At 39.2% G+C, this 72,089-nt stretch overlaps 1 protein-coding gene across 1 annotated transcript; it reads right to left on the minus strand.

Moving 5' to 3' along the window:
* Positions 1-19,802: 19,802 nt before the first annotated feature.
* Positions 19,803-50,671, minus strand: LOC124271197 (sodium- and chloride-dependent glycine transporter 2-like). The gene is made up of 14 exons (XM_046706278.1): positions 50,548-50,671; positions 29,401-29,625; positions 28,821-28,952; positions 28,116-28,395; positions 27,556-27,688; positions 27,172-27,306; positions 26,017-26,120; positions 25,129-25,253; positions 24,495-24,607; positions 23,622-23,753; positions 22,957-23,056; positions 22,576-22,676; positions 21,565-21,738; positions 19,803-20,682 (listed from the first exon to the last, which is right to left on the minus strand). The coding sequence occupies exons 2-14, from the start codon at positions 29,615-29,617 to the stop codon at positions 20,548-20,550; spliced, it is 1,881 nt and encodes a 626-aa protein (XP_046562234.1). The 5' UTR covers positions 29,618-29,625; positions 50,548-50,671; the 3' UTR covers positions 19,803-20,547.
* Between the last annotated feature and the right edge of the window lie 21,418 nt (positions 50,672-72,089).

Genomic DNA, 72,089 nt, shown 5'->3' on the forward strand with positions numbered 1-72,089 from the left:
ACAATTCCAAGACATTACGTGAACGTTTGCAATCCATTCAGACTCTTGACTTCAGTATCTAGTGTGACCACTACGAGTGGCAATAACTGCAGCACGGCGTCTATGCATGGAGTGCACCACTCGATTGATGAAGGCCATTGACACCTGGAACCACACCCTGAGAAAGGCCTGGTCCAATAAATCGGCTGTGTTCGGCATTGGTATGGCATTATTCAGTCTCCTCTGAATTTCATCCCAAAGATGTTCAATTGGGTTTAAATCAGGACAAAGGGCTGGCCAATGCATAATGTTGACACCGTTCTGCTGTAGGAAGTCCCATGTAGCTCAGGCAGTATGGGCCCGGGTGTTATCATGCTGGAAAATGTTGTTATGGTGACGTGCGAAATGTGGTATGACGTGGGGTCTGAGAGCTTGATCGATGTAGCGCACCGCTGTGATGCCACCTCCTCTCCCTGGACCAAGGTTCTGGAACACCACAGGTCCCACTCTCTGGTTCAGGCCTATTCCACCCCATACCATGATGCTTGCACCTCCCAAATGAGTCTCTTTCCATAACACATTGGTCTGATTAACGCTGGCCACGTCGTCGCCATATTCTTGTTCTGCCATCTGCAGTTGATACGCAGTACCGACTCTCGTGTGTGAACAGAGCAGTTCTCGATTGCATGTATCGCCAGTTTTGGTGTTTGAGGCAAACTGTAGACGTTCACGCCGATGACGAGGGCTGAGGATAGGTCCACGCTAAGGTCTACGGCAATGGAGGTTCCCGCTGTTAAGACTTTTGGCATACTGTATTAGTACCGATTGGTCTTCCGTGTGTTCCCACTGTCTGGCGTGCTGTTTCGAATGCCTGCATGAAGGGATTCTGTACATGCTGTCGCACAACATGGCGGTCTTGTCGTGTTGTGGTCACCCTTGGTCTGCCAGTACTTCAAGACTTCCTAGTGCCTGGTTCCTTTGAGCTGCCGTGAGTCGCGGCATCCTGTTGACGTTGTAATGTGCATTTTATAGGGCTGGTCATTTTGAACAGCACGTGCAGCATGAGTTGCATGAAAAACATGGAGAACACCGTACCATCTCCGAGATCAGGTTGCGTTTTTGAGACCATTTCGTGGGTTCAATTCCGAGCTTGGGAAGGAATGTCTTTGCTCAGGTAAAGTTGGAGATGTTGTCAAAAATATACAATCAAAACATTAAATGAGTTTACAGTTATCCGTTTCTGCTACGGAAAAATCCAAACTGACGTTTCTTTTGCTGCTTAGTATATAAGGATGGAGTTGCAGGTCTGCCATCTCACATTACTTCAAGCAACTTGTTGTGTAAAGATCATCATTTCACCCTAATAATCGAGCTTAGGCTTTATTTTGGAAACCAGATCCCTGTTCTGCTTGGTGAATATTATTGTCACTGAGGTTATTGCTCTTACCACTGCAATTTTCAATCAGTACATCGACAAGAAAAAAGACGCCAGTAATTATAGACATTTAGTGAATATTTTGATTTGTGACTCAATAGTATTGTATTAGAAATCTGTACTGTCATTCATTGTAACCTTGCTCATTGTTGATTCAATATATCATTGAATATTTGTGACTTGTCTGTGTTCTACTTTTCTGGTTCAAAGGCGACTTACAAACATTTTGTCACGGCAATTCCTACATCCCCGACCCTTCTTCTTTCGATAAGGCACGCCAGGTTGGCACCCCTTTCAATGAAAAAGAAGTAGACAAATATTTTCTACATTTTTAAAATAAAATGCTAAAAACCTCCAGTGGCCTAGGGAGTCATGGATTATGCTACTGCAAACTGTTTTGAAGGGTAAAGCCCAGGATGCGTATTCGGCCTTATCGATATAGCAAAGCTCACATTATGATCTTGTTAGAGGGACCCTTCTAAACACTTATGAGTTAGAGAGCAAATTGTAACGTGAGGAATTCAGAAATGATCATAAAAGGGACAATGAGACCTTTGCGGAGTTTGCTAGGGAAACGGAAACTTTGTTCGACAGGAGCTGTGGTTCTAAAGAGGTCACAGATTTTGATGGTTTGAGGTAGTTGGTATTGAGGGAGGATTTCAAGTAGAGTGTACATTCGGATCTCAAGACTAATTTGGATGAACACAGGGTGGACGTCTTACATGAGTTCTTTGATGGGCATTTTAGAAGTTGAGTTGATGAAGAATAATGTGACAATTATTATGGATACACAACTTCTTTTATTCTGTGGAGGCGACGTTTCGCCAAAAGTCTAATGTCGTTGTCAAGCATTCAAGCATCATTACCCATGTCAACTCATTGTCCTTCCCATGATTCCACGCTGACCTAGAAGAATTATCCTACTTGTTCTCTGTACCGCCTCCGTGGTGTAGTGGTTAGAGCGTTCACCCGGAGAGCGGAAGGTCACGGGTTCGATCCCCGACCGCGTCATACCAAAAGACGTTAAAATTGGGTAATTGTTGGTCCCTGCCTGGCGCTCGGCATTAATGGGTACAACAAGGACTGGTCGGCTCGGAGTCAGTATACAGTCATTCTCAGTTAAGTTGTACAAATGCTGTCGGACTGGTTACAGGCCCCGCTATCCATACCGTGAAACCGTTTTTCCTATGAAATCGACAGTATTCAATAGTCAGATGTAATAGAAATGTTTGGTAAACTACAATAGTCACAAACATTTGAGAAAATATTTTAAACTGACTGTTTCTTTACAGTTGGTTATGATTTTCTTGCTGTCGGCAAAGCATATTGCCGTCAATGATTCTCTTCTAGATAATACTAATTACTTACAAGTCAACGTAATAAACCAGAATAATGAAATTTCAAAGTGTGCTTTTATATTTAAGAACAAAAATATCAAGAATGAGAAAGAAACAAAAAGAAAATTTTTTGTTTTAATTTTGTCGGTAGAAGTAACGTAATTTACGTTATGGTAACTGATGTACATAACATTTTCTACATATAAACAAGTTTAGCAAGTAAAATGGGTTGTATTCTATGCCGAACACAATATTGCTTGCAAACAAATGTCAACTGATCAACAAGTAAAATAATAGACCGAACTAATCCATTTTATCTTCAGTTATTGGAACGATTTTTTAAGGATGTAATCCTACGTGACGGTCACAGTAAAATAAGTCTCATAGGAATCGATGCTGGCCCTAATCCATTTACATGGATAGCATAACCGTGTATGTTTCCAAACATTAAATCACCAAAACGGAGTAATATGGCCCTCATCCTGGACATTTAATATAAGGATGTAATTTACGTTTAGTAGATGTTCAGAAATCCCTTGTAAGTGCAAAAGTGCACCACAAATACCCTATGCAATCACACGTTGGAAGCAGTGGTCATTTCAGCACGTCATTCGAATGTGAACTTTGATGAACCGGAGTTTCCTGATTCATCCTGAAGTAGAATAAGTGTTTTTCAATGATAAGGATGACTGTACTGTTTTGACACATGCTGCATAATAATTCCGAGTTACATTTTTGCAACATTGCGGTAATATATTGATTAATCAGTTTAAATACTTTCATAATTCAGTTATGATTTTTGAAAACCATTTTTGGCCTTCCGTGCATGGCCCTGTAACGTAAATTACAAGAAGTGTGACGTATATTACTTTTCATTGCCTCTACATTAATCTTTTCTGTATAAAGCACAGGTGTATAAAGTAAGCTGAATATTGAAACATATGGTTTCCTATCAAGTGATAAAGCAGTAAACCTGTGATTGGATCGTGGGGATTTAAATTGAAAGATGTAAAGAGAACTAATTTCAGTGTTTGAATATTTATTGATGTAGTTCTTTATATGATACTTGTGAAACTGCACACAATGATGATAATACTTAACAACATGCATGTTTTATCTTTAAACAAATGGCTATTGGGATACTCTTCAAAGTAGTGATGTTATTGCATGCGATTCATAATAAAGCATTTATGAAGTCTAATATTAACTGTTAACGTAAATTACATTACTTTATTTGGGATTGTTTGGAAAGTGGCATTATGTTAAATGATGGAATCTATACATTATTGCTTGAATTGTGGTCATCTATTACAGATCTTATAGCTAATTCTCAAGCAGAGAAAGAAAGAGAATACAGAGAACGGGAAAATCAGAATTGGGAAACAAATGGAATAGGAAGGAATTGGAACGTGTTAAAAGTATTATAAGCAGACCAGTACACTGTTTAGAGCTGAAAAAGAAAAATTTACCGTAGCGAAAGAAACAAAAAGAAATGTCAGAAAATACACACAAATGTATGGAGAAAATGTAAAAGGCATTCTAGCTACTATGACCCAGAATGAAGCGATTGCTGAAGTTGTTCTACGGGAGCCTGTAGTGACTAAAAAGTCTGATGAGAATGGTATGTTCAGTACAACACACGGACCAGTGATTTTAAGCTACCTGCTTTTATTCACATACAAGTTTCTGTGTTTTATACGTTCATATAGTTCAAATGTTCTTCGAAACCTCTGCTTTGGTCCTTGCTTATGATAGTATCACCAATGACCATTTATATATAAGTTGCAATTGTTGACTGGTAATTTACGTGACAGTGGTATTTTGATCAGGGTTTATGTGTCTAATGTTCAAGGTCAGGTTAACCAAAAGTTGTTGGTTTCATTAATTAGTTGTCAATTTGGAAAAAAAACAACTTCTAAATATAGGCATGTAGGAGTTGCACCTTTTGTCATTTGGTATTGTTTATTTGTATCAAAATTAATGAAACATAGTAATTTACGTCACTCAAAAAAAGAATGCGTTGTTATCCAGATGACTGTTAAGATCGTTGGGACCAGCATGTGAGATTATTGCCTGACAATACAGTATCACAAGGACAGGTGATAATCAAATATGAAACGCAGCAATTCTGTGTTAACATTATCGATGAGAAAGCGTATCAGTTTTAACAATGTCATTTCCTTTCATACCCAGTATAAAAAATGTGAAATAATAAAGTTATACATGTCCGGATGTTCATATTGCTTTTCCACATAGATGACATGTGAAACTGTCTATCTTATTCTGCTGTTTTTTGAAAATATCAATGTATTGCTAGTTGAAAGGCAGCTGGTCATTGTGGCTTGGGTGTCATCACGTAAATTTCATTGTAGCATCAGGGTACAGTAGTATAAAGAGCTTTTGCAGGGTAATTGTCTGTGCCTGAGTGTTGAATATTTAGTAACAGGTTCTCTTAAGCGTGTACTTCATGAAAAGTAATGCAATATACCGAACATGAAAAAAAAACATTTCCCGCGAGTTTCCACTGGCAATTGTACATTTTAACTGAGACTGGCTGTATAATGTGTCTGAGTGGCATGGTATCTCAGTGGGCTAGTACTATAAAACCAGCTTCAGTCTGGGCTAGTACAAGCAGCCGCACATACACATACACACGCATGCACGTCGTCATATGAGCGAAATATTATCAAGCACGACGTTAAACCCAATTTCACCTCACCACCTTCATACATGGTTGATAGAATATTTCTTAGCTGGACGTACTTTAACGACCGTAATGAGGAAACTATTCTAGAGGCCTTTTCTACTACAGCAGTTACATGACGGACGCTCTAACCACTACACCACGGAGGCGGTCAGCATGTATGAAATGTACGCTAGACCTATATTAGATTATGCTTCTGAGGTCTGGGATAATAAAGTATTGTGCTGCAGATATTTCTGATAAACTGAAATGGTTCAGCTTGAAGCAGCAAAATTTGTAACTGGTCTGCCAAAATTCGCTTCAAAAGCCAGTCAGTACAGTACAACTAGTTGATTACCTTTATAAGTTAGACGCACACAAAAGAAACTTTGAACCTTTTACAAAATAATGTTAACATGCAAGCTTCTGATTATCTTATAGACTTCCACCATCTACTGAAACTATTCCTCAATACAATTTGCGTAACAAGTCTAATTTGGCTATTCAAAAGTTTCGAACCACAGTTCTTCAAAATTCATTTATATATGATTGTGCTTGTTTATGGAATAATGTCTCCTCCACAATAAGATAAACAAATTTATTTCCATCATTTAAATTGAAATGAAGTAAAACCATGATAAAATTCCTTAAGAATTCCTGTTTAGTGAAAGGAAGATGAATATTCAACACACTTAGTTCAGACATTCATGTAGTTCCTCACATACTGATCTGTTTCATGTCAGTGTATCTGAAAGTAGAGGACCCGTGAAGATCCGGGGTATAATAGGTCTTCAGCAACCTATGTGCTTGCCATAAAAGGCGCACTATGCTTGTCGTAAAAGGCGACTAACGGGATCGAGTGGTCAGTTTCGCTGACTTGGTTGACACATGTCATCGGTTCCCAATTGCACGATCGATGTTCATGCTGTTGATCACTGGATTGTCTGGTCCAGACTCGATTATTTACAGACCGCCGCCATATAGCTGGGATATTGCTGAGTGCGGCGTAAAACTAAACTCACTCACTCACTCACTGAAAGTAAAGCTTGTTATTGTGGTGCTGTTGTGGAAGATGCCAACCCTTTCTTTCTAAAGTGTCCAAAGTATGTCAGCTGCCGGTTTGTTCTAACGGTTATATCGAACATACTTAAAAACATAGAGGGGGTGGTGGTGGTCCTAACGGGTATATCTCAAATGCATGTAGAGGGGCAGGGTCTAACGGGTATATGTAACATACAACAACAAAAAATATCATGTATTTATGACCCACATTTTCGAACCTTTTATCAGCCCTTAAAAAAAGTTAGCGTTTGATATTTAATGAGCTTCGTGTTTCAAGCCTGAAAACCTTTTAATTTGGTTGAATGAACCTTTGTCATTTATCAAACAAATAGAGAGGTTATGCATTTTTATTATAAATTCCTTAAATCTATGGGTACTATTGAGACGTTGGTAACTTTTATAAGACATTATTTGACGACATTTCTCATGGTTGGAATATAGCCGATTTTATAGAAGATACATATGACTGCCCTTGTCTTATCATGTTTACGACACAACTACCTATATCTTTGTATTTTCTGAACCAGAGCAAGGGATATGCCCATTTTCATGTTGTTAATATAGCATGCTATGGTCACGGATATCATTTTCTATTTATTATCGAAATCTTTTATTGAGGAAATTATGCAATAATCTGCTTTCCAACAAAGGCAGGCTCCCCTTCATCGTTGTATTTAGAAGGCGGCTTCTTAGAAGCAACGTGACGTCATAACATTGTTGATGATGTCATTTCACAATGATATTTTACCCGGTGCATATCGTATGAAAACAAATGACCTCGCGTATATTATAAGCATTGTTATTATCATTCCTGGAGGTTAATGTCACCCGTTGATGTCTTTGTTGTATTTGGGGCTGTGAAACTAATGTTTTCCTTAGTATACCCATAACAATTAAGGTCAACAAACATTGTCTACCTTACAGAAAGTTTGACTTTACTTTGATAACGAGCACATATGATCGATTCCTTGAAACATATTGATACTATTCAATAGCATTTCTACATTTCATTTTAAATGTATCAATCAAATACAGAAAATGAGTAGACAGATTGACTGCTACAATGTATGTGGCAAGGAATAACCGGGCACCAGCGATTCCTGATATCCTTAGCAAATTTAACACCAAATACCCTCTCTCATAACAAATACAGTAATATGTAATAATATCATGAAGAAAATAATACGAACCAGGTTAAACTGTGACAACGCAATATATAAATTCTATCAATCAGCTTACCGCTATTTCCACAGCACGGAAACGGCACTTGTCAAAGTCAGAACGACATACTAATGGGTATTGACAAGGACGGTGCTTCCATTCTTGTTTTGTTGGGGCTTTCGGCCGCTTTCGACACGATTGACGAGTGTTCTTCTAGCCACTCTTGAAGGAAGATTCAATGTCAAAGGCGTCGTGTTAAAGTGGCTTGAGTCCTACATCTCACTCTCAGACAGGAAACAATCTGTGGTTATTTAAGGTCAAGTGGCTAGTGGCTTAGAGTTTTGGGTACAACAAGGCTTAGTTCTGGGCCCTTTGCTTTTACTGCCTACACAACCCCTCTTGGTGATATCGTCAGGTCCTTCAACCTCAGTATGCATCTGTATGCAGATGACCCACAGGTTTACATGTCCTTCAAACCACTCGATTCTGCCTCAACATCTTTCACATTCACAGCAGTCCAGGAATGTGTTAATTGTATCAAAATTTCGATGTCAACGCACTGGTTGAAATTAAACGACGACAAAGCCAAGCTCATCGTTTTCAGGCCCCAGCGGCTCCAAACAAAAGCTGATCTTCCCACTTTCTCTATTGGACACTGTGAAATCACACCAAGTTCTCAAGTCCGGAATCTTGGTGTAGTATTTGCCTCATCTCTCTGAATGGAACCACATGTCAACAGTGTTTGTCGCAGCGCTTATTTCCACATTCGGAATATGGGCCTGATCCGCAGGTTACTTGATGAGAAAACATGCAGACTTATGTAACATCACGCATTGATTACTGCAACTCGTTGCTCAGTGGTCTTCCAAATCATATGCTACACGAGCTACAGAAAGTCCAGAATTAAGCCGCAAGATTGATCAGCAGAACAAGGAAGACTGAACACACTACCGCTATCATGCAAAATCTCCATTGGCTCCCAATCAAGTTCAGAATCCAATACAAAGTATTGCTTCTTGTTTTCAAATGCATCCATGGACTGGCTCCAGAGTATCTTTCACAACTTGTAAAACCCTATGTGCCAACTCGATCTCTCCGCTCCAGTGACCAATCTCTTCTGCAAATTCAATGTACAAAAACAAAGTCTTTTGGTGGCCGAGCATACTCTTCAAATGGTCCAAAAATCTACCACAAAAGAACTTCGATCATTGACTGAACGTGCATCTTTCAAAAGCCAGTTAAAGACCCATCTTTTACCATAGCTTACTTTTGAATGTATGTATGTATGTATGTATGTATGTATGTATGTATGTATGTATGTATGTATGTATGTATGTATGTATGTATGTATGTATGTATGTATGTATGTATGTATGTATGTATGTATGTTTGTTTGTTATGTATGTATGTATGTTCGAAATAACATAATCATAATATATCACATATCAACAAAACATCAAATTTACTTCAAATATGTCCTTGCGTCAATATTCAAAATAAATTCTAAAATGAAGAAGGATAAAAGTATTTTTCAAAGCGTAAACAAACAATATCCTGTTATTTTTGGATATGCCATGAAGAACTTCAAAATGTAATAGAATTAACATTATTCATAGCTATTGCTCGTAAAATATGTTCTTGCGTCAACAGTGAAAATAACTCTATAATGCAAAAAACAATTAACTTTAATACTCAAAAAAAACACAAATAATCTCTGGTAGTTTTAAGACGTGTCACGGATAATTTCACAGGTGGTAGAATTAACATGAAATTATAGAAACCAATTGCTAACAAAATTTTGAAAATTCGTACTGAAAAGGTTTTTGTCACAAACACAGCTATTACCCCCGCCACATGTCGATATCTGATTATCGCAATAATCCTCTGCGTGACCCTGAATATTATCTAAACGTTACCGAAACTGTCATCGGATGCCTTGATACAAAATGCGAACAAATTCCATCTATTAGTTTGGGGGATATCGTAAGAATACTCGCTGTGACCGTGAAAATTACCCGAAGATCACTGAATTCGACTGGCGTTAGACGATACTCCCAACACATTTTGGTACTACTTTTAAGCAGAATATAATAATTCTTTCTTGTGTTTTCGCACTAAAAAGTTAGACATGTGCAAAACAAATACAATTTTCGCTGTGACCTCGAAATTTCCCAAATGAACTAGTGAAGGGGGAATCCCGCCAATACACCTTGTTATAAAATTGGATCAATATATATTAATTCTTTCTTGAGTTATCTCGCTAACAATCTATATGTTGGCAAATCACTCAGAATTTTGCTGTGACCTTGCAAGTTATCTCAAGGTCACTAAATTCAACTGGTGTCGGTGAATCTCGCCACGACACCTTGATACCAAATTTGAACAAAATCAATCATTTCTTTCTTGAGTTATCGCCCGAACAGGCTTTGTTACGACGTAAATTGTAATAAAACGTAAATTGTAATACTTGCAGCAAATTGTAATAACCCTTGGCGTAAATTGTAATAAAAACGTAAATTGTAATATAAATTGACATAATTTGTAATACGCAAATTGTAATAAAAATTGACGTAAATTGTAATAACACTTTTAATCATTCGTAAATACGCGTGTGTTCGTTTTTCGTTGCATTTCATACATCATATAAGCTTGTTAGGACGATAACTCAAGAAAGAATTGACAAATTTTACTTAAAAGTAGTACCCAGGTGCGTTGGCAGGATGTGCGGACACCAACTGAATTGGGCGACCTTCGGGTTGATAAATATACTTATGGAAAATATAATGATAATATTCGTCCTGATATATAATCGATATAAAATCTCCAACTGTCCTCTCGATCATGTTTTTGGGGCAGAAATCTGTTGAGGTTTTGATATGTAAACATATAGAGAGGGGGTATTCTAACGGGTATATCTAACACACTTACATGCATGTGGAGTTGGTGTGTGTGTGGGGTGTGTGTGTGTTCTAACGGGTATATCTACGGGAGGCGTTCAAAATGTAGTCAGCCTCACCTAGAATATGATACAAATGCAGCTGTTGTTATGTTTTATTTTTCTACATATTATCTGTCAACCTCAAGCATATTTGTTTTGCTATGTTCCAGCCTCACGATCCCTATTTGGTTGACTTTTTATCTTGGTACTCCCAAAAACGCAAAATCTGCAATACATGCATCACAAACTTGAGGAGACAAAATGTACAAGTGAGCGAGTGAGTTAGAATCTTAAGTCACATCGGCAATATTTCAGCCATATCGTGACGACAAAAATAGTATATACTAAGTAGAAGTATATAGACTATTATATACTTTTTTAATAACACTATTAAAGCAAAGGACAGTATAACGACTAGATTATCACACATTAATAAAAACTACTTTGAGTTCAGTGTAAAATGCTAAATCATTTCAAAATAACAATCTAAAATTGGGCTATAGATCGCCACCAACTGAAGGTAGATGACCATCCTAGGGACCATGGGGACTTACGTTACATTTGCTACCTGCATGGTCCATAGCTGGATTTATATCATCTCCTCAGCTGTTGGCGAATTTTGAGCAATTTAGCCATAAATTAAAACTACAAACATTTTACGATTAACATTCTGGCAATGATCAACAAACATTGAACGATGTGTTCTTAAGTACCCTCTTCGGAGGACAGGGGCGGTGGGGTAGCCTAGTGGTTAAAGCGTTGGCTCGTCACGCCGAAGACCCGGGTTCGATTCCCCACATGGGCACAATATGTGAAGCCCATTTCTGGTGTTCCCCGCCGTGATATTACTGGGTAATTGCTAAAAGCGGCGTAAAACTAAACTCAGTCAGTCAGTCTTCGGAGGACAATATCGATCAGAGAGAATGGTTGTTGCATTGTCACACTTTGCTGTTTCCTCTGAAGACTTAACCACACTTATTGTTATATCAGCTACATATTTAAAAAAATCTAAATGAAATACATATCTGCTCTCTTTGACCGTAATATAGTAATATTTCAGTTACACTATGTATATAAAAAATGTATAACTTTCCATGGTTCATTTTCAAGCTCGTGCTTTGAACCCTGCCCCTTTGTTTATGTACAGTAAATTTACAGTTTGCACCATTCTCATGCACTTTATACGGTTCATCTCAATCTGGATACTTGTCACCCACGTCCTCATTACGGGGTAGAATATGTCTTCAGTAACCCATGCTTGCCACAAAAGGCGACTATGCTTGTACTAAGAGGCGACTAACGGGATCAGGTGGTAAGGCTCGCTGACTTGGTTGACACATGTCATCGGTTCCCAATTGTGCAGATCGATGCTCATGCTGTTAATTACTGGATTGTCTGGTCCAGACTCGATTATTTACAAACCGCCGCCATATAGCTGAAATATTGCTGAGTGCGGCGTAGAAAATTAAACTCAACACACTCACTCACCTTGTTTATTGTCAGTAACCTGGACATTCTGTGGCTAGTTTCAAGGCGACAAGAATTGCTGGAGGGTGGTAGGTGTCATACTGATTTTGTGGCTGACACTTTTACTGCTGCTGAGAGATTCTACACGATAGGCCCTGTTATGACTTTGGGCCAAGGACGAAGTTTGTTGCGTGTCCCACTGGTGAGGCTGGTTGACCTCAACTTTGTTAATTGCTGAACATTAGAGATAAAATGACTGCATTTCTAAGCAGATCTATTGTGATGATCCATTACGGTTCAGCCTCATGAGCCTCAAGAAAAGCGACACAAACATTGCACAAATTGTATGTCTGATGTTTTCGAGTTACATAACCTAGCTCACATGATAAATAACAAAGTGTTGAGAGGTAGGCCAAGGCCGTTTAATATAAGACGACACTTATAATATACGTGATTGTGTAGGTATGTTTACGATACGTGTCATGTTAATCTAGCCGTCTCTGACGTCATAAATGACGAGGTAAAATAGACTGCATTTCTAAGCAGAACTATTGTGGCGATCCATTACGGTTCAGCCTCATGAGCAACAAGAAAAGCGACACAAACATTACCCAAATTTTCGATGTACATCCCCACCCGGGACCTCTTATTCATACTGACCTGAAAATAATTCATCTGAATGTTAGAAGTTTGAGAGAAAAAGTAGATATATTAGAAATTGAGTTGGGCACCTATGATGTAATATTTCTGACCGAAACATGGTTACATTCGGCGATAGATAACAAAGAAATTAATATTCCGGGTTTTCATGCGCCATTTCGTAAAGATAGAGAAAGCCGTGTATGTTAAAGATAATATGTGTGCAATGCTAATAGATGAATTGGATATAACTGGGCTCGAGGCAATATGGATAAAACTTAAATGTAAGAAACAAACATATCTAATAGGTACATTCTAGAGAGCAGACAGAAGTGAAGTATACTGGGATCGTATTGACAACAGCATTGCAAATGCCGTGGATTTAAATATGTATACTATCATTGTAGGAGATTTTAAGTTAGATCTATTGAGCGAAAATAAACAAAAAACTTAATACTTAAGAGCTGCATATTGACTCAAGCAACTAATATCTGAACCCACGCGGATCACTTCTCATTCTCGTACATTGATTGATTTGATATTTGTCACATGTTTGGATAAAGTACGGAATTTGGGAGTGCTAGATCCGATATGTAGTGACCATTGTCCGGTGTATGTTAACATCGAATCAGATATACAGAGAGAAGTGTGCTACAAGCGGAAAATCTATGATTACTCTCGAGCGAATATGGAACACACGAAACAAGACATAACTGCTACTGGTAATACTGACTGACTGAGTTTGGTTTTACGCCGCTTTTAGCAATATTCCAGCAACATCACGGCGGGGCTACTGGTAATAAGCTAACGGAAACTGAAAAAATCGATCTGATAGCATCCCAACTAACCGACGATTTACTCAACGTTTGCGAGGCGAACATACCAAACAAAACCGTGCCGATTAGGCCAAGAGACCCGTTATGGATGAATAATGAAATATGCTCACTTATTAGAAAACGTAATAGGCAACACAAAATCGCTAGGAGAACTAACCGTGTCACAACCCCTAGTGTACAGTACACAACCCTGTGCACTTAAAAGAACCCACAAATCCGTTGGAATATGACCAGATGGTGGCCACATGAATACGTGCAAACACCTAGTTGCGGGTACAGCAACGTGCAGTGAATTTGGACAAGGCACTGTGACTATGTGTCCCAGTCAACCCAGCTGCGAATGGGTACCTCGTTAGGATGAGAAAGCCACAATAACTCGGTGCGCCTAGTGGCTGCAAGAGTTGTATACTCCCCAGGGAGGAGTTGAGATTGATAATACGATGTGCCGTTGAGATTGACACCCGATGATCGAGGGAAAATATACCAGTGCCTTGAGCATGCACTAGTTACGTGGATATGTGCGCTATATAAATATCCTATTAATAATAATTAGCAGGCGTCCCTCAAGGATCAGTCTTAGGACCCCTAATGTTCATAATATATATTAATGATATTGTAGATGATATATATATATTGCTTTTTGCAGAGACGACACGTCTCTATATGTTATAATTGATGATCCTGACATAGCTGCAGACTGTTTAAATAATGACTTATTAAGAATTTCAAATTGGGCCAAAGAATGGAAGGTTTCATTCAATCCTAACAAAACAAAATCCATACAGTTCAGTAAAATACTAACTTATCACCTCGATCAGTTAAATGTAGAACGATAACATATGCCAGATCATTTCTACCCGATACAATAAAACTATGGAATTCCCTAAATTCTGAAATTCAAAATATTGATACTTTATCACGATTCAAAAACTCGATATTAAGACCAAATAACAAAACTATTATCTTTGACCTAAACTATGGACCAAGAAAGTGGCAAATTATCCATTCTCGTCTCAGGCTCCGTTGTAGTGATTTGAATGCTGTAAAATATTTCCTTGCGTCAACAGTGAAAATAACTCCATAATGAAAAAAAAACAAACTTTAATATTCAAAACAAACACAAATAATCTCTGGTAGTTTTAAGACCTGTCACAAATAATTTCACAGCTGGTAGAATTAACATGAAATTATAGAAACCAATAGCTAACAACATTTTGAAAATCCGTAATGTAAAGGTCTTTGTCACAAACACAGCTATTACTTCCGCCACATGTCAATATCTGAATATCGCAATAATCCTCTGCGTGACCATGCAAATTATCTAAACGTTACCAAAACTGTAATCAGATGCCTTGATTAAAATAGCGAACAAATTCCATCCATTAGTTTGGGGGATATCGTAAGAATACTCGCTGTGACCTTGAAAATTATCCGAAGATCACTGAATTCGACTGGCGTTAGACGATACACATTTTCCTAACATACTTTTAAGCAGAATATAATAATTCTTTCTTGTGTTTTCGCACTAAAACGTTAGACATATGCAAAACAATACAATTTTCGCTGTGACCTCAAAATGGGCACAAGTTCCCCAATCAACTGGTGTAGGGGGAATCCGGCCAATACACCTTGATATAAAATTGTATCAAAATCTATTAATTCTTTCTTGAGTTATCGCGCTAACAATCTTTATATTGGAAAAACCCTAAGATTTTTGCTGTGACCTTGCAAATTACCTCAAGGTCACTAAATTCAACTGGTGTCGGTGAATCTCGCCACGACACCTTGGTACCAAATTCGAACAAAATCCATCATTTCTTTCTTGAGTTAACGCACTAACAATTTTTATATTGGCAAATCCCTCAGATTTTTGCTGAGGCCTTGCAAATTATCTCAAGGTCACTCAATTCAACTGGTGTCTGTGAATCTCGCCACGACACCTTGGTACCAAATTTAAACAAAATCCATCATTTCTTTCTTGAGTTATCGCCCTAACAAGCTTGAAATGCAATGAAAAACGAACACACGCGTATTTACGAACGATTGAAACTGTAATTACAATTTACGTAAATATTTATTACATTTTACCGCAACTAAAATTATTACAATTAACGTTAATTTTTTTTACAATTTGCGTTTTACAATTTACGTCAATTGTTATTACAATTTTTACGTTTTTATTACAATTTACGTCAAGGGTTATTACAATTTCTTGCAAGTATTACAATTTACGTTATAACTACAATTTACGTCGTAACAGGCTTATATGATGTATGAAATGTAACGAGAAACGAACACACGCGTATTTACCAATGATTAAACTGTTATTACAATTTACGTAAATATTTATTACATTTTACCGCAACTAAAATTATTACAATTTACGTCATTTTTTATTACAATTTACGTTTTTTAACAATTACGTCAAGGGTTATTACAATTTTCTGCAAGTATTACAATTTATGTCAAGGGTTATTACAATTTTCTGCAAGTATTACAATTTACGTTTTTTAACAATTTACGTCAAGGGTTATTACAATGTTCTGCAAGCATTACAATTTACGTTTGATTACAATTTACGTCTAAGGTTATTACAATTTTCTGCAAGTATTACAATTTACGTTTTATTACAATTTATGTCAAGCGTTATTACAATTTTCTGCAAGTATTACAATTTACGTTTTATTACAATTTACGTTTTATTACAATTTACGTTTTATTACAATTTACATCAAGGGTTATTACAATTTTCTGCAAATGTTTTATTACAATTTACGTTTTATAACAATTTACGTCAATTTACATTATTACAAATTTTCTGCAAGTATTACAATTTACGTTTTTTAGCAATTTACGTCAAGGGTTATTACAATTTTCTGCAAGTATTACAATTTACGTTTTTTAACAATTTACGTCAAGGGTTATTACAATTTTCTGCGAGCTTTACAATTTACGTTTTATTACACTTAACGTTTTATTACAATTTACGTTTTATTACAATTTACGTCGTAGCAGGCATGTTGCAGCTTTCGTACAGACATCAAGTGGGTCCCATTATTGACCGTCAGATTGAAATATTTCGGCAAGGCAATGTCAAGGCCACATACTGCACGTGCCATATTTGACTACATGTACAAGCTAACACTTTAGTTTTCCCACGCCTTCCGCATCGTCTGATTTTGACCTTTAGGACATCTGTGGTTGACGTAGGTACCGTTCCAGGAACTGTAACATGTCATAATTGATTGAACGTTTATTAACTATTGTGATAAGGTCATGACTGTTTTCAATTGTATTGAGTTTGAGAACTACTGATATTCCGACGTTTGCAGTCTGCCTCTATATCAAATGAGATATTACACTTTTTACACAGCAGACTAAATATGATAAAATTCACTTACATTTCTCACTGTGGAGAATATACATTTCTATTTCAAACTTTTGACATTAGTGGGAAGGTTGTCTTATTGCTAAACATGTTCCCTCATTGGGTTGAGCTGTGGTGTGAAAATACGTTTGAGAGGGACGGATTCCGAATTGCCCTGCTTGTTGCAACAATAACACCTTCACCGCCACCGCAAACAACGAATCTGTTTAATTTGCTGAAAAATAAAGGTATTTTACGGTAGTTTAAAACTGTTCTATGACATCTGTCGGCTCGTTTGCCATTTTCGGTTCCACCCAGCCCTGTTGGGCTCCTTTTTAGTTTCAAAATAAAACTATATATTTTCAGAGCGTTATTCTGGACTGCTACCATCTCAGAACGTGCAAGGGGAGACAATCTGTAAAAACGAAGAGCTAGTAAAACACCCAAAACTGCTTTTTATCACATCCGCTTACACTACGTCATCACACAATTGGACACTTCATCATAATATTTATTACGTCACTTTCTTTCATTCCTCCGCCATTTTAGATAACCGTCATTTCATTAACCACTTGTTAGCAATCTCATTTTAACCTCTTTTTCTCAGTTACACTTCCACCCTCCTGATGTTTGCCAAACCGTTTTATTCTATCAGTTCTGTTTCGTGTAACTTAAATCACGCTTCCCATCTCAAACTTCCAAATACTATAACTATTATCAACCCTATCTCTCTATTTTACATAGATCTAACCTTAAGCTCTTTACCCACAGATTTTATCCTCCAATCGCTTTCTAATTTGTTGTACAATTAGATTGAAATTTACCCACAGATTTTATCCTCCAATCGTTTCCAACGTTCGGGTGATCAAAATAGCGTTGACAACATCGCCGCTACCTGTCTCGTCTGTTCAGGGTCCGACAGAGAGCAGGCTATTAATCCCCCTGGGCTTGGTCCTGCGTCCGTCTTCGCCTTCCACACCCGGCCTTTGTTAATCCAATTCTCTACTTTCTTTCGATGTTGTTACATCGTTTGTAGGATAGTCGGACAATAATTTTTGTCATTGATTGTCACCCCCTGGATGAGTTTTTTCCGTTGGTATAATATAAGCGCAAATACCTCGGCGGTTTGAGAAATAGATACTGCTGGATGTTTTCCAAAATTTTGTAATGCGTTACAAAACAGTACATTTTTTCCGCATTTTATCGTGCAATGATAAAAGCACTGTGCTACGATTTTTTAAAGTTTGGCATCTTCACGGAAAGTGTAAGCGAAGAAAATACTGCCTGATATCTGAACGATATAAGCTTATGTGAAATGGGTTGGTGTGCGTACACATAACGTTATACGCTCAATCTTAAAAATGACTCGCAATAAATGTCGAAAATTGATTTTTTTCTATGACGTCAAACGACGACAGAGAGGTCATACAGATTAGGGGGCATAACTCCGCTATGCTTAACACTGGGTCAGTGTAACTCAGATCACTTGGAGAGAATTTGTAGTAGATACGGACGCTTTATTTTCATCATATTTTGTTGACCGTGAACCAAACTATTCCAATGCAAAGTTCCCCAACGTGAGCGGATACGTTTTGGTAGTTTCACAATTTATAAGAAAAAGATGAGAACTATCCGATACGCGAAAGCACGTAATAGCGATTTGGATGACCCTATCCGATATGTAAATCATTGCGTAGATTCTCACATTCTCCTGTTTGTGTAGATGTATTTTGACTAATTTTGCATCATTATTAACAGGTGTATCTTCAAATTTAATGAAATTACTGAAAAGATCACAACGTTTCACTTAACGTCATTGCTTGTTTTATGTATTTTGCGACGTCGGAAAAGACGGCATTGGTATGCTGATTGGTATGTATCTCACCTAATTTCCGTTTATTGTATAAAAGATCTCGGCTTCTGTGTCAGAATTTAACACTTTTTAGACAAAACATAAAATGACTAATTTTAGCATTTAAATAGTGTCTCGAATGTATCAACAATTAGACGGTTTGACTGTGTATCTTTTTGTGAGCAACACGCGCACAGTTTTGGCAACAGTTTAACATAAATAAAAAATAAAATTTTACAACACCTGAACATGTTTTTAGGATAAGAATTTTCTTTCATTATGATTATGTAGCTATTTCTCTTGATAAGTATGGAATGAAAGTTGCAAAAAGATATCTTATTTTGTATGGAACTATTAGAATATGGATGCAAGGTTTGTCCAAAATAAGACATGACATGGTTTATATATTTTTAAACAATTTTCGTATAAATATAGTTAGAGTTTGATATTCTATTATTACAATATATTTTAATCGAATGTGAATTGATTATTTTATCAAAAACAATTACACTATTATTAGTGAATCATAAAACGTTTCTGACATACGCGCACCTGGCCAATCAATATACATTATTGTTTTGTCTATAAAACGACACAAACAAATTCAATGAACAAGACAATTCTTTTAAATATGTGTGCATATACATTTCATAAAATGTATAAATCATTTTCATTAATATTATCAGGTTTACTTAAAAGGTTTAATTAAATCGCTGTTCATATTAAACTGCAATATTAGTCCCAGAATATTGTACATCATGAGAACTAAAGTACATGTTGCGTGTGACGTGTGATCTTCTAACACCTGTGTAAAGGTGTAAAATATGGTGTACTGCACTAAATGTGTCAATTTCTTCTGTAAATATTATTCAAACAATAATATCTGTATTTCAGGTGGGTGAAGCCGTACATGTGGGTTTGTAAACATTTCATAAGGAGCGTTTAATCAGAATAACGTAAGGGATCAAGAATATCATTCCATAACCTAATGGTCCAAGATCCCTACTCCACTAGAGCCACTTACGAACAAAACAAAACAAACAAAATTTCAAGAACCAACCACAATCTACATTATTGTATCAAAAGTAGCTTATTTGTAATGAGGTCAAGGGCCCATATACAAGATATAACTATACATAGTTGACAAGAATATACAAATGAAGTTGAAAGTGTTTCTAAATAAATATTTCTTTTTATATAGGCATGGGAAATGTAATGCTGTACACATTTGATTAGATTCTCCTGAGATGTACATAATAGACATTTAAATTTATGGATAGAATGGAATTTCCAAAAGTATTCCGGAAGAAAAGTTATTCTCAAATCATTGTAAAAGGGACATATAAGAATGAAATGATACAAACAAAAACAAACAAACAATTTCAAGAGCTAACCACAATCTACATTACTGTATCGATCGGCTGGTCATGGTACTCCATGGTTTCACAAGCACTCAGAACATGTGCTTCTTCCACCAGATCGCCCAAACATAAACATACACTCACTGTTATTATTGTTGCAAATTTAGTGTCAACTATCACTAAAAATATACAAATATCTTCTTCGACATGGGCGGTATACTCAGACGGAGGATGTTGTTCATAATGCTGATCACATGTTATGCCTGTCCCGGAATCAATAACTAACAACTCTCCGTCCAGCGAAACTAACATTATACCGTTAACATACAAAGTACAGTGAAGATGATTTTTCTAATAACTGGTGGCAGATGGCGGAGGTATTGCAATGTTAATGATGCCAATATGTTACGAGCTTTTGATCACTGACATGTTACTTTGTAAACACACTTGTGATATGGTCCTTCAAGGAATACTGTGTATGTACAAGGTTGTCTCGGTACTTCCCCCTGTACAGAGGATCAGAAGGACGCCACACGTCCTCGGGGCGAAGAGCCATTTGGATACTCTGAAATATTAACACAAAAGTTATACTTATTGTGCCAAGGAATGCCTTCAATATTTCCATCTGGTTTAATTCATTCATTTATCTCATCTCACATGTCTGAAAGGAGAGCCGAATTGATCGACTTTAGCTTTTGTCGTCTATCACTCGTGTGTTTATGAGTGAGTGAGTGAGTAAGTTTGGTTTTACGCTGCTTTTAGCTATATTCCAGCACTATCACGGCAGGCATATGAAATCACCCGAGTATCTACAGTACGACAGGCTATATTAATGAGATATTACTGACTGACTGTCCATGTCCATGAGAACAAACACAACCCACCCCAGACCTGAAACGCCAGAAAGAAAAAGAAAGGAAAACAACAACTAAAAAAAACCCCAAACAAGCAAAACAAAACATATAGACAATAAACAAGAAGAACAATAAAACCAAGAACAAATGTTTGCATATTCGTAACTGATCTTACGCAAATCAGTGCACAAGTACTTTGAATCGTCTTAACATTTGAATCGTTTCTTAAGTAGCAGTTGGTGTCCAGTAGTGCTATCATAAGACTTATCACTAACCTCTCTGACCGTGTGGGAGGCCATATGCATCTTCACAGCTAGAATTATATAATCTGGCAATGGAATAATGGTCCCCTGCAGTGCTATCATAAGACTTAACACTAACCTCTCTGACCGTGTGGGAGGCCATATGCATCTTCACAGCCAGAATTATATAAACTGGCAATGGAATAATGGTCCCCTGCAGTGCTATCATAAGACTTAACACTAACCTCTCTGACCGTGTGGGAGGCCATATGCTTCTTCACAGCTAGAATTATATAAAATGGCAATGGAATAATGGTGTCCTACAGTGCTATCATAAGACTTAACACTAACCTGTCTGACCGTGTGGGAGGCCATATGCTTCTTCACAGCCAGAATCATATAAACTGGCAATGGGATGATGGACACAGAGGCGATGAACCAGCCGATGCTGCTGGCGTAGCCGGGGAAGGTGTACTTGCCGTAGGTCGGCGGTTGGTACTGAAGGAGTGTCAGGATGAAGGCAGTCTGAAATATCCATCAGGAGCTTCATGTAACATGAATAAAGTTTGTTCTTGTGATGTAGGGGCGTTAGGGCAGCCTAGTGGTTAAAGCGTTCGCTCGTCACGCCAAAGACCCGGGTTCGATTCCCTACATGGGCACAATCCGTGAAGCCCATTTCTGGTGTCCCCCGCCCTGATATTGCTGGAATATTGCTAAAAGCGGCGTAAAACTAAGCTCACTCATTCTTGTGTTATAACACCGGTTTCATCACTACTTGGTGACCAGATGTTCATGAATACACAGTGTATATGAATATGCAGTTCCATTTAGAAATTGGTAAAATGTAACAGATGACATATTTTAGTTAACCCTTTGGGTTCCTGATACCAAATGAATCTATTAGTTACTATTCGTTCAACAGTTCAATATATCTGTGTGATCCTCGCCAGGCTATTGTTTAGGGACTACAATGTCATTAAGCCAGTATAATGTCACGGAGGATAATTACCGCTCTTTAACACTTTCTTGTTGGTTTGCAATCATCGTAAAACCATGGTTTACGGATATGTGGATTTGGTGAAGTATTGGCCGTCTGAACACCTCAGAGAAACCCATACTTTGTTATACATCCCCATGAAAGTAATCAACTGAAGAAGGTCAATAACTGTTATGATTAAAATAATTTTAATAATTTTAATTCATTTTTAATGTTCAAAATATCAAATTGGCCCAAATTGGCCCAAATGTTTGTGTTAAAAACAAAGGATATATACAAAGGATAAGAAATTGATTTATGATCTCTTAAAAAACCCATCATGCACTTGCAAGGAGTACTGATGAAAAAAACATGTAAACACTTACCAGGAGCACTGCTGGTATGACGAAAGCCCAAAGGATTTTTACGACGATCGGAAGTGGTTTTCCAAGCATCATCTCAACATCCTTGCTCATCTGCTTTACACCTGGAACATAACATCATTTTGCGCACATACACAAGGGCTAAACAGCAAACCATTTAAATAATGATTAAATTCAGCTTCAAATTAATAGAAATGTTTAACATGAGTATTGCTATCTGTTCCATATAAAAACAAAAACAGAATAAAATGTAACAAAGTCACATCTCCCTAATCAGAGAAAATACATATCATAGGGTAAATTAAATTACTATTTACATTTTGTGTTAACTGTATCAGAGATAGTAATGCTCAAAATGTGGTAATAATTTGAAATTTAGCTCACCATAGATATAGACGACGGTAACACATTCCAGTGTGCAGAACAGAAAGACTGATAAAGCACTTATATACCAGTCGAGAAGCTGGAATATGTATGGGCCGCCCTGAAACCGCAATAAAAATCCTAAGAACAACAACAACAACAAGAACAACAACAACGACAACAACAACAACTAGCAACGGCGATGGCGACGGTGATGATGATGATGATGATGGTCATGATTATCCACGCATCCTGCCCCGTGAAGATCCGGGTTAGAACTGGTCATCAGCAACCCATGCTTGTAAGAAACGACTGACGGAATCGGGTGGTCAGGCTCGCTGACTTGGTTGACATATGTTATTGTATCCCCATTGCGTAGATCGATGTTCATGCTGTTGATCACTGGATTGTCTGGTCCAGAGACTCTATTAATTACAGACCGCCGCCATACAGCTGGAATATTTCTGTGTGCGGCGTTAAACCAGCCAGCCAACCTACCAACCAACCTGACAACAGCAACAACAACAACAACAACAACAACAACTACAACTACAACAACAACCAACCAACCAACCAACCGACCAGTCCTTTGAGGGCATCATAACCATTTCATAGATTTTGTTCAAGATGGAGCTTCAACGCACCATGTCTAAAATTATAAGCCGAGGGCCAAACGTAAATCTTACCTGCGTGCAGAGTAATATTCCTGCAAGAAAGAATATCACACATACACCAGCGGTTACAAGCCAACGCTTTCGTGACAGAGCTTTCGGGTATTTGTCTACAAGGGCTGTTGTGATGACCTCCACGTTCATGAACTGAAAGCAAAAAATGTACATTAGTAGTCCTCCAATCAGCTGCGGACACCAGAAATGGGCTTCACACATTGTACCCATTTGGGGAATCGAACCCGGGCCTTCAGCGTGATGAACGAACGTTGTAACCACTGGACTACCCCAATTATATACAATATCATTAAACTTATCATTCGAGTACTCCCTTTACGGTGGCTTTTATAGCCTTGTCTAACCTTTTCTTCTTAGTATATGTGCGATGTTCTCGTAGACCGGGGCGGTGGGGTAGCCTAGTGGTTAAAGCGTTGGCCCGTCACGCCGAAGACCCGGGTTCGATTCCCCACATGGGCACAATGTGTGAAGCCCATTTCTGGTGTCCCCCGCCATGATACTGCTGGAATATTGCTAAAAGCGGCGTAAAACTAAACTCAGTCAGTCAGTCTCGTATGACCCATATATGGATGACACTTTCATTTTGAAACAATTTTCTTTTTGTACCTATTAGTGAGTGTTAATGTACGTAACTACTTGACTTGTCTTTGCATGTATTTAGGACGTGTCAGCAGTGCGAACACCTAGTATCATTACGGAGTGATTAATAAAACACATGCTTATGAAGGACAAAAGAGTTTGCTTTTAACAGTGATTTCTTATCATTTTTGAAATTTAGTTTTCGTTCGTATAAACTTCTATATTAGAAACTTTCAGTATGAATGGTACATACTCACGTAATGTACTCATATATAGCAAATTGAAGACACCCACTTGTGAATCCAGGCCAACAGCAAGAAGCATGAGGAAGAACAGGAAGGACCACAACTGAGGCACCGGAAGTTGCGCCAGAGCTTCTGGGTAGGCCACAAAACCTAGTCCTGGACCTTCATCAGGATAGGATAACAGTATTGTATAAACTTGACGGTATTTAACATTTCTTCTGTTATTGTCCGTCTGGGATTTTTCTTTCATTGAATGAGTACATAAGACCTTGTAAAAAATTCCATCAGTTTAACGCTTCTGTATATATAGTATAAGTATGGGATATCAGAGACTGATAATGGAATTCAATTTCTGTATTATCATGAAACCATGTACGGTTGCACAAAAACAAAGATACAAATAGATCTAACGCGAGTGCACTTTACAATGACATCACCATTTTGACCATTTCCCAAGTTCCTAGTCTCTGTTTTCGGAACGTACGACCATAGTGCCACCATATTTAAAGGGCTCATACATACAGCTGTTCACAGCTTGACATTTATAGTGGTAGTGAAGTAGCTACAGCTGGTGTTTTTCGTGAACATCACCTTTTGTGTCCACTAGACGTGGGCCGAAGCACTATATAACTTGGCGTAAGATGAAAAAAACACACCCAAAATACACTGAACACCTTACTCACCGCTGGAAACTACACTCGAAATATGGACGCCGGTCTTTTCGGACATCACTCCAAGGATGCCAAAGGTCACCAGGCCGGCAAAGATGCTTGTAGCTTCAGATATCGTGCTCACTATGATGGCGTCCCTATCAGAAACATGTAGATGCAACCGTATGCAATACTCTTGCGGACGCTAGTTTAAGTTTCAATGGGATTTTTGTTTGTCTTCTATCTTCACCACCTTAACCCCGAATAATGAACGTATGATAAACGTCAAAGAGAAATTCAAAGCGGATTCTGACAAATCCAAATGAAAGGTATGATACTGTGACGTGACCTCACGTCTGGAATGACTTCATATGCACATCTCACAATGTCGGGCATCTTAGGAATATCAAGCGGTCTGCCTCTTTGCCTTGAATTCGATATGCAGTTTCAGCGAAAAAAGGTGCATCTAAGAGGTATGAGGTCTTTCACTGACGAGGACCAACCATAGAGTCTAAACACAAAACCCGTACACTTCCACCAGACGTGTCTCCAAAACAGTCGAAGTCGTAAAATGGTCTCTCAATTTGGCAGAGACAAAGACACCCTTACTCTAATGGTCTAAGAAATATAGCAAACACCAGGGGCTTTGGAATTTACATGATGCACACATGTATTTTTGTTAACGTAAAGTAAATCGAAGGTTTGGGTATCTGAGGAAATATTAGACAGACAATCCAGTGATTATCATGAGCATCTATCTAAGTCGAGTTTGACCATCCGATCCCGTAATCGTCTCTTACGACAAGCATAGGTTGCTGAAGATCTAATTCGGAACAGCACGGTCTAAGTATGCTAATCGAATAAAGAGGTATCCCAGGAAGGATTAGGCTGGCACCTCATGTCTCCTCGACCATTACTTACTTGTGACAAGGCTCGTGGAACTTGTTATAGCTGGAAGCGGTGCCAATGGTACCCCAGCCTAGTCCCAGAGAATACATCACTTGTAGAAACGCCTCAAGCCACACCTTGTCATAATTAGCATCATAATCATTACACCGAACTCAGAATATTTGACAAACATTCTTGGTCGTTATTAAACAATCACACTACATTTTTGAGTTACTCTTTTGCTGTGTCTATTTCAGTCGCTTTAACTTCGTTTAAGTTCGTTTAACTACACGTGCATTATATTTTTAAGGAATGTTACACTACCAGACAAATCTGCATGGTGCCATATCACTTGACCAAATGTATGGGAATAATAACTACTAAAACTTCCCCATTATTTCTATTACATAACCCTGCTGTAAATGGATTCTCCCATAAGACTCTACCCTTGGGATTCAACAACATAATTCTACCCCTAGGATTCTACCGCAAAACTCTTCCCCTGGGATTCTGCATAAAGCCCTACCATCGAACTCTACAGGAACGGCCTACACCCTGGATGCCACATCAGAATCTCCTGGGATTATACTACAAAGCTATACCACCGAACTCTGCAAAGGTCTACACCCTGGATGCCACGTCAGAATCTCCTGGGATTATACTACAAAGCCATACCACCGAACTCTGCAAGGGTCTACACCCTGGATGCCACGTCAGAATCTCCTGGGATTATACTACAAAGCCATACCACCGAACTCTGCAAGGGTTTACACCCTGGATGCCACGTCAGAATCTCCTGGGATTATTATACAAAGCCATACCACCGAACTATGCAAGGGTCTACACCCTGGATGGCACGTCAGAATCTCCTGGGATTACAATACAAAGACATACCACCGAACTCTTCAAGGGCCTACAACCTGGATGCCACATCAGAATCTCCTGGGATTATACTACAAAGCTATACCACCGAAAACTCTGCAAGGGTCTACACCCTGGATGACACGTCAGAATCTCCTGGGATTATACTACAAAGCTATACCACCGAAAACTCTGCAAGGGTCTACACCCTGGATGCCACGTCAGAATCTCCTGGGATTGTACTACAAAGCTATACCACCGAACTCTGCAAAGGGTCTAGACCCTGGATGCCTCGTCAGAACGCTACCTCTAGGTACTACAACACACCTTCACGTCCTGAAGTTTCCGGAAGTCCGGCGTGACGTAGTACAACAGACCGGAACCTGCTCCCGGTTGAATCAGTGTGCTGATGAAGATGATGATCAGGAGTATGTACGGCAATATTGCCGTCACGTACACTGCCTGGAAAAACAAGCAGTTGTGACCATCTTGACGTTAGTACATACACTGATGCACACTGATGTATTTTCAGCGGCCATAAAATTTCCGAGTCCCGTGCTGGGATTGGAACTACGCACGCCTTGTGTACATGACCACAGAAGTTAACCCTATCAGCAAGCTGACAAGGTAAGGATGTCATCTGTGAGATGGCTACATATTGCCAATGCCAGCTAGGCATTTCCATCTTCAGGATATTGATATGACGGTTACCTTGCCCACTGACTTGACCCCACGAATCATGCACAGAAATATGATGACGTATGAAGCGAACAGACAAGCCACGATGTGCCATTGGACAGAGCCCACCTCCTCCAAACCTCGAGATATACTCAGCACATTGTACCTGAAACAACGATGGAAACAGCTGGACTGAACCGGTACATGGTATCACCGTTTGAGAGTTTTGTTGATTAACACATGTTACAATTGGTATGTTTGTTCCTCAGCGAGGTATGTCAGGGGCATTTTAAGCGCGTGCTGAGCGCCTTTGCATTAGTGATTGTGAGTTTCCCTACGGGCTCTCACACGTTGGCTTCAGTGTACATGGTGTTACTCCTGCGTGTGATTTCAGTGTGATTAAATTTTTCGTTCAGAAGCAACGACACGGCGTTGTTACTGAAACCTTCAACTATAGCCATATTCAAATCCCTTATGTTGTAACACTAGTATACACAGTCTTGGCACCTGTGATTTAAGCTATTTAAGAAATGTCCCAAACCAAGTACAACGGGCCGATGACCTATTCAAAGTCAAACGAAGAGTGATCTTACTGCCAGAATTCCTCGGCCGCGGTGTGAGCTAGAGTGACATTTTCCCAGCGCTGTGTGACAACAGCAGTGATGTTATCATACGAGCTTGTTCCGTTGTGGCTGCTGTAGGTGGCGTTCCTTAAGTCTTCTACACACAGGTTGGTGTTCCAGTCATTGCCACAAGTTGTCCAGGGCAGGACGCTGGAGCAGGACTTGACCATGTAGTAGATGGGCCAGGCCAGGAGGATGTTGTAGTACGGTATGCAGGCGACGTACATCACCAGGGCACCAACACCAACTCCTGTTTCAAGAATCTGTCTTTCTAGAAACGTTCCTTTATCTTCGTGGAGTGAATGAGTTGGGTTTTACGCTGCTTTTAGCAATATTCCAGCAATATCACAGCGGCGGACACCAGAACTGGGCTTCACACATTGTATCCATGTGGGGAACCGAACCTATATCTTCTACAATGTGTGAAGCCAATTTCTGGTGTCCCGCGCCGTGAAATGTCTAGAATATTGCTAAAAGCGGCGTAAAACCCAACTCACTCAATCACTCACTCACTTAGGCCAATTTGTATTATGTAAAAAAAATTCAGGATTAAGTGGTTCAAACATTCATTATAAAATGCCATTTAGGAACATGATGCTTTGTGTTTTGAACATTTACATTGATTTCCTTCTATAATTTGGAATGAATATATCCATGCCGGCACATCCTACCAACCTTTGAACATAGGACAGAAACTCCACACACGAGGAGTCGCCCTTCCTGAGAACTGAGAGAGCGAGGCTTCCAGGAAGAACACGGGGAACCCAATGATTAAGATACAGAGTAGGAACGGCAGCAGGAAGGCGCCTGTGGATTAAACAAACAACCGAAAGTGGGTGTCAGAAGATATTCGAAGGCAATTTGTAACATCCAAAGGCAGTTTCAATCACTTATTGTTTAGTAATTTACACACTTTTTTTCAAATTAAAATATATATCGTTGATCGTATATACAAATGTTACATTATGGTATAGAGAGAGTGAATTTAGTTTTACGTCGCTTTTAACAAATTTATATTCCAGCAATATAAATAGGGGACATCAGAAATGGGCTTCGCGCATTGTGGGGAATAGAAGCTTGGTCTTTGGTCTAACGTGCGGTCGCTCGAACAAGCCGTCTACCACATAACCATCGCAAAATTGTACATGATAAGTGAGTTTGTGAGTTTGTAAAACGTGAATTCAAGACTATCACACAAACAATGTCAGATGCATACTGTGGTTAATCACTACAGAAAGAAAATTATTCCTGATACCTCCGCCATTTCTGTTACAGACGTACGGGAACCTCCACAAATTCCCGAATCCAACACAGAAGCCAACCAGGGAGAGGACGTATTCAACACGTGAATTCCATTTGGCCCTCTGATCTTCAGAGGCTTTGTAGAACACCTCTTCATATTTGTCCGAATGCATCTCTTCTTTAGTTACTTCATCCATTGGAAATCCATGACTCGTTTCCTTCGATGTCATACTTGTCACTGTTTGTGAATGAAAAGGTTATAGAAGCACAAGAGCAATGTACCTGTTAATTACGAGCAGCGATGAATTTTTTTCATTGACTGAATATGTTTGTATTCTGGAACGAGCATATAATCGTAGATTGTAATTTTGTAGGTGACAGGTACATAGTGACAGGTACGATAGTGACAGGTACATAGTGACAGGTACGATAGTGACAGGTACATAGTGACAGGAACATAGTACGTGCATTAGTCACATATTTTCATATAGTTATCCGTTTTAGTTATTCATACATACATAGTGACAGGTTTCCTTTGTGACATTGTTACATCCAGTATATATACACTTCCCCCTTCTTCATGTTCCATTATGCTTGACAACGGTACAAGAATCTGTATCGAAACGTCGCACTCACGAATAAAAAGAAGTTGTTATCCATAAAGTTTGTTCTATATTGTACTTCCCAATTTCTAAAATGCCACTCAAAGAAGTCATACATCCATGGTTATGATATAGTTGGAATCCTAAAATGACCCTTGACCTGATATTTAGATTATTTTGTTCTGTTGCTTAAATGTCAAGATTTGACTCAAACGTGACAGTGTGTATAACGTACTTTCAAATTTAGCACATAATCAGAAAATACTACAGAGCTCATGTTGAAACTCAGTCCTCTTGCGAACATTGACCGAGATGAAATAAAACATCATGTCTATTATAGACATGAGTATGTGAAACACTATCAAATAGTGATGATGCTGGCTCTTCACGAAGAGGTGAGCGAATCCTGCTCTTCGGGTGGTAGAGCGAAGATCCACAGGGATATATGGATGGCAGGATATAGACACAAGCATCACAGCCTGCACGAGTGAGTGAGTGAGTGACTGAGTATGTTTTTACGCCGCTTCTAGCAATATTCCAGCAATATCACGGCGGGGGACACCAGAATGCCTGCAATATGTAGTACCCCATTTATCTCTTTTCCTTTCATTTTCATATCATCTTCTCAGGGTTGTCATCAAATATTTAATTCTATCCTATTTCCTTCCAAGTATTGAGCTACTTGAATCCGAGATCAATGTACCTGTCTCGTGTATAAAACTATGCATTTAGATGTATGCTTGTACGACTCTTTTCATTAGTTGTTTGTTCAGGCGAACAACATCCAAGGCCTCAATAGAGCCTCCTAAAAGCAGATTTCTTTCAGGTACATGGTTTACTTGCTCTTGCATATATTTATCGGTACCACCCGTGGGGCAAACATATGCATATCTTGCGAGTATCTGGCATCATGACTGTATGACTGTAATTCATTTACAAATAATCAGGATACAGTCAGAATCGAACAATCGATTTTACTATAAGAAACAAATAATACTGGGTGTGTAAAGGGTTCTGTCTTTTGTCCCTATTTTTCTGACCCAAGACTTCGTAAAATGAAGGTCAAGGAGAACACACCCCACTCTTCCAATCTTGCCACAATACGTAAGAAAACAGGTCAGTTTGAGAAAAGGAACACTGGAATCAAATGGGCATATTCCAGGTTATTTCGGGACAGAGTATGCAAGGCGGAGGACCATGTCCACCATCAGGTATGTTGTGGGAGGAGATTCCCATAGTAAAAATTGCAGACATTAACGACAGTGAGTGATGGAGTGTTGTTTTACGCCGCTTATAGCAGTATTTCAGCAATATTACGGCGGGGTACACCAGAAATGGGCTGCACACGTTGTACCCATGTGGGGAATCGAATCACGATCTTCGGCATGACGGGCGAACGCCTTAACCACAAGGCTACCCACCCTCCCCTACAATCTGACACAATACAAATACAACTGGAACTGAGTGTCCCGGCAATTGGTATTGTGATGGATATGCTGACAGCCAGGTAATTGCAAGCGGACAACCAGGTCATTTCAAGCGTTTTTATCCAAACAGGGGAGGGCGCACTGAAAGAAAAGGCTGAAGCAAATTGCCTTCCGCAGGTCGAAAGGCTTAAGCCATCACATCAGTAAGTCTAAATTCATGTGCTATGAAACTAATCAAACTAAAGCATCAGTGTATAGAAGATACCGCAACTGAAGTCTCCATTATACAGTGACTGGTTTATCAGAAACTGAAGGATGTTCCGAGATTAGCACGATATGATATCACTTCAACGAGTAATAACCTAAAGTTGACGGATGGGCAGACACTGATTTCAAAATAGATGTCTAGCTGTCACATGAGTCTTGTGTGGTAACAGACATGAAAAGACCTGAGAAGGATGGGGTAATTTTAAGTCCCTTCAGAAGAGGGCTTTCATCTAGCCTCAGTTATTCGGCTGTCAAGCCACACTCATAAAACGCAAGCGGAGAAGGTGTGAGGAGCTTAGGCTTAACAATGTCCTTGTTTCCACTCTGTCTCACATTTTAGGCAGAGAACCCCGATACTTTGCCTTACAACCAGGTGTGCATGGCTAGAATATTTAAGATAGTCATGCTACAATTATGTTAGTGAATGATACACCGAACAGTAAATATGACTGGTTTATCAGAAACTGAAGGATGTTCGCTAGATTAGCCACGATATGATATCACTTCAACCAGGATGGATAAACACTGATTTCAAAATAGACGTCTGTCTGTCCCACGAGTTTTGTGTGGTAACAGCCATGAAAAGACGTGAGATGAAAGATAAGTCCTTTCAGAAGAGGGCTTTCATCTTGCCTCAGTTATTCGGCTGTCAAGCATTAAAGGCAGACAATGACAGCATGAGAAGCTAACATTTAACAACGCCTTTGTCGACCCATGCCTGAGCAACCGGGCACTTTGCCTCACAATCAGGTGTGATTTTCGGGAAGAATTTATAAGATAGACATTAAACCGAACCTTAAAATGGAAAGTTAATTTTGTGTCTACGTTAACTACCTTTATGACGAACACGGGTATATCTAACTGACGGTTTGACAAAACAACAACTTTTTGACGGGGGCACGTGCTGTGTTTTAAGTGTCAAAATGAATAAAACAAACTAGAATCAGTGGTCCCTTGGGGTTCGTTGTCACCGTAGTTAACTGTGACTCGGGCAGTTGTAGGCAGTTTTCATAAAATCAGCTTCTGTTTTAGGTTACAATATGGTCGGAAAAATGATTTGTATGGATAGTCAACTTCTTTATTGCAATGAGTGCGACGTTTCGGTGTAGGTACTTGCTTAATAACGGTGTTAGTACCTACGCCGAAACGTCGCACTCATTGCAATAAAGAAGTTGACTATCCATACAAATCAGTTTTCCTTCATCTTCACAACTTCTAAAATGCCTCTCAAAGAAATTACAATATGGACACATCGACATGGTAAGAGGAAGACAGATACTAGCTGTAAACACAACACCGCGATGGGCAGCAAATGGGGCCAATCTTGACAACAGGACATGACCAGATGTCATTTTTTCAGATGAATCCAGGTTGAACCTATCCTTTGCAGATGGACGTCAACAGATTTATCTACGTAAAGGAGAAAGACTTGCGCCAAGCTGTGTCCTTGAAGATGATCGTTTTGGAGGGGGTGGTGTCATGATCAGACCTCAGACCATCAGAGGCTGCAGACCATCCAACAGCTGTTCCTGAGAAATGTGTGTCTTTCAATGCCCCTAAGACTGCGAGCATGTCTTGCAGCGCACGGTGGACACACACGATATTGACTGCAAGTGACCCCTCCTTTGTGATGTCGTTGTTGCGTCACTGATGTTGTTGTTGACTGGACATTTTCAGATGAAATTATTCACAGATGTTCACTTACAACATATCTGCCAGTTAGGTTTATATATGTTGAAATTAGTGTGAGTAAAGAAAGTATGAATGTCAAATTGCATTTTTAATGGCTTTTAGTATATTTGAACACAGAAAATGGGAAAATGCTACTGTGCAAGCAAAAATGTTCCCAAAGATAATTTTAGATGTTCCTAAACACTTTTTCACAATATCAAAGACACGTTTTACTTTTTTCAATAATGCAAATCAGCAGAAAATGTTTTAAAAGACTGAAATCATAGGAATGATTATTTTACAATTGTACACACTCTACAACAGTTGTTTCTTGTTTTAATAGTTGAAAAACGGTGACTTTAAATGGTTTTTCTTTGTCTCAAAGCAGAATTTCATTTCAACCTTTCTTTTGGACATCTCAATCACTGTTATTGGTTTATTTCGGCATGGTCGAAAATATGAAAATTTAATTGTTCTGAAAAAGATGCATTTTACCTAAATATGAATGCATTGGAGAACTATTTTTCGTGATTTGCATAAAGCTCTGTTGTTCAGCTTTCTTGTAAACTAATGCCTTCTAACATATCTTTGATAGTTTTAAGTAATTCATAAAGGTAGGAGGGTAACGTTTCGTCTTGGCGTTTAGTGTCTAATATAAGAGCTGTATATACGTAGAATCGATATGATGGAACAAGTTTTACAATAATATATTATAAAGCAAGGGGGCATATATTGTTACGTAAAACTTAACCGTTAGCGAACTAGGTGTAACACAATCAAACAGCAAAGAAATGTGCAGTATCCAACAATTGTATTAAACAAGTAACTAAGTTAACAAATTAGTACAATGGTGGCAGCAGTAACATCTCAGTAACGATATTCTAAGTTGTAACTAGGGTAATACTGATTGCCACAAAATGCTGGTCGTATATCAGTAACAGTAGGTCAACGTGCAACTAGGGTAATACTGATTGTCACACAATGCTTGTTTTATATCAGTAACAGTAATCCAACGTGCAACTAGGGTAATACTGATTGTCACACAGTGCTGGTCTTATATCAGTCACAGTAGACTAACATGCACTAGGGTAATACTGATTGTCACACAGTGCTGGTCTTATATCAGTAACAGTAGTCCAACGTGCAACTAGGGTAATACTGATTGTCACACAATGCTGGTCTTATATCAGTAACAGTAGGTCAACGTGCAACTAGGGTAATACTGATTGTCACACAATGCTGGTCTTATATCAGTAACAGTAGTCCAACGTACAACTAGGGTAACACTGATTGTCACACAATGCTGGTCTCATATCAGTAACAGTAGGTCAACGTGCAACTAGGGTAATACTGATTGTCACACAATGCTGGTCTTATATCAGTAACAGTAGGTCAACGTGCAACTAGGGTAATACTGATTGTCACACAGTGCTGGTCTTATATCAGTAACAGTAGTCCAACGTGCAACTAGGGTAATACTGATTGTCACACAATGCTGGTCTTATATCAGTAACAGTAGTCCAACGTACAACTAGGGTAACACTGATTGTCACACAATGCTGGTCTTATATCAGTAACAGTAGGTCAACGTGCAACTAGGGTAATACTGATTGTCACACAATGCTTGTTTTATATCAGTAACAGTAATCCAACGTGCAACTAGGGTAATACTGATTGTCACACAGTGCTGGTCTTATATCAGTCACAGTAGACTAACATGCACTAGGGTAATACTGATTGTCACACAGTGCTTGTCTTATATCAGTAACAATAGTCCAACGAGCAACTAGGGTAATACTGATTGTCACACAATGCTGGTTTTATATCAGTAATAGTAGGTCAACGTGCAACTAGGGTAATACTGATTGTCACACAATGCTGGTCTTATATCAGTAACAGTAGTCCAACGTACAACTAGGGTAATACTGATTGTCACACAATGCTGGTCTCATATCAGTAACAGTAGGTCAACGTGCAACTAGGGTAATACTGATTGTCACACAGTGCTGGTCTTATATCAGTAACAGTAGTCCAACGTGCAACTAGGGTAATACTGATTGTCACACAATGCTGGTCTTATATCAGTAACAGTAGTCCAACGTACAACTAGGGTAACACTGATTGTCACACAATGCTGGTCTCATATCAGTAACAGTAGGTCAACGTGCAACTAGGGTAATCCTGATTGTCACACAGTGCTGGTCTTATATCAGTAAGAGTAGTCCAACGTGCAACTAGGGTAATACTGATTGTCACACAATGCTGGTCTTATATCAGTAACAGTAGGTCAACGTGCAACTAGGGTAATACTGATTGTCACACAATGCTGATCACATATCAGTAACGGTAGTCCAACGTGCAACTAGGGTAATACTGATTGTCACACAATGCTGGTCTTATATCAGTAACAGTAGTCCAACGTGCAACTAGGGTAATACTGATTGTCACACAATGCTGGTCTTATATCAGTAACAGTAGTCCAACGTGCAACTAGGGTAATACTGATTGTCACACAATGCTGGTCTTATATCAGTAACAGTAGGTCAACGTGCAACTAGGGTAATACTGATTGTCACACAATGCTGGTCTTATATCAGTAACAGTAGTCCAACGTACAACTAGGGTAACACTGATTGTCACACAATGCTGGTCTTATATCAGTAACAGTAGGTCAACGTGCAACTAGGGTAATACTGATTGTCACACAATGCTGGTTTTATATCAGTAACAGTAATCCAACGTGCAACTAGGGTAATACTGATTGTCACACAGTGCTGGTCTTATATCAGTAACAGTAGTCCAACGTGCAACTAGGGTAATACTGATTGTCACACAATGCTGGTCTTATATCAGCAACAGTAATCCAACGTGCAACTAGGGTAATACTGATTGTCACACAATGCTGGTTTTATATCAGTAACAGTAATCCAACGTGCAACTAGGGTAATACTGATTGTCACACAATGCTGGTCTTATATCAGTCACAGTAGTCTAACATGCAACTAGGGTAATACTGATTGTCACACAGTGCTGGTCTTATATCAGTAACAGTAGTCCAACGTGCAACTAGGGTAATACTGATTGTCACACAATGCTGGTCTTATATCAGTAACAGTAGGTCAACGTGCAACTAGGGTAATACTGATTGTCACACAATGCTGGTCTTATATCAGTAACAGTAGTCCAACGTGCAACTAGGGTAATACTGATTGTCACACAATGCTGGTCTTATATCAGTAACAGTAGTCCAACGTACAACTAGGGTAATACTGATTGTCACACAATGCTGGTCTCATATCAGTAACAGTAGGTCAACGTGCAACTAGGGTAATACTGATTGTCACACAATGCTACAGTGCTGGTTTTATATCAGTAACAGTAATCCAACGTGCAACTAGGGTAATACTGATTGTCACACAGTGCTGGTCTTATATCAGTCACAGTAGTCTAACATGCAACTAGGGTAATACTGATTGTCACACAGTGCTGGTCTTATATCAGTAACAGTAGTCCAACGTGCAACTAGGGTAATACTGATTGTCACACAATGCTGGTTTTATATCAGCAACAGTAATCCAACGTGCAACTAGGGTAATACTGATTGTCACACAATGCTTGTTTTATATCAGCAGTAACAGTAGTCCAACGTGCAACTAGGGTAATACTGATTGTAAAACAATGCTGGTCTTATATCAGTAACAGTAGGTCAACGTGCTACTAGGGTAATACTGATTGTCACACAGTGCTGGTCTTATATCAGTAACAGTAAGTCAACGTGCAACTAGGGTAATACTGATTGTCACACAATGCTGGTCTTATATCAGTAACAGTAGGTCAACGTGCAACTAGGGTAATACTGATTGTCACACAATGCTTGTTTTACATCAACAACAGTAATCCAACGTGCAACTAGGGGAATACTGATTGTCACACAATGCTGGTTTTATATCAGCAACAGTAATCCAACCTGCAACTAGGGTAATACTGATTGTCACACAGTGCTGGTCTTATATCAGTCACAGTAGTCAGTAACAAGCATGCAACTAGGGTAATACTGATTGTCACACAATGCTGGTTTTATATCAGTAACAGTAGTCCAACGCACAACTAGGGTAATACTGATTGTCACACAATGCTGGTTTTATATCAGTAATAGTAGGTCAACGTGCAAGTAGGGTAATACTGATTGTCACACAATGCAGGTTTTATATCAGCAACAGTAATCCAACGTGCAACTAGGGTAATACTGATTGTCACACAATGCTGGTTTTACATCAGCAACAGTAATCCAACGTGCAACTAGGGTAATATTGATTGTCACACAATGCTGGTTTTATATCAGTAACAGTAATCCAACGTGCAACTAGGGTAATATTGATTGTCACACAATGCTTGTTTTATATCAGTAATAGTAGGTCAACGTGCAACTAGGGTAATACTGATTGTCACACAATGCTGGTTTTATATCAGCAACAGTAATCCAACGTGCAACTAGGGTAATACTGATTGTCACACACTGTGTGCTGGTCTTATATCAGTCACGGTAGTCTAACATGCAACTAGGGTAATACTGATTGTCACACAGTGTTGGTCTTATATCAGTAACTAGGGTAGTCCAACGTGCAACTAGGGTAATAACTGATTGTCATTGTCACAATGCTTGTTTTATATCAGTAACAGTAGTCCAACGCACAACTAGGGTAATACTGATTGTCACACAATGCTGGTTTTATATCAGCAACAGTAATCCAACGTGCAACTAGGGTAATACTGATTGTCACACAATGCTGGTTTTATATCAGCAACAGTAATCCAACGTGCAACTAGGGTAATACTGATTGTCACACAATGCTGGTCTTATATCAGTAACAGTAGTCCAACGTGCACCTAGGGTAATACCTGATTGTCACACAGTGCTGGTCTTATATCAGTGACAGTAGGTCAACGTGCAACTAGGGTAATACTGATTGTCACACAGTGCTGGTCTTATATCATACGTCTAGGCACAGGCGTCCACGGGTGAGGACGTGTTTTGCTGCGCTCCACTGAGATCTGAGATCTTCTTCGTACAGCTACTCAACGTATCGGGAATATGTGCATATGAACCTTGAAAACTGAACTTACCATAAAGCCACAACTTGTTGATATCTTCATCTTCAAAAATACACTTACAAAATCCCTGGCAATGTGAACACCCAAGCTACCAATTAGGACTAAACAATGACCGACGCTTTGGGCACTCATGACAATGAAAGTACAACAATAGATGACCAAGTTAGCCCAGGAGTTGACGATGAACACAATGACGAGGTGTATAACACACAGCCGTGTGCTGACATAGACGAGTCAATCTATTTAGAAATCAAAAGAAAAATTGGATCAAAAAAGACAAAGTCGGCTTCATTGATAGTATCCAAGACATCTATAATTACAACATCAAAGAGATAAACGACATAAGAGAAAGTTTATATGATTATGGGAAGTACACGCGTGTCAACTTTCCTCAAGGCTCGCTTGTTAGGCGCAGGAACACACAGGGAGCAACACCTTCAGTGATCTACAAATGCGCACAGGATGTGTATTATCTCTTTCACTTTATTGAAGGCTCTATTACTGACTATGTACTCCAGAACAAAGTACTCAGCAGAACTAGTGTTCGACATCTTTCGATCTCAACTCCACTGCCACCATCTACGCCATCAACACCATCGACTGCCAACGTCAACAAGCATGCAACCACGTCCGAGACCACCGACACCACGTCGTCATCTACCACATCTACTACGTCAACTACCCAAGGTGAGCAAAATGACCCTATATCATTGGTGCTCAGCCATATTGTTCAACTCAAACAAGTTGTAAAATGATGGGCAAGATCTTTTAGAGCAAAGATTTGAGAAACTTGAAAAGAAACTTAAAGAAGATATAAGACGCCTGCGTGAAACTATTCAAGAAAAGGATAAGAAACTAACCGAATCAGAAGAAAAGAAGGTCAGAGTTAAGGTCAGAATTAAAGCTGTCAAATCAGCAAAACAAGACATATCGGGATCATATCCTACACTTGGAAAATGAGCTTCTGAAACAAACTTCTCAGTTGATACGAAACTAAAGACAATTGAAACTAAGCTTACAGTACTTTCTAAGGATATGAACAAATTTAATGACAAAACCCAAAGCCCCACCACAGCAAACATAGAAAACGCACGATATGTCAACGTCATCGTCAACGTCACAGACAACAACGCCGGAGAGAGAGACGACGTTGACAGAATCCAGCGAACCACGCCACATCACAGTGGTAACAGGACAACATGGTGAGACCAACGATAAATCCGTCACCAGCACAGACCCTGCAGCCAAATACGCTGACATCGACCCCAGCTACGACGACTTCGACAACGACTTTCCTTCCCTGCGATCTCAGCAAGTAGACGACTCCAACTCCTGGCAGAAAGTCACTCACCCCTCTTCACGGAGATCGAACAACACTGACAAGGTAAAGAATGATATCTCTCATCCTATCAGATCCCTCTCTAAACAGTATCACGCACTACAAGGTGTTCCAAGAGTGAAAACGAAACGTCTTGTGTTATATAATGTCAGTGCGGAAGAATCGTTTGACTCTGTTAAAGATTTAATTTGTGACAATACCCGTGATCAAAATGTTCGAGTAACGTTTGTGAGACTGATGAAGAAAAACGTTCGTAATAACTATCCTGATACCTATACAGTGCAAGTGAATCTTGACCTTGATGACTATGAAGATTATGTGTCAGGTGTTAGAGATTTCTGGCCCCCAGGAATCCGTGCCAGAGACTATATTCCCAGGAATAGGACATACAGCGACAGTGGTGACAACCACAACAGCTATTAACTTCCATGTTCAAACTCCCCAACAGCAAGAATCAACTAGTTATGAACTTTACAGCTGTTATCATGACTCTCTCGTTTTTAACATGGAATGTGCGCGGTGTTCTGTATGGTACTGAATACATCAATCAGATAATATCTCAGAATGTAGATGTAGTGGCGTTACAAGAACACTGGCTTCCCCTAGACAAGTTACATCATCTACACTCTCTTAGTAACGTCAATCTGGTAACGTATAACTGTATGAAAGCTAACTCAACGTGTTCTCGTGGATCTCAGGGACTTGCTATCTTAGTAAATATCCACTCTCCGTGGAGGGCGAAATCTCTAACAGTCCACTCGGATTACGCAATAGCGGCTAAACTTATCAGACAAGGCTACTGTGATGTTTATGTAATTGCTTGCCGTTTACCTTCAACCAATGTATTACATGCAGCCTACAGCAATGCTCTTAATGAAATACTTGATGTGTATGATTACTTATCTGAGATAAGTACAACAATTATACTTGGTGATCTTAACTCTGATGTATGTAAATCTCTTCTATCGCAAAGAGATGCGATTTTAAAAAGTGCGCTATCGGAGAGAAGTCTCGTAAACGCTTTAAGCACAACCAGTTTTAACATACCAACATATACCTATAGATCAAAGGCCAACTTACATCAAAGCATGATTGACTACATACTAGTTTCCTCATGTATAAGCCATTATATTAGTGATGTTCAAATCATTGATGCATGTCCTTACAGTATTTCAGACCATCTACCCTGCCTAATATCCATCGACTTGCCAGTAGTTAAACAGTACAGCAGTGGAGATTACTACGGTATTCCCAAATGGGAAAGAGCCAATGAAAATGGTATAGGCTCCTATCAATATTCAGTTGAATATTACATACAATATCATTATCCTTCCCTTGTAGACGAACACAAGGAAAACGCCATTGATACGTATAATGATATGATTACCACTGCCCTTATTACATGCAGGTGTCAACACCATACCACATAGCAGTTATAAGCCATACTTAAAACCATATTGGAAATCGGATGGGTTAAATGATGCTCACTACCGCATGCGCGTTGCTCGACGCGAATGGGTAAACAATGATAAACCTCGTGATCCAACATCTCAATTACGCTCAGCCTATAAAGATGAAAAGCGTAACTTTCGGCGACTTTTCCGACAATCCAAAAGGCATAATAGAAATGAAATGCTGAAAGAAATCGAAGCTTCAGCTGAAATGGATGTAAACTCTTTTTATAAAAACATTCGAAAACAGAGAGCAACTGTTACTAATGTCCCTGTTCTTACATACGGGGAAGGAGTGGATCAACACCCTTGACATTTGTAGAATTTGGGGAAATATTTCTCAGATTTAGCTCAACCACACGAGTCAGATAAATTTGACTCTGACTTTAAAGATCATGTATCTAAAAAGGTTACTGATATAAAAAATCTCCCATCACGACTATGATGAAGAACTTGAAAAGGATTTCTCCTTCCAGTGAAGTTAAGGATGCCATTAAATCTCTGAGTAAAAACAAATCACCTGGCCCTGATAGAATTACAAATGAACACATCATCTCTGCAGGTGACTTTATCACCACCCATCTATGCAAACTATTCAATGCTATCACTACCTCTCAATATGTCCCAAAGGAATATAGACTCGGTATGGTTATACCAATATATAAAGGCAAAAAAGACAAAAGTGACCCACGAAATTACAGAGGTATCACCTTAACATCTTGTCTCGGTAAGCTTTTGAAAAGCTCCTTCTTAAAAGAATCGAACATAAATTAACAAAATCAAGGCCAGATTTTCCGGATATGTTACAATTTGGCTTTCGACGCCAACATGGAGCCATTATGTCTGTATTCACGCTCATGGAAAGTATTCAATTTTATATGCATAGAGATTCTGCTGTTTTCTCTGCCTTTCTTGACAACGAAAAAGCCTTTGACAGAATCTGGCACGATTGATTGTTTTATAAATTGCATGAAATTGGTATAAGCGGCAATACCTGGAATCTTTTATATCACTGTTATACTCATAGCGAATCCTTTGTTTGTTACCAGGGCGAGAGATCAGATACATATTGTGTCAAGCAAGGTGTTGGCCAAGGAAGAGTTATTTCAGCTTGGTTCTTCCTTATTTTTATAAATGACCTTATCACTTCTCTCAGAGAAGCCAGTTGTGGTATTTGTGTATACGGTATGCATGTTCCTGCAGTCTTGCTTGCTGACGATACCACGCTTATTAGTGCATCACCTAAAGGTTTACAATCATCATTAGACATCGTGTCGTCATATGCCTCCAAATGGCGTTTGACCTACAACCCAGCTAAAAGTACTATAGTTGTCTTCAGCAAACGAAAATCCACTTGTTCTAACTTCCAGTACCGCCTTGGTGATACGCCTATCTCCCAGTCTGAATCAACTACCTATGGAGGTGTTCTCCTAACTGATAATCTTTCAACAAAATCAAGAATCGTTAGGTATTGCCAGAAAGCAAGACAAAACATAAATTCCCTAAGATCTGTGGGACTTCATCACTCTCAACTCCATCCATTCACATGCGTCAAAATCTGGCTGAGAATGATACTTACAACAAGTCTCTATGGCTGTGAAATATTACCTAACATTAGAGGTCAACAAGCCGATGCACTTGAAGTTACACAACGATATTTTGCTCGTATTGTGCAGGGGCTCGATAAAAGATCACCAACAGACTCTACTATTGCAAATCTGGGATTGTGGACACTCATTGGTTACATCGACAAATGTAAACTCATTTTTCTTGGACGTCTATGCAAAATCTCTTGTAATAATTTTGCCAAAAACATATTTTGTGCAGCAATAACCACATCTACAAAATCCCTTCAATCTGTGATGATCTACTATCAGTACTCTACAAATATAATTTACATGTACACATAGATAAATATATTAAAGAAGGTGTATTCCCTCCAAAGTATGAATGGCGAAAAATTGTAAATACATCTGTACATAGCTATGAAGAACACAGATGGGTTATGCAAACCTCAATTAATACAAACATGACGCTTTATGCACGGGTCCATTCCAAGTTAAACTATCATATCCTCTGGCAATTGGCATACTTGCATCCCAATTATAAATCTGCCCTCCAAATATGTATTAAAATCTCATCACGTGGCAAAATATCTAAAGAATGTAACCTATGCAACAAATATACTTATGATTATGATTTTCATATACTCCTACACTGTGAACAACTTCACACTGAGAGAAACGATTTTTTGTGTTTATGATTGACAATCTTGATGTGGACACCTATGTTGCCTTTGAATCACAGGATGAACTCGACATGCTCTCTTTTCTATTTGGAGGTGAAACTGTTTTTAATGATACTGTTGATCAAGGGACATGGGAAACAATCATTTTACGATTTTCTTTATACATTTACCGAATAAGACGACATCTCCTACAATGTTACACTGATTGATCTCTGCAGATTTATAATGATATATGTCCACTGTTTCTTGTATAAATTAATTGTATACACTTATACATGTATGTTCTTATGTAAATTGTAGCTTTAGGTATTCATCTTGATTAATATAATTGTATATACATCTATATCAATTTTGTAACTTTGCCTGTTTGTTGTATCTACATGTATATAATATGTTTGATCTTCGGATGATCGTCTGGAGGAAATAAAGACTCTCTCTCTCTCTGATTGTCACACAGTGCTGGTCTTATATCAGTCACAGTAGTCTAGCATGCAACTAGGGTAATACTGATTGTCACACAATGCTGGTTTTATATCAGTAACAGTAGTCCAACGCACAACTAGGGTAATACTGATTGTCACACAATGCTGGTTTTATATCAGTAATAGTAGGTCAACGTGCAACTAGGGTAATACTGATTGTCACACAATGCTGGTCTTATATCAGTAACAGTAGTCCAACGTACAACTAGGGTAATACTGATTGTCACACAGTGCTGGTCTTATATCAGTCACAGTAGTCTAACATGCAACTAGGGTAATACTGATTGTCACACAGTGCTGGTCTTATATCAGTAAGAGTAGTCCAACGTGCAACTAGGGTAATACTGATTGTCACACAATGCTGGTTTTATATCAGCAACAGTAATCCAACGTGCAACTAGGGTAATACCGATTGTCAAACAGTGCTGGTCTTATATCAGTCACAGTAGTCTAGCATGCAACTAGGGTAATACTGATTGTCACACAATGCTGGTTTTATATCAGTAACAGTAGTCCAACGTGCAACTAGGGTAATACTGATTGTCACACAATGCTGGTCTTATATCAGTAATAGTAGGTCAACGTGCAACTAGGGTAATACTGATTGTCACACAATGCTGGTTTTATATCAGCAACAGTAATCCAACGTGCAACTAGGGTAATACTGATTGTCACACAGTGCTGGTCTTATATCAGTCACAGTAGTCTAACATGCAACTAGGGTAATACTGATTGTCACACAGTGCTGGTCTTATATCAGTAAGAGTAGTCCAACGTGCAACTAGGGTAATACTGATTGTCACACAATGCTTGTTTTATATCAGTAACAGTAATCCAACGTGCAACTAGGGTAATACTGATTGTCACACAATGCTGGTCTTATATCAGTAACAGTAGTCTAACATGCAACTAGGGTAATACTGATTGTCACACAGTGCTGGTCTTATATCAGTAACAGTAGGTCAACGTGCAACTAGGGTAATACTGATAGTCACACAGTGCTGGTCTTATATCAGTAACAGTAGTTCAACGTGCAACTAGGGTAATACTGATTGTCACACAGTGCTGGTCTTATATCAGTAACAGTAGTTCAACGTGCAACTAGGGTAATACTGATTGTCACACAGTGCTGGTCTTATATCAGTAACAGTAGTCTAACGTGCAACTAGGGTAATACTGATTGTCACACAATGCTGGTCTTATATCAGTAACAGTAGGCCAACGTGCAACTAGGGTTATACTGATTGTCACACAATGCTGGCTTTATATCAGTGACAGTAGGCCAACGTGCAACTAGGGTTATACTGATTGTCACGCAATGCTGGCTTTATATCAGTGACAGTAGGCCAACGTGCAACTAGGGTAATACTGATTGTCACACAATGCTGGTCTTATATCAGTAACAGTAGGCCAACGTGCAACTAGGGTAATACTGATTGTCAAAAAATGCTTGTCTTATATCAGTAACAGTAGGCCAACGTGCAACTAGGGTAATACTGATTGTCATACAATGCTTGTCTTATATCAGTAACAGTAGGCCAACGTGCAACTAGGGTAATCCTGATTGTCACACAATGCTTGTCTTATACTGACTTGTGTTGCAATGCGAGATGAAAGGCAATAACTCGCTTACCTCATATATTTAAGAAAATGCCCAGGAAACTCCACAATAGGCTCGAAGGCACTTGATTCTAGAGTAAGGTTTCCAGATCATTCTGCTTCGTTCTCAGTGCCACTGGACATGCCGATATGGTTGTAGCACAGGTCTAAATATAGCCCACCACTGCCCCTCACTGACTATACAGGTATAATGCACAATAGGTGAAACATCGGTGCACAATGTATAACTCTGCCTCATAGCATGTTGCAACCCATGACATGATATCTGGAACTCTAACAACTGAGCATGTGGTCTATGGACACACGTCATTCAGCACCATAACTATCTGAACATACATTATTAAGTGAGTGAGTGAGTGAGTTCAAATTTATAGTCACATCGGCAATATTTCAGCCATATTGTGACTTAAAAAGTTATATATTAACAATAAACACATTATTAAGAGAAATTAAAGTTTACTTACCAGGTCGTTTCAAGCTATCAGGTAATCCAGAAACTGATAGTGGTACTTATAGGTCTTGGACCCGCAGAATTTTAAATGATGATAAATCTTAGTTATAACTACAATTCCAAGATTTGGTGCAGACAACAGATTTTAAATATATACAGCACACAATCTTCTATAACTGGAAACTGATACCAATGCAATATACACGAAGTCTGTCCTGATGTATACGACACTATATTTGAGAATGTACAAGGTCTTGCTCATACAAAGTCTTGTCTATATTCCATTAACCTTCAAAACATTCACGTGACTGCCCTATTCATGAAATATAAGCTACACCAACCAAGTGGGTCGGACAGAGGTCAGACCCAACGCTACATTACCCACGACTGTATTCAGTAATCAGTGGATTGTGACGACTGAAAGGAAATTTACCTTGGCTTAAGTCACACTTGGGATTCACCCCCACACTCACAGAGTCAGGCACCTAATCGAAAGTATACAAAGTCAGCCGTCTAACCCACTCAGCCATCGCGACTACCAAACAAATGGAAGTCGGACAACTGATAGTCTAGATCACGTACTGTGTTTACCCTGGCGGCGGCGTGGTCATGTGCTCAAAGCTCAGGTCACAAATCTGTGAAGTTAAGCCGCGTCGAGCTCGGAGAGTCCTTGGATGGGTGACCTTGTTTGGCAGCTTGACTCCTGAGAGTTTCTAGGACTTGAGTCCTGCCCCACAACGAAGCACATGTGACACATGTGGTATCACCTTAGGCAAGTGAGTTTGTTCCAAAGTGTCTCTGTTCACCCAGCAGGAAAATGGGTACCCGGTGGAAAAAGTCATATGACTATAACCTTCTAGCGCCTAACAGGCAGCTTGGGTTATCCGGGGTAATAATGTGCTGTGCCTTGATTGTTAGCGCTATGAGCATACCTAGTGTTGAGTTTGGCGCTATATAAATGGACACATTATTATTATTATTTTTTACCCTTCTAACAAGCGTAAATTGGCACAGCTCCCACGACCGAAAGCTATGAACACGTAATAAGTGACTGAGTCAGTTGGGTTTTACGCCGCACTCAGCAATATTCCAGCTATATGGCGGTGGTCTGTAAATAATTGAGTCTGGACCAGACAATCCAGTGATCAACAGCATGAGCATCGATCATCGCAATTGGGAAGCGATGACATGTGTCAGCCAAGTCAGCGAGCCTGACCACCCGATCCCGTTAGTCGCCTCTTACGACAAGAAACACGCAATGTCATTTAGAAAGCGTTTATGTAACATATGTTATAATTGGGATTCAACATTCTCTGTACATTACACTTGTTTTAATTCTTTCTTCGGAACACACTCCTGGAACGGTTGCAGTGGGTAGCGAAGTGATTTGAGCGTTCGCTCGTCACGCTGATGATCCGGATCCGATTCCCCACCGCTGTGATATTACTGGAATATTGCTAAAAGCGGCGTAAATCTAAACTCACTCACTCACTCACTCATGGAACGGGTTACTCGATCCAGCAGAACAGCAACTGAATACACATATAAAGGTTTCAGACACATGTACCAATATCAGGTGTTTGGGAATACTTCATTTTGGCACATTCTCAATATTCTTTCAAATATGTTTGTTTGTTGCTCAATGCCTCAGCAGTCAGTCAGTCGGATCCAGATATTGACACCATGGGCTTCGATCCATGACAACACGATGACATACCTTCCACACTGTCACAGAGCGAGTCAATACAATCCATGCAGTCGTCTTGAGGTCACGGTCGCTTAAGGGTCATTCGTAAATATGTGCAACGCGACGGTGAAGTCAGTGAATTTAATTTGACAAAATCAATCCGTGTTCTGACTATAAACAAATACGCGGAAATTTTATCCGTTCAACTCATAAATTATTCAAGTCAGCTTTTTAAAAGTTTCACAAACTGTGCCGCTTCATAAATCATATACTAGCACTGAACATTGTTGTAATCCGTCTCAATTATGAGCCGCTCCATAAATCATGTATTAGCAGCGAACATTGTTATAATACGTCTCAATAATCAGCCGCTTCATAACTCATATACTAGCATTGAACATATTTGTAATCCGTCTCAATTATGAGCCGCTTCATAAATCATGTATTAGCAGCGAACATTGTTATAATACGTCTCAATAATCAGCCGCTTCATAACTCATATACTAGCATTGAACATTGTTGTAATCCGTCTCATTTATCAGCCGCTTTATAAATCATGTATTAGCAGCGAACATTGTTATAGTGAGTGAGTGAGTTAAAATTTAAAGTCACTTTGGCCACATTTCAGCCATATCGTGACTAAATCAAGTTAGATTAATACAAATTAAAGGTACATTATAAAAGCCTGTCAACGAAGGACAGTAAAACAACTAGATTACCACAGACAAACTTTAAAACTAGTTATTAAATCTAAATTTTTAAAACTATACATGGCAATACAATATAAAAACAGGCCATAGATTGCCAACAACTGAAGGTAGATCACAATACTAGGGACCATGGGGACCTACAGTACATTTGCTTCCTGCATGGGTCCTAGTTGGATTTACATCATCCCTTCAGCCGTTAGCAATTTAAATAATCTAGCTATGCATTGAAAATACACATATCCTACAATTAAAACAAGCGGAAAGTTTAAACTTACTTTGAATGTTTTGGGACTTACGTACCCTCTCGGGAGGGCAATAATTTTACAGTACTTTAAACCCCCTAACAACCTGTCTTACTAATTTAAACTTGCAATCATAATTTTTTTATCTATTTACAAATCATTTAACAAATCTATTTCTTTTAAAAATGTAAGAACTAAATGAGAACTGATATAAAAGGATCCTTCATAGCTCGTGATTTGAAATAGTTATTCCTTGTGATGGAATATTCAACACAGTCAAGCAAGACATGCTTGACCGAACATTGTTATAATCCGTCTCAATAATCAGCCGATTCATAAATCATATATTAGCAGCGAACATTGTTATAATCCGTCTGGATTATCAGACGCTTCATAAATCATGTATTGGCAGCGAACATTGTTATAATCCGTCTGGATTATCAGACGCTTCATAAATCATATAATAGCAGCAAACATTGTTATAATCCGCCTCAATAATCAGCCGCTTCATAAATCATATACTAGCTTTGAACATTGTTATAATCCGTCTGGATTATCAGCCGCTTCATAAATCATGTATTGGCAGTGAACATTGTTATAATCCGTCTGGATTGTCGGCCGAAACATATTTCAACGGGGTGAAAATGATAAAATGGTGAATCCAATGAACGTATGAAACGATCAGTGAAACTCAGTGATAGCACCAGATCTTCTGAAGAGGAAAGCATGCCTTGCTGTAAGAGGACGTCCGCCACTCAATTAATTTATGAATTTAATATATCCCCCAGCAATGTAACCCGTGAAGATCCGGCTTAAAATTGATCATCTGCAACCCATGCTTGTCGAAAGAGGCGACTATCGGGATCGGTAGGTCAGGCTCCCTGACTTCATTGAAACATGTCATCGTATCCCAGTCGGTATGCTTATGTTGTTGATCACTTTAGTGTCTGGCCCAGGCTGAGTATTAGCTGGAATACTACTGAGTGCAACGTTAAACAACAGGCAAACAAACTAAGCAATGTTTCTGTCGATAGCGGCGTGTGATCACTACATTCGAGCTTCTATTAAACAATACAGTAATGTCGAATATGGAGCGGCCAATCCTGTCATCAATGCCCATTTAACCACATCTGTATGTACACGAATGAGTGAGTGAGTTAAAATGTAAAGTCATATCGGAAGTATTTCAGTCATATCGTGACTATGGGAGTTGTATATTAATAACAATAAACATGAACGTTGTAAACACCTGTGGACGGTACGATAACTAGGCCATCACACATTTACACTATAAACTGGCAAGTAACCATAACATAGATTTCTATACACGTCATCATAAAATATAAAATATAAAATATAAAATGGACGACATATCGCTAATTAGCTAAGCGAGATAACTGTATTTGTGTGTGTGTGACATGTGGTAATGCTTGATGTTTGTTGTTTAACGCCGCACTCGGCACTTTCCAACTATATGACGACGTTCGTTAAATGATCGAGTCAGGACAAGACAATCCAGTGATTGACGTAATGTGCATCGATCTTCGCAATTGGGATACAATGTGTCAACCAAGTCAGCGAACTTGACCACCCGATCCCGCCAGTCGTCTCTTACGACAAGCATGGGTTGCGGATGACAATTCTAACCCTGATCTTCACGGATGTGTAGTACTTAAAGTGTGGTTAAATCAATACGGCACATTACACTGAAAGTAGAAACCAGTCGAACTAGTTGCGGACTATCACTGCACGGATTAGTGCTCTCCTACTCTGGCTCCTCTAAGCCATTTGCTCGTCCTGAACTCGTCACTTAGGCACATTTTGGGATAATGTTGTGAAAGTGTTACGTACCAGATGTTAGAGACAGCCGTTGGAAGTGATGAGGCGTTTAAGGTGCTGGATGACACTGTTAACACTCGAAGGATTGCAGATGTTTTGGGCTCGTCGGATTGTGGACAGAACCACTCGAAAAACCACTGGAAACAGCTGTGACATTCATAGCGTTTCAGCCGTTGTGTGACATTTCGTTCACAGCTTTCCGGAGGTTGTTTGACATCTCAAATATAACATGTGGATTTGAAACATGGACTGTGCGTGTTACATATAACAGAACCTGTCCGTCGTTCAGTTTATGAGCTGGTTAACCATTTGGTTAAAACATATACTTCTGACGGTGAGGGATAGTAAGGCAAGGTCATTCTATTGGAAAGTATACGATGAACTAGTCACGGCCAGGTCGTCAGGCATAACTCCCTTTCAAAGGAAGAAACTAAGTTCAACTCAGGTTCGCCAAGATACGTTTGAGTATAGCATCTCCAAGAGTGAATTTCAAATGCTTTATCAACAATAACACGTTTTCACTGAACTATGTATGCTACTGGAATAAAGTAACTGTGCATTATTTAATGTTGTGCCATTTTTAATGAAAAGGAAAATAACATGATTTGTGGTGTTTTCCTTAATCACTGTTTAACTGTTGACAGGATAATATCGAAAGCTGTATGATTTGACTCTAGGCATCGTGACACGCCCTTGAAGAGATGTGGTGTCAACAGTCAGTTTACAAATTCAGTATCGTGTGTGTCCACCATTGGCGTTGATGCAGGCCTGACAACGACGACGCGTAGGCGACACTAAGAAATTGAAGAAAGCTTTGTGAATGTTGTTCCATGTCTAAAACCAACTCTTGACCCAATTCAGCTGACGTCGATCGCTGATTCTGGGCTTGACGTAAACGTCTCTCCATTTCATCCCAAGCGTGCTCTATAAGGGGTAGGTCCGGAGAAACAGCTGGCCAGGGGTGTACCGGAATGTTCTGCTGTCCAGAAAATCTGTCTCAACAGGAGCAACATGCGGACGGGCATTATCTTGCTGAAGCGTGAAGTTACGTTTCTGTCCTTGAATGAACGGCTGCATATGAAAGGGCCCAATGATCTCATCCCTGAATCGCAGCTGTCATTGCCATTGACAATTAAAAGATGTGTCCGGCCCAAACCATACCATAACCCCGCCGCCTCCAAACTGTCGATGTTGAACAACGACAGCATACCGTTCACCTCGTCGTCTGTACATCCTTGCGCTGTCATCTGAGCTGTCCAGATGAAATCTCGACTCGTCAGTGACCAAAACACCATCCCAATCTTGTCTCCTGTACCGTAGATGCTGTCTGCACCAGGCAAGATGTTGCAGCAAATGTTGTGCTCACTCAGTCGGTTCCGTACAGTCCTGGAACTGATTAAGGCAGAGCAGTCTGAAATCGATTCCTTAGATGGGTCAGCCGAATGTGGTTGTCTTGCTAACGTGACGTCACGCGTGGGCGGCCGCTCCAGGGCAAATCTCTCGTGTTCCCATTATGTTGAAAACGTCTCCATAGAGATGAAAACGTGTTTCGATGGAATGAATAATGTCTTGCCACTTTATTTTAGGCTATTCCAGTATCCAGCATACCCATGGTAAGCTGTAAGCCGTGATATGACTTACGCGAAGTTTTCCACAACATTCAGAGGCTCAAGAATAATTAACCGTTCTTCAATTTTCAGTATCAGGTGTGTGAACATCTGGTGTCAAATATCATGCAAAATGTGAGTAAGTTTATTGTGCACTAAGTGCACGTGACACGCGCTATACGTGACATCAAATTTCACGTAAAGTGCTTTGCTGCATGTCTATTTATGATTATTTAAAAAACTTTTCAAATGACTATTATCTTATGCAATTTCATGTTATGCACAGTTACTTTTTTCCGTTAGTTTTTATTTCTACAATCCTCAATGCTATGTTTCTGGTGGTGTTCCCCGCCGTGATATTGCTGGCACATTGCAAAACTAAAGATACTCCCTTCATCAAAGCTCTGTGTTTTCAAGTCAAGCATTATCAGCTAGAGCCAATTACTTGTGTGGCTGTCTCTAAATCTATTGGGAACCCAAACGTGATAAAACTACCTCATATATGGAAGTCAATACTGTGTATAGCTTTTACTGACTGACTGAGTTTAGTTTTACGCCGCTTTTAGCAATATTCCAGCAACATCGCGGCGGGGACACCAGAAATGGGCTTAACACATTGTGCCCATGTGGGAATCGAACCCGGGTCTTTGGCGTGACGAGCCAACGCTTTAACCACTAGGCTACTCCACCGCCCTGTATAGCTTTACGTTAATTAGGAATCTTCTGTGGCATATGTGGTAGGGACATACTTTGTATGTCTGAGTGTTATGATTAGTTTGCGCCAGTTAGCTTTTAAGTATTGTAAATAATCATTAATTCTCTATCTTTATTTCAGCATCCAATAGGCGCTGATATATGCAATGTAAATATGTATTTTAATATATTGCTTTGTTTCAACTCACTACAGTGACTGAAATGAAATAGTTAATAATTCATGTATTTTAAATAAGTTTATTGTAGTTCATATAGTTAATCGCTTAGTTTTAGTAATACAACCAATAGTGTCTACCCAACCGTGACAACACGTTACGATTGGTCCATTCAAACCTGCATGCTTTTTCTATGCCTGAACACCTCGCACCCTGACACAACTGACAAAACTTGTGTGACAGACAGACGAACATAGGCGTCAACTTAATTCTCATCAGGTTAGTAAACTAACTATCTTAAATAATGTTTATGCATATCTAATGTAGCAGTAATTCAATAAGTAATCTTAAACACATAGCGTATATTAAATAAGGGTAATTAATGCCGTCAGGGTAGTTAACATGTGTTGTAATCGGCACGCGGGTAAACGCAAAGTTTCCATTTTAATGGGTATCATATACCTCCTTTTAAACATAAACAGCATTAAATAACTTCAAAGCCAGGCATTGTGAGTATGCTTTGTGTATGAATGTTGTCTAATTATTATTATCGCATTTTGCACAAATAATGGCAAAGTGTCTCAATCTAAGGTTTTACAGTGTATAAAATATATCTTTCCATGCTTATTGTTATGTCTGCATAGACAGTTTACACTGAATCGGTTTGGTTTTGATCGCAATCTATCTTTTTTCCAGCACACATTATTCCATCGTCTGCTATGACAGCCAGGCATAAACACGGGCCCCTGTGCCATACATAGGGTATGTAATGTGCCGTACAATACTGTTTATATCATGTGTATATATCATTCTAGCATACAGAATCATCGTTCCTTTATAGTAACCTTCTAAGGTAAATAGTGTATGCTGTGCGGTGATTGCCACCGATACCATTTATGGCTTTGTTTAAGTCATGTCATGAGTTATCGCCCCTGATCTTTGTAAAGTTCAATCCCTCGGCGATCATTATATTTCCGTAATGTTTTAATGTACAGATAATATTGTAGGCGCTCATGCATTCAAAGCTCTATTAACATTTATAATGTTAATATACTGAATATATATAAATAGATGTAAATGTATGCTCTGCAAGCATGCCGAACATTGCTATTATATTGTTATTATATTGTTGCTACAATTGTTTCAGGGTTTATCGTGTATGTTGAAAAAAATCTCCATCCACTTGGACATAAATCGAACTTACAACCCTGCATTCACTTTGCGTGTCGTCATTGTGACCCTGCTACACATATTAAATGTCTTATTGCAACATGTAAAATAATTACTGCTACCCCTTTCCTGACATGTGACGGTTTGCATAGCCGTACCTATTAATGACACACACATGGGTTTATCCTATTTTCCTGCTGTTTGAGTCTGCTTTGATCCGAATCATCATCAGTTCTAAATTGATGTCAGTCCCTCACGGCGAAAGCGTACAGTAATGCAGTCGACAGACGTAACCGCTTCGGCACATGTTTAAGCGTCGGAGAATAATCTTTCAGTCTAATTTCGCTTTAGATTATCATTGAAAACTTGCATACCCACAGGATGTACCTACGATATGTACGTTTATATAACATCATCTATATACATATTTGAATAATACATGATGTAATACCATCCGATACATCATTAACGTGATAATCATCTTCATGCGTCACTGTATAGTGACTTGGGTCAAGGACATATCACTGTAGAGTGACTTGGGCCCAGGATGTATCACTGTATAGTGACTTATGAGGGATGCTGTATCACTGTAGAGTGACTTGGGCCCTAGGATGTATCACTGTATAGTGACTTGGGCCCAGGATGTATCACTGTATAGTGACTTGGGCCTAGGCTGTATCACTGTATAGTGACTTGGGCCCAGGATGTATCACTGTATAGTGACTTGGCCTAGGGATGTATCAGGATAGTATCACTGTATGTATGACTTAGTGACCAGGCCCAGGATGTATCACTGTATAGTGACTTGGGCCTAGGATGTATCACTGTAGAGTGACTTGGGCCCAGGATGTATCACTGTATAGTGACTTGGGCCTAGGAAGTATCACTGTAGAGAGAAACTTGGGCCTAGGCCTAGGAAGTATCACTGTAAAGTGACTTGGGCCTAGGAAGTATCACTGTATAGTGACTTGGGCCTAGGATGTATCACTGTGGGCCCTCTGTAAGTGACTTGGGCCTAGGAAGTATCACTGTATAGGTGACTTGGGCCTAGGCTGTATCACTGTAGAGTGACTTGGGCCCAGGATGTATCACTGTAAAGTGACTTGGGCCTAGGAAGTATCACTGTATAGTGACTTGGGCCTAGGAAGTATCACTGTATAGTGACTTGGGCCTAGGCTGTATCACTGTATAGTGACTTGGGCCCAGGATGTATGGGGCCTGTATCAAAGTGACTTGGGCCTAGGAAGTATCACTGTATAGTGACTTGGGGTATCCTAGACTTGGGCCCAGGGCTGTATCACTGTATAGTGACTTGGGCCTAGGCTGTATCACTGTATAGTGACTTGGGCCCAGGAAGTATCACTGTAGAGTGACTTGGGCCTAGGCTGTATCACTGTATAGTGACTTGGGCCCAGGCTGTATCAGTATCAGTGACTTAGTGACTTGGGCCTAGGAAGTATCACTGTATAGTGACTTGGGCCTAGGCTGTATCACTGTATAGTGACTTGGGCCCAGGATGTATCACTGTATAGTGACTTGGGCCTAGGAAGTATCACTGTAAAGTGACTTGGGCCTAGGAAGTATCACTGTATAAAGTGACTTGGGCCCAGGATGTATCACTGTATAGTGACTTGGGCCCAGGATGTATCACCTGTATAGTGACTTGGGCCTAGGAAGTATCACTGTATAGTGACTTGGGCCCAGGAAGTATCACTGTAAAGTGACTTGGGCCTAGGAAGTATCACTGTATAGTGACTTGGGCCTAGGATGTATCACTGTATAGTGACTTGGGCCCAGGCTGTATCACTGTATAGTGACTTGGGCCCAAGGAAGTATCATCACTGTATAGTGACTTGGGCCTAGGAAGTATCACTGTAATAGTGACTTGGGCCTAGGAAGTATCACTGTATAGTGACTTGGGCCTAGGCTGTATCACTGTATAGTGACTTGGGCCCAGGATGTATCACTGTATAGTGACTTGGGCCTAGGAAGCATCACTGTAGAGTGACTTGGGCCTAGGAAGTATCACTGTATAGTGACTTGGGCCTAGGAAGTATCACTGTAGAGTGACTTGGGCCTAGGCTGTATCACTGTATAGTGACTTGGGCCCAGGCTGTATCACTGTATAGTGACTTGGGCCCCAGGATGTATCACTGTATAGTGACTTGGGCCTAGGGTATCACCTAGTGACTTGGGCCTAGTATCACTGTATAGTGACTTGGGCCTAGGAAGTATCACTGTAAAGTGACTTGGGCCCAGGATGTATCACTGTAAGAGTGACTTGGGCCCAGGGATGTATCACTGTATAGTGACTTGGGCCTAGGAAGTATCACTATAGTGACTTGGGCCTAGGAAGTATCACTGTATAGTGACTTGGGCCTAGGAGTGTATCACTGTATAGTGACTTTGGGCCTAGGAAGTATCACTGTATAGTGACTTGGGCCTAGGGAAGTATCACTGTATAGTGACTTGCCTGTATCACTGTAAAGTGACTTGGGCCTAGGCTGTATCAGTGACTTGGGCCTAGGATGTATCACTGTAGAGTGACTTGGGCCTAGGCTGTATCACTGTATAGTGACTTGGGCCTAGGAAGTATCACTGTATAGTGACTTGGGCCTAGGAAGTATCACTGTATAGTGACTTGGGCCTAGGATGTATCACTGTAGAGTGACTTTGGGCCCAGGATGTATCACTGTATAGTGACTTGGGCCTAGGAAGTATCACTGTATAGTGACTTGGGCCTAGGAAGTATCACTGTAAAGTGACTTGGGCCCAAGGAAGCCTAGTGACTTGTATCACTGTATAGTGACTTGGGCCCAGGATGTATCGCCGTATAGTGACTTGGGCCTAGGAAGTATCACTGTATAGTGACTTGGGCCTAGGAAGTATCACTGTAAAGTGACTTGGGCCTAGGAAGTATCTAGTGACTTGGGTATCACTGTATCATACTGTAGTGACTTGGGCCTAGGATGTATCACTGTATAGTGACTTGGGCCTAGGAAGTATCACTGTATAGTGACTTGGGCCTAGGAAGTATCACTGTAGAGTGACTTGGGCCTAGGAAGTATCACACTGTAGTGAGCCTAGGAAGTATCACTGAGTGACTTGGGCCTAGGAAGTATCACTGTAAAGTGACTTGGGCCCTAGGAAGTATCACTGTATAGTGACTTGGGCCTAGGCTGTATCACTGTAGAGTGACTTGGGCCTAGGGTGTATCACTGTAAGTGACTTGGGCCTAGGAAGTATCACTGTATGAGTGACTTGGGCCTAGGAAGTATCACTGTAAAGTGACTTGGGCCTAGGAAGTATCACTGTAAAGTGACTTGGGCCTAGGAAGTATCACTGTATATAGTGACTTGGGCCTAGGAAGTATCACTGTAAAGTGACTTGGGCCTAGGAAGTATCACTGTAAAGTGTCTTGGGCCTAGGCTGTATCACTGTAGAGTGACTTGGCCCTAGGGCTGTATCACTGTATAGTGTCTTGGGCCCAGGTCGTATCACTGTAGAGTGACTTGGGCCTAGGATGTATCATTGAAACATTTGACTGCTGAAAGATAGCAGCTAATAGTGGGCATACAATATTATCTTGAAGACAGTAGGTATTGTATGGAATGACGGTGTAGTTTGGGTACCCTGAACACACAAACATAAGTTAAAGGCAAGGTATACGGAAGCCAAAAAAATTAAAAACGCATTGAAGTCTGAAATATAGAATCTAGAAAAGTTGTAATCTGCGAATGACCAGTTTGAAGTAATCTGCATGCAGTCATAAACGTTGTTATAACCTGTGAGCGTGTAAATGAGATGGAGAATGATAGGTGAGATCCAGTATACAAGCTTGACAGACGCATGGCCGTCCCGTAAGTTGTATATTCCTGTTTTGACTATTGCGTGTATGCGTTGTTATGGTTACTTTGGCACCGTGACCGTTTGCCTATATTCCGGAATATCATGCGTAAAACACGGGACGCATTGATAAATAGTTATTGTTGTGATGTTTTTATGCCATTGTAACCATTTAGTGATCACATGATACCCGCCCCGTTTTGGATAAAAGATTAATATTAGCATCGTTTGTCTATAGATATACATACACTGAACACACTAATACTCCTATACTTAAACACAAACTGACCACGCCCCTTTACATTAGCGTACACTGACCACACCTCTATACATTAACAAACACTGACCACAGCCCTATACATTAACATACACTGACCACGCCCTTATATATATATATATATATATATCCACAAACTGACAACGCCCCTATAAATTAACATACACTGACCACACTCCCATACATGAAAACCCTGGCCACACCCCCTATACATCTACATACACTGACCACGCCCCTTTACATTTATATACACTGACCTCACCTCTATACATCTACATACACTGACCACACCCCTATACATTTACATACACTGACCACACCCTTATATATTAACATACACTGACCACACCCCCTATACATCTACATACACTGACCACACCCGTATACATTTATATACACTGACCTCACCTCTATATATTTACATACACTTACCACACCCATATACATCTACATACACTGACCACACCTCCATACATCTACATACACTGACCACATCCGTATAGATTAACATACACTGATCACACCTCTAAACATCTACATACACTGACCACACCCCTATACATCTACACACACTGACCACACCTCTATACATCTACATACACTGACTACACCCCTATACATTTACATACACAGACCTCACCTCTATACATTTACATACACTGACCACACCCATATACATCTACACACACTGACCACACCTCTATACATCTACATACACTGACCACACCCCTATACATCTACATACACAGACCTCACCTCTATACATTTACATACACTGACCACACCTCTATACATTAACATACACTGACCACACCCCTATACATCTACATACACTGACCTCACCCCTATGTATTTACATACACTGACCACACCCCCTATACATTAACATACACTGACCACACCCCTATGCATCTACATACACTGACCACACCTCCATACATCTACATACACTGACCACATCCGTATAGATCAACATACACTGATCACACCTCTAAACATCTACATACACTGACCACACCCCTATACATCTACACACACTGACCACACCTCTATACATCTACATACACTGACCACACCCCCTATACATTTACATACACAGACCTCACCTCTATACATTTTACATACACTGACCACACCCATATACATCTACACACACTGACCACACCTCTATACATCTACATACACTGACCACACCCCTATACATCTACATACACAGACCTCACCTCTATACATTTACATACACTGACCACACCTCTATACATTAACGTACACTGACCACACCCCTATACCTCTACATACACACTGACCTCACCCTATACATTTACATACACTGACCACACCCCTATACATCTACATACACTGACCACACCCATATACATCTACACACTGACCACACCTCTACATACATCTACATACACTGACCACACCCCTATACATTTACATACACAGACCTCACCTCTATACATTTACATACACTGACCACACCTCTATACATTAACATACACTGACCACACCCCTATACATCTACATACACTGACCTCACCCCTATACATTTACATACACTGACCACACCTCTAAACATCTACATACACTGACCACATCCGTATAGATTAACATACTCTGACCACACCCCAATGGTGTTTTCCCCATGGGCAAACTGTGTGTTTTCAAACGTTCCATAACGTTTTTCATCCCGTTTCTGATTTATAACCCACTTTCACATAATGTAAAGCTTTGTGCAAGAGTACATTGAAGAGTCATCATGCAAGATTTCCTATTCAGTATTTACTTAAACTTGTTTCTAGTAAAGTAATTGATGATAATGATTAACGAACCAGAATCTTCTGGAATCTTTTTACAAAAAGAGTGGTGGGCCTCGTGGTTAAAGCAGGGCACGCCGAAGACCCGTGTTCGATTCCCCGTTAGGGTACAATGTGTGAAGTCCTTTTCTGATGATATTGCTAGAATTTTGCTCAAAGCGGCATAAATCTAAACTCACTCACTTGTCCCCAAACACCAGTGGCCAACTCAGAAAAGAAGCAAAGAATACCGCCAGCTGCGTATAAAACAACCATGGTTTCAATATTACAGCATATTATAACGTGGTGACTCATCACATGGAACCCAGATTGCCCGTGGTGATGCAAACATGTGCTGGCACTTTTATGTATGGTCCTGCTGGCGGCCAAGTCATTGTGTTGATGAGATAACATGACTGTCAAAAATTCAGATCTGTCTCAGAATGAAGTCTGCATTTTCTGCAATGACATTGCTGTTCTTTAAGCCGTACTTTGTCTTGAAATATAATCTTACATGTGGCATAAACGACAAACTGGTTACTGGGAGTCAGTAAGTTAATATTGCTTGCATCAGCAGTTTTGCTGGATATACTGCTGTATGAACGGTGCTTACCGTGAAAGATGATCGGTCCGTTTGACTCCATATTCATCCCAATCATCGCATTCCCAGACATCTGAAGTCCACCAGTCAAGATAATTTCACGAAATAGTTTTAACTGACAAGCTGATTGCACGGCGACTTGGTGGACGCCATTATTAAATGTAATTCAAATGCATGACCATGTGCCGCATATGAAAGGTTCACCTGATTTGTAAAGCACGCGGTGTCCCATAACCTTCTTCATCAGTGTGATAGTTGATGAATGCAATATCACAGGCTGTCCTGGAAGCGAGGTGATGCTGTCCTCAGTCCAGGAAGGTACACTAGGCCAGGATGGAAGAGGACAAAATCGTACCGATGTAATGGCCAATACATATACGTTAGAAAGCAACAAGTTATTCATTTGCCCATACCAAATCAGTATTATTTCAGATATTGACATGAAGAAGGGGAAAGGTGTTTACCAAAGGATCATGTAAATGCTTGTGTTTCACTGACAGTTGTAACCAGGCCCTGGTTAGATTCCCACCTATGTGCAGACTTTGACATGTATTTGCCATTGCCAAAAGCGGGGTATAGCTGTACTCACTCACCCATTCATCAGGACACACGTAAGGAAAAGCTTAGATTTACCTATGAAAAATCGAATCAACCAAGTCCACATTCAATCTAATTCAATTCAAAGCTTTGTTCATTTGTAAAAAGTAGATTTGTAAATCCTGGCGTGTGTTCTGCCAAGTTAAGTGGAATGAAGACAATTGAAACAGAACTTTGATGTCCTTTCCAAGATTCAGTTCTTGGCTTGGTTTGTTTCACATATTTTTAGACTTTTTTGTTTTTTGTGCTGGTGATTGATTCTGGTTGAGATACGATGATTGGTCTTGATACAGAGTCTGTATGTCTGAGAGTGAATCAGATGTTTGAGTTGATTGTTCATTTGAGTAAATTTGAGGTGCTTCGGATTTCAACAAAGTCTATTCTGTCTGGCAGGCAATAGATGATGCCTTGACTTTGGGGGTTATTTCAGGGGGTTGTCAGAACGATAGGCGCATAGGTTCCTGTGCCTTCTTTGAGATTGAACACGTTTCTTTGCATCAGAGACACTGATGTTTCTGCAAAATTTAATTCTATTTATTTCCATCTGTTTTTTCCAAACAGGACAGTCTTTGGAGTCCCTGAACAGTTGGTATTAGTTTGCTCACTGCAGTGAGCACATGTGATCTTGTACACCTATTGACGCCATTGCCATATTTTTGGCATTTGAAACACCTCAACGGGTTTAGAATAAAGGTATCAACTTTGATATTGCAGTAACCTGCTTTAATTGAGTGAGTGGGTTTACTTTTAAAGCCGCACTCAGCAATATTCCAGCTATAAGACAGCGGTCTGTAGATAATCGAGTCTGGACCAGACAATCCAGGGATCAACAACATGAACATCGATCTACACAATTGGGATACGATGACATGTGTCAACCCAGTCAGCGAGCCTGATCACCCGATCCCGTTAGTCGCCTCTTACGACAAGCATGGGTTGCTGAAGATCAATATTCTAACCCGGACCTTCAAGGGTTTGCTTTTATTGATGTCGGGGCAGTCGGTGTTGAAAATGAAAAGAGTATGTATTAGTAGGTTGTGTTTTGTGAGTTCTTTTGTGTTGAGAACCGTTTAACAAACATAACACCTTGATCTCTCATCTTAAACACTATTTCAGCTTCAGTCATATCAGTAAACAACTGATCCCTGTCTCGAACAATTCCTGTACTGGTATTGAGTGTTTTATGAGCTGTAACTGAAACAGGAACACCGACAAACAAAACTATTGACATGAGATTGGTGGATTGTTGCTTCCGGCTGCATTCTATTAGCAAAGAACCTGATCGCAATCGTCCGACGCTTTTAACCTCGCCGACTATGCCTTGAACACCGTTCGATATTGCAAAAGGGTTCAATTTGAGAGGTGTTTTATCAATTATGTTCTACAGATTTTAAAGGTCGTAGCTCATCGTCATTATCCAGTGGACGTTTTATTTTTTGCGAAGGGTTTGGCATTCCATGTTTGTTTGTAATGTGGTTCATCCTCCGAGTTCCCCACCCACCACGGAGTATCGTGAAGAAAATGCTAATAACAAGTGGATTTCCTACTTGTAGCACCAAGGATACCCGGATGATATACTCCAGCAGAAAAATAAAAGATTAATTTTTCCACCAGATTGGCCCATGAGCCACCGCCTACTGGGCATAAGAGTTTAGGCGAAGTTCATGATAAACACGTCACAAAGTCAAACAAATGCTGTTCTATGAAGAAAGGGTGCCAAGATCAATAGAACAATTCCAAATCAAAGTTTGTGCAATTGCCTAAAATCCATGCACAGGGCCTGGCATGACCAGCCGATTGATAGAACCGGCCCAAAGACGTCTCAGCGTTACCCAGCACCCACCACGAGGAGGTGGCTCTTCACGGGTGCCTTCCACTACTCGAAGCCCATCCAGACAGAAGAACATTAACGCGGAGGCGCAAACGCATTTGAAGTCTGCAGGAAACCAGTATTAGAGTTTGCAAACTGCCAATTTACCGTTTTTCCAACGGTCCTGGAGTGACATAAAGCAGGGCTACACGTTGGTTGGTTGTTGTTTAACGCTGCACTCAACAGTATTCCACCTCTATGGCGGCGGTCTGTAAGGAATCGAGTCTGGACCTGACAATCCAGTGATCACCAGCATGAGCATCGATCAACTCAATTGGGCGGCCTACATGTACCCAGATCTGTCACCAATCGAAAATATCGAGCATGAAATGGAGCGGCAATTGCAAAGTGTCTCAAATCAACCAGCAATGTTCAAAGAACACATTTGTATCTACATTTTTGGGAAAATACGAATATAATGAGCTTTATAATATGTTTGCGTCTTGCTGTTGGGTAAAATGAATGGATTTTAAGCGCTTTAACCGCTGGTGTGAGCAGGAGAATGTTCATCGTTAGCTTTTAAAACATTTTTGTTTTGTTACAGGTGGAATTATTACTTGTATTGTCTATGTTTTAATATGTACTTAGTGACACAAGTGTTCTATGTTAGCATGTTTTGTTTCATGTTGGCTCTCAAACTATTTTGTCGTCTTGAGTTTAGGTGAGAAACGTTTGTAATTGGCCTTTTTAAACACAGTTCATGTTTTATGTTGGACAATCGTGCTGTTTTCTTCTATATGTCAGGTGGAAAAACGATCGTAAATGGGTTTCATTGTATTTCAGGTTGACAATAATAACAATCGTAACACGTTTCTAGAAAAATAACACTTGCTTTATAACAAATTCCATCTCTTGTTTTGTCCCCGTTCAACGAGTTTTGACTTTCAACATTTACTCTGTAAACTGAAAAATACCCCCAAAACAAACAAAACAAAACAAAACAAAAACAAACAAAACAAAACACAAACAAAAAGAAAACTTAAAAACAAAACCAAAACCAAAACAAAACACATCACTTCATTGTGTAATAACTGATTACATGTGACCTATGAGCTGGCAATCGTATAAGACCCGTGAACACTGTACCCAATACGGGCACTTACTATATGTGTGTATGTTATCTTCCACCGCAAAACCCACAAGACAAACTGACGGTGCTGAATTCTATGATACCCTTCTAGTGCAGTTTGTAAAATATTATGTACCTTGTATGACCTATATATGTTGTGATCTTAATAGTAGGTGTGAACTGGTGACCTGATGAACGTAATTGAGGGGCACTGATTATCTACCAATAAGAGGAGTAATCGACAATACAATAAATGCCTAAGGTAAACTCAGATTTCTTAATTTCAGGTAACATTGTGTATAGTTAATGTTAGACAAAGTATTTGCAATGATTTTCCATAAGGCTCGACCGCGTGTACGTCTGTTGTGGACTATTGTCTCTGTCCTTATGACATGTCAAGCAAGTCTGAAAACTTCAAAGTGGTTAGACCCAACGATATAACATGTGATACAGGATGTGTAAATTCAATATATCCCCAGGCAATTTTTGAAATTCAATGTTAACGTGGTCTGTGAATTTAGATAATCGCCTTCATCAGCCGATATCGGCTGTTAGTCTTAATCAGACGAAGGATCACATGTGATACCTATATACCTGAAAACTTTATGACATCTGAAGATATATACTGAAAGGCAAAGAAACGTCGTAATATTGGAAATGACATTTAAGTATCAATGGTGTACTTGAGCCATTGATCTGCGCAATGGGGAACCAATGACATGCGTCAACCAAGTCAGCAAGCCTGACCACCTTGATCCCGTTTGTCGCCTTTTACGACAAGTATGGGTTACTGAAGATCAATATTCGAACCCGGACCTTCACGGCTCTAAGTGGTTTTAATACCACATGGTTTGATGTGAATTGTGGCCTTACGCAAGGGTGTCTCCTGTCACCATTGTTATTTAACATGTATATAGAAAATTTGCTGTTTGCTTCAGACAATCTTGATGTGGGTGTGATTGTTGCTGATATGCTGATATTAGCTGAGTCAGAAGCAGACCTGATATTTTTTGCTTGACTGTCTTAACTCCTGGTGTGATGTAAATAATATGCCTATCATAGCAAATCAAAGGTTGTACATCTTATACCACTATTGGTAGAGAGGACACCGTGTGTTTTTAATGTGGTGAAAATATTTGAGAAATTGTGGATTGTTACTGCTACCTCGGTTTTGTTATTTACTGAATATTTAGATTACTCCATCCAATGTAGCCAATAGGGCTCTTGGATTAATACAGGTTTTACATTTATCACCAAACGTTGAATTTGTGTTTTCATTTCAACTCGGGTAATCAATAATTTAATTGCATGTTTGAACAGTTGACGATGAACTGGTTTATGCAAAACAACATTGTTTCCACTTTGTGTTTTCACTCTTGATAAAACACATTAAAACTACGTGTTTGAACAGTTCACGCTGAACTGGTTAACGTAAAACAAGATTGGTTCGACTTTAATTTTTTTTTTTTCAGTAAAACACATAATTCAAACGCTGAACTGGTTATAAATAGCAACATAATATGTTGTGTTTACATAACATTTATCATTAAACGCTGAGTTTGTGTTTTCATTTCAACTGGGAGTACTGAATAATTCAATTGCGTGTTTTCATTTCAACATTAGATTAAACGTTGAGTTTGTGTAATATATAAAACTGTTATCAATCAATGTTCGCTTCAATATTATTTACGCAAATCTATTCCATATCACTATAGGAAGCATTTATGAAAATTCCGACTCAGCTCCTATGACTTAGCGGTAGAAACTGGCAGACACCAAAACATAAATCTTGTTAATCTTATTTTGTTTACACATGTACAACCTATTGGTAGGAAAAAGATGTGTCCCTCTATGTGGTGTTATGTTTTTAATATACAAGTGATGTAGACCTGATACCGCGAAAATCTGAGCACTGAATTGTGTGGTACCGTGCGGAACCAACGCCGCCTTGGGATCGATTGAGCGAACACCTTTTTCCGTAGTTGAAGAAGGATTCAAAATCGCAAAAATCTCAAATTATAGAGATCCGAAACCGCGAAAAATATTGTATAAATCCGTTAAGTTGGGACCGATCGCGCGAAACTCTAAAACCACTTAAGTGTGAAGTTAGGCTGAGTTAATCCGGACACCAGTTGTAATTCAATTCTTTATTCTCATAAACCACCTTGGTGGTACAAAGGCGTATATTGTAAACATATATACAAATCCAAATCCAAATAAAGATGGCAGAAAACGACATATTAACATTTTTTCATCTGACAAGACATGATAGATGTAGGATATATTTTGATAGATTTACTATATCTCGAGATGTTTTACAGATAATATTTTCGTAAACTCAATTGGGAAAAGAGGTTAGATGGGTAGGTAAATATTGTTTCCTCAAAGTATATAGTGCTTTGCAATGAAAAATATAATGATATTCATCTGCGATGCTTTTAGAAGTGCATAGTTGACACGTTTTCTCGACCCATGGAATATTATACCCATATCAATAGATAAACTATGATCACATGTTCTAAATCTCAATAATGGTAAAGAAATACGTTTTGGAAGGAGGAAATATATATATGCAAATTAGGAAATGACTTTAGGTGTTGATAGTAAATTCCCTTGGGACTAGAAATAATATAATTGTGCCAGTTTTGGATAAATTGATCTTTAAGAATATGTTCAACTTTTGAGACCAGCCACTGGGTTGTACAAATTGAGGATTTTCAAACATATGAGAGTCCAGTATTGTCTAATATATTTTTAACGTGTCAGAGCCAGGGATTATCTTTTTATTTATTGTTTTTGAAGTGATAAATAATTTGGTAAGTTGGTAGGCTTAAAACACCTTCCTGGTAAGTTAACTTGTGCCAAACGTTTAATAAACGTTTATATATCATAATTTTAATAGGGAATCTTCCTAGTTCTCTATACAGCATAAAGCGGGGGCTGAATTTCTTAATCCTGTAATGAGTCTTAAGAATTTTAAATGAATTTTCTCCAAAATTTCAAGGTTTTCGAAAGTTCAGACATCTGCACCATGGGTCAAGATAGGTATTACCATAAAGTGATAACAATAAACAGTCTAAAGGCAAGTCTAACTTTCTAGCTTTTCACTAAACTTTATAACTATCAACTATTTTAAGTAATTTATCATCCAAATGAAATTTAATTTTTGTGCTTTTTGATGGTCCTCCCCGAAATATTACAACTTTAGTTTTGTTTACATTCACTTTTAGCTTCCATGAATCACAATAGTCCTTAGATGAGTCCAAGACATTTGGTCGTCCCCTTGGCGATTCATCAAATAATATTGTATCATCTGAGCATAATAAACCTAGCAACTTTACAAATATCACCAAATCTTCGTCTTCAATATAGTCTAGATTTACACCATTACAGTCTGAAGTTAGTAAATGAGATTCAATATATCATTTATGAAAATGGAGAATAATAATGGTGACAGATGTTCCCCCTGTCTGACGCCAATGTTATATGAGAGGTAGTTTGATACATCATTATTACATTGTATAAGTGATTTGACATTGTTATGCATTGATTTAACAAGATTCAGGAATTTACCCTCAATACCAATCATTTGCATTTTTGTCACAATCCCACTCGCCAAACAACACCGAAAGCTTTTGTAAAGTCTATAAAGGTACAATAGTTTTTGTTTCCTATCTTATAAATTATAAATACATTTTCAACAGTGGTGAATGATTTTTCTTAACCCAGCTTAGGCAGGTGTTAAAACATTATTAGTATCTAAGAAATCTGAAAGACGGTTGTTTAATATACTAGGCTGATAAAGAAACTGTGCATACAAAAATTAAAATCTAAATTTATCAAACCTGTGTAGACACATAAGGATTTAAACTCAGAGATTAGTGACATGTATCCAACATGCATGACGTCAGTGGGTTCGTCCTTGAGACGTGCAATACGTTGTTGCACGTGCAGTCCGGGAAAGAGAAACAGAGCAAATGAATGCCACAATACTGTCACTTTGGAAAGCTCAGACCCGGCCCTTGCGATCGTTCAAAAATTAAACGGCTATTGAAACGCATAGCATGCCAATGCTCACGTCTGCACAACGTCATGAGGCCATTGGGATGGTCCGTGGGGCATATCTCAACGACAAGTGGCTGCACATTTCCACTGCCACCGGAACACCATTTCTGCACTGGTGAGACGCTACCAGAACACAAAATGACGTCATCGATTGGCCACGTTCTGGACGTCCACGTGTTACAACGCCAAGACAGGACAGATGGATAAAGGGTGACCCATCTTCGCCACAGGTTTCAGACTGCAGTGATGACTGCCCGAACCATCCCAGGACTTCGCCGTATCCACCCCAACACAGTTCGACAACGTTTACGTCATCACGGGATCAGACACGACGTGCCGCCATACGGCCTATCCTGACACAACGTCATCGACAAGCTCGCCGAATGTGGTGCCGAAATCATGTCCGCAGACCCTTGTTTTGCTGGAGAAATGTTGTTTTACAGATGGAGTCCAGGTTTAACATTTCCCATAGTGATGGACGTCAACGTGCCTATAGACGCGTGGGAGAACGTTATGCACAGGCCTGTGTCTTGCAATACCTCATATGTGCCTGTTGCTGATGGCTTCCTCTTTGAGTTTACCTCACAACTTAACAGTGTCCGTGGATTCTGAAGCAATAAAACATGTTCCTGATGTCATTTCTGAAATGGATGTTAGACCGTATCAATACGATCCGATTTTACATCTTGCAAGACAATCTTCCAGTGAAGACGGAGAAGCGAAACAGGGGTACCGCTTGATGTCAAAATAATTTTAAAATAGACCACATAATTTATCAGGAATATTATTTATCAGCAAATTATGATACAGTTGAAACCAGCACACCCACCCGTATAAATAAATGACCAGGCCCTTAGAAGTTTGTTCTGTCATAACCTAAGAACAACTTTCACGGCACATAGCGTCAATTAGCGAGTCTAATGCCGACGTGCGTAATTGGACAAAACAGAAACTATGAATGTTACAAGTACTTTATGATTTTACCGTTGTATTCGGCAATTTTTGGGTAGACTGCAGCATTAAGGGCTCCAAACCAGAACGAACTTTATAGCGAAACATTTTCAAGCTCATGTGAAATCTCTTACTGATTTTGATGATATTTATCTCATGGGTACCAGCTGAACTGCCCCAGCTACACATTGCCCCAGCAAAGGACAAGATATGATAAAGGCCCTTATTGGCCCACAAAATTTCATGATATTCAAAGTTCTACAACATGATAATTTTAGCATAAAAGTGCTAAATAAATTGTTGAAATTACCTCCATATGTTTTTTTATATGTTTTAGTCCTGTTTTTTTCCTCTTTGAAGACCTCAAAGTTAACCTATTTTACAATATCTTGGAAAAACCTGCATTTTCATATTTTCAGAGTGATAAAAAGTGTGAGCAAAGCTTGACCCATCCCAATTTTTTCACCACACATGAAGAGAGTAAATTAGAATACACTCCTAAAAAATTGTGGTGGGTCACGCTTTTGCTCATATCAAAATGTTTAAAAAGTACATTTTTTCTGTTGTATGAAATTGCCCCATACAACATCTCAAAAAAATAAACATTGGCGTAAAGTAATATCTCTGAAAACTATCTGTCACATTTACACAACTGTACCATGATTCATTACTATTTTGAATGTTTTAGAGCACTAAAATGAACTTATCAAACATGTTTATTATTAAAAAAATTTCAATATCGTAAGGGACTCTCAAGGCTGATTACTTTGAGGTAAACAAGGGTAGTTTTGAAGACCCTGTTGATCACTGCTGGAAAAATAAGAAGACATCAGAAGATTTTTCACAATGTGATCAGGCAGCATTCTAAAGGTGAGAATCTTTGTAATTATGCTAGAATTTTATCATATTTGCTCTATCATCTGTTTAGCAAACCCCTCTGTGTCACCTGTCACTGTCAAATAACACTGGCATTCCACAGGATGTAACTGTGTATAAACATACACATTTTAACAAAAAATAATGTAGCTTGATGTTTTCTAGGATATATCAGGCTACATTTAATATTGTTAGAATAAGAACATTGTATCAAGGTCTAGCAGATTATGAAAAGCAAGCAGACGTCAAGTGACACATTGTTGCAAAGTGTAATATATAAGCTTAAAGTGACAAATAGTAACAGTAGAATCTGTAGCCTAGTGGTTACAGTGATGGCCTCTCAATTTTTTTTCTGTTATCAGACATTCAGGTTCAAATCCTAATGATTTTTTTCTTTTCTTCTTTTTTTTTCTTCAAAAGTTAAGTTAAACATTGTAAATTGGCTGACAAAACTTGTGCACATGAAATACAAATTTTGTAAAAAGATTTTCTTAAGTTTGGTAATGTAAGTTACACTGTTCAAACAAACTTGAATTAACATCATGTAAATCTTGTTTAGGCCTGAAGACACTGACTTTTCCACTTTGTAGAAGGTAAGCATTGTTTCAAAATGTTAGTATGGTAATTTCTTTAAGTAAATATTTACAAACTGTCCAGAGCTGTTAATTAGTGGTGCACTGATCAAACAAATAATTAGTTTATGGATATTTTGTGGGCTGCCAGTCAAAACCAATAACCAAATCACATAATCAATTAAAGCATTCACTATTTCTTCTTAAAAATATGTTTACAGAATCAATGACTATTGGTTTCAATTGTCATATTAAAACTGAGGACTGATTACCTTTGTTTTCATGTGCTCTAACAGTTGTTTTTATCTTATATCTATAATTGATCAAAAGTGGCCTCAACAATTGATTATGCTTTTGGAGGTCAATTCCCTTCCCTATATAACTATACTATTGACATGTTTAGCATTAGAAAAATTAGAAAGCACCAATTTCTTGAACATATTGATAATTCTTTTATGATTTCAAATATTTGTTTTCAGATAAGAGAAATTTGCTTGGACTGATCTCAGGAGTGTAATTTCATGAAGATGACAACTTAAAACTTGAGGTGGAAGGTAAGCATAATAATAACCAATATTTTTTCTTCAATTTTCTAATTTAATGTGACCGAATTTCAGAAATACTGATGTCTCAGTGGTGATTAAATCTGCATAAGCCTTCAAGGCCAGACTACTGACATTTGAAAATAAATAAGTAATGTTACCCTTGAATAGATTTATAATATCAAAGTTTTAAAACAGAATTTTCTTTTGATATAAAGTCATCTGTTTTTCAGTTGAGAGAAGATCTGGGTATGGCAGACACCAAAACAATATGCCAGTTTCCAGCAACTCTAGTGATACACGGTTGAATGCTGCAGTTCTTGGCAGTGATTCAGAAACTGATTCAGAGATTGATGACCATGTGGATGAAGAGTGAAAGTGGATGTTTTATATATCTTTGCAGTGAATGAGTTGTGAATAATTACTTTTTGAAGATTTTTGAATACTGACTTTTAACACTTACTTGGTGTCAAAATCAAGCTGTGCCAAGAATGTAATTTCACCTGAAATAGGCCCCTTTGAGGTCAAGACCTGTGCTTTTTAGTGCAACATGATTGGTTATTATAACAACATGTTGAGAATGAGATGTTTACTGTATATATTTGCAAGAATGTTGTAAATACTGACTTTTAACACTTACATGGTGTTAAAATCAAGCTGTGCCAAGAATGTAATTTCACCCAAAATGGCCCCCTTTGAGGTCAAGACCTGTGATATTTAGGGAAGCATGGTTGGTTATTGTAATAACATGTTGTGAATGAGATGTTTACTGTATATTTGCTAAAACCGGTTGTGAATACTGACTTTTAACACTTACTTGTTAAAATCAAGCTGTGCCCAAAA

Source organism: Haliotis rubra, unplaced genomic scaffold, assembly GCF_003918875.1.
Source record: "Haliotis rubra isolate DU_JTF1 unplaced genomic scaffold, ASM391887v1 Scf1583, whole genome shotgun sequence".
NCBI classification, from domain to species: Eukaryota; Metazoa; Mollusca; class Gastropoda; order Lepetellida; family Haliotidae; genus Haliotis; species Haliotis rubra.

Excerpts from the sequence above, each read along its gene's own strand:
- LOC124271197 (XM_046706278.1), bottom strand. The coding sequence starts at position 29,617 with ATGACATCGAAGGAAACGAGTCATGGATTTCCAATGGATGAAGTAACT. Across the intron at positions 25,254-26,016 it reads TTCCACGAGCCTTGTCACAA|GGACGCCATCATAGTGAGCA; the intron begins GTAAGTAATGGT and ends TGTTTCTGATAG. Across the intron at positions 23,057-23,621 it reads GAATATTACTCTGCACGCAG|GGCGGCCCATACATATTCCA; the intron begins GTAAGATTTACG and ends TTGCGGTTTCAG.